Below are 72089 nucleotides of genomic sequence, written 5' to 3'. Positions count from 1 at the left end.
AGATGTCTCAATACCGATGGATGCATCTCCTGAGTTTCAGGTGGGTATGTCTCGTACCAGACAAACTAATCTAGTTGACAGCTTTCGTGCCACTGCTTTAGAGGATGCTCAACTTGCTTTAGCGAAAGCGATCTTCTTTACTGGTTCTTCATTGTCTATGGTCACGAAAGATTCATGGAAGATGGCTTGGAAGAAGATTGGAGAATATGGACCTGGGTTTTGTCCACCAACTTATCACCACATGCGAAATCAATTACTTGACAAGTGCTATGACAACACACGGGAAAGCGTTCAAAGACTCATAATTGACACCACAAATCAGTCTGGATGCACAATTGTCAGTGATGGTTGGTCGAATGCCCAAAGACGTCCATTGATAAATGTAATGTTGGTATGTCCTCGTGGGGAATGCTTTATCAAAGCTGTTGATAGCTCCGGGGAAATTAAATCTGGTCAATTTATCGCCGATATCATTGGTGATGCTATCGACCAAGTTGGGTCTGAAAATGTGCTTCAAGTGATTATGGATAATGCAGCTAATTGTCGAGCAGCAGGTCGTATGTTGGAATCTCGATTTTCCAATATCTATACATTTGGTTGTAACACTCATAGCCTTAACTTGGTGTTACAAGATTGGTACAAAAATGCTGATACAGAGTGGTTCAAGGAGATTATCGATAGTGCAAGTAAGATTGTCAAATTTGTGCTCAAACGGCAACGTGTTTTAGATATGTATCGTCAACGCATGGAAACTATGCTAAAGTTGCCTTGTGAAACCAGATTTTGCACTAATTTTTATATGCTTCAATCTCTCCTAAGAAATAGGAATGCAGTCATGGAACCCTTTGTGTGTGCTGGCTTCTCTGAGTGGGAGGCTGACCAGTCCGAAAAGGTTAAAGAAAAGGTGAGGTACATGCGATCTTTGATATCGGATCGTAGTTTATGGGAGGAAGCAGCAGATTGTTATCATGTTATGATGCCAGTTATGCTTGCTTTGCGCCAGTTGGATTCTAGATTGCCAAATATCGGGAAGGTTTGGATGGCGTGGTGGTCCATTCAAGAAAGCCTCGCAAACCCAGAGGAGCCCACTAAAACTGTTGTCAAGCATTGGAGTCCTCCATTCACCAGAGCAAGGAGAAATATCTTGGCCAAGTATGTAAGCGCTCGGTGGGTAGGAGCACATAGTCCATTGCATAGTGTTGCATATTGTCTTGACCCAGAATACTGGCATATGGACGTGAATGCCCTAGATGAGGAGGTAATCGATGATTTCTATGATGTTGTGGAGCGATTTTATGAAGATCCAGATGAGCAAGCAACAGCGGTAATTGAGCTAACCAAGTATAAATTGAAAGAAGGTAGATTTGCCTTGGAGTTTGTGCAAAAGCTTGCTAAGGAACAGCCTGCTTGGAAATGGTGGATGTTGAATGGGGGAAGTGTTCCAACTTTGCGACGCTTAGCTGTGAGAGTGCTTGCGCAATGTGCTTCAAATTCTAGTGGAGCAGTTACAAGTATGTGCATTCTATTAGCAGAAATCGTTTATTGAGTGATAGAGCTGAGAAGTTGGTGTATATGTATTGTAATGATAAATTGGTGAAGTCAATTGAGTCAGATGATTACAACGAGGAGATGCCTAAGTGGACATATGACATTACTCAGGATGAGTATGATGCAGAAGAGAATGGAGATGTAGAGCCTAATGTCCCACATACGAGCGATAACTTGTGCTTTATTGAAGAGATAGAAGAAAACTTGCAATCCGATTTTGGTGTTAGTAAAGCCACCCGCAGACGCTCCTCACGTTTGATGTAATCATGTTAGTTTTGACACACTCCAATGTAATCCGTCTTGCAACAACTGGATATCAAACATGTTGGTGAACATTTTAGAGAGAATGGTTTTTAGTCATGTCATGTTAAACTTAGAATACGAAATCATGTTAGTTTTGACACACTCCAATGTAATCCGTCTTGCAACAACTGGATATCAAACATGTTGGTGAACATTTTAGAGAGAATGGTTTTTAGTCATGTCATGTTAAACTTAGAATACGAAATCATGTTAGTTTTGACACACTCCAATGTAATCCGTCTTGCAACAACTGGATATCAAACATGTTGGTGATCAATTTAGAGAGTATGGTTTTTAGTCATGTCATGTTAAACTTAGAATACGAAATCATGTTAGTTTTGAGACACTCCAAAGTAATCCGTCTTGCAACAACTGGATATCAAACATGTTAGTGTCAATTTAGAGAGAATGGTTTTTAGTCATGTCATGTTAAACTTAGAATACGAAATCATGTTAGTTTTGACACACTCCAATGTAATCCGTCTTGCAACAACTGGATATCAAACATGTTGGTGATCAATTTAGAGAGTATGGTTTTTAGTCATGTCATGTTAAACTTAGAATACGAAATCATGTTAGTTTTGAGACACTCCAAAGTAATCCGTCTTGCAACAACTAGATATCAAACATGTTAGTGTCAATTTAGAGAGTATGGTTTTTAGTCATGTCATGTTAAACTTAGAATACGAAATCATGTTAGTTTTGACACACTCCAAAGTAATCTGTGTGCATGTGTTTGTGTGTGTGCGAGAGAGAGAGAGAGAGAGAGAGATAGAGAGAGAGCATTGGAAATCTTTTGAACAAAGTTGCCGAATCTTGTTAAATTCCAGGGTTGCATTTAAGAGAGAGATAAGTTTAAATGCGGCTCTAACTCGTCCATGTGTCGTGCATTGGTCAACCGATCATAGTCGGCACCCAATTTAAAACATATATACAAATTTTTGTGAAATTCTTTGCCGCACAAAGCACACGTAGTACTGTTGACCATGTGTTGCAAAAGACAGGTCAAGTGGTACATGTGCCCACATGGGACAGTGTAGTGGCCAGACCATGAGTGAAAGAAACTATAACAAATAGGGCATGGTCCGCCACTTTCGTGCCCATGTAGAGGTGGTTGCTCCAAACTATTCGGGTGTTCAAATGCCGTCATAGGAGAGTTTGCATGGCCTTGCTCCTCCATTTGCGTTATGCGTCTCTTCAAGAGCTTGTTCTCTCTTAGTATATCTCTAGCGCTTGAACTTTCAGGTGCTTGCCCGCGCTCTGGTGCTGCTTCCGTCTGTTGAGGGCCTTGGGTGCCTCTAATTTGGTTGATTTGAGTTTGAAGCTCATCAACCGTGTGATGAACTTCCATTGAGGCTCCAAGAATGGCCAGTTGCAACTCATCTCGAGGCATAGTGATTGACTCACTCCGAATGTCTTCCACATGTAGATGAGGAGGTCGAGAGCTAAAGTCTACAACTGAATTCTGCACAAATTGTGCATATAGCATTTTAGCAAACCAGAGGGGACAGTCACCGTGATGCATGGGTTGGGCCATGACATCCACAAAAATGCGCTCCGCATGCTCGATAATTAAAGGAACACTACATTGTGTTAGCTTCAAGCGCCCTTTTTTTATGGCATCATTGGAGACGTCAGGCCAGATGCTCTTGACCATCTCTTTGGACACATTCTTATTTACTTGGGCATACTGTAATCCATGGGCCGGTGCCCATTTGGAGGTGCGTCCGGCAATACGTGCCGCATCATTCACAGTGCCAGTGCCCGAGATTTGCTTTAAGCATTCAAATGCCTTCTTTGCGGCTTCATTATTATCAGCCATCTGAGAAAAAGTATGTATACACTTTAAGTTTATAGAATCAATGTTAATTTAGGAATAGCTTTAAAGTTATTTTCAGATGTTAGGTATAAGTTTATAAAATCAATGTTTATTTACTGCAAACTTGTTATTTTCAAATACTCAGAGAGAGAGAGAGAGAGAGAGAGAGAGAGAGAGAGAGAGAATTGGGATCAAAATAATATTTAACAATTGGGACCAAAATAGTGTCAGTCGATTAAAGGCAGGTCATGGAATAGATAGCCAACCAAAACATATCATTTACAAGAGGCTTTAAAATAAGTGTGGTGTCATCTCAGATAGTGGACGTAAGCATGCAGCAGGTGACACTTCCAAATTCTTCAATTGCTCCTCAAAATCTGCCATGGTCTTCCTATCTTCCTTTGATGGCGTCATATAGGCAGCCGTCCATTCCTTAATCAAATTTGTGTGGATGGCAGTTTTACCCACCCACGGCACTTTGGTCATTTCTGCAAACTCAGCACAAAATAATGTAAACTTTTCAATCACCCAAGCCAAGCAGAAGACATCTCTGATGCATTGCTCCATGGACAAGGGGACCTTACATCTGCGAGCTCAGGGGCTCTCCAGGGGCGTTGATCGTGCTCTGCTTTGTTGGCGATATTTGTGGGTTTGAACTCAATCCCATCCCTCAATGCAAGACCCCAGTCAATGATGCCTACCCGTGGCACCCCTTCTTTGGTGAAATCTATCATTATATTCCAGGGGTGGCAATCATTGTGGATGATCCCTTCAGCATGTGCAAAGGCCATGGTATTCACAAGGGCACAGATAAGCTCAGGAGCATGAAAAATCAAAGACTTGTATCGCTCCATTTCATGAGGAGCCACTTGTTTTTTCTTGTATCTGTTGCCTTTGCCTACAGCAAGCATGGAACTGAGGGTCCCCTTAGGAGGCGGAACACACTCCATTATATCTCCAAGACTTCCCCCATTAAAGAGGGGGAAGAGCAGTATCCATGGCTCCTTCCTTGTGTGCCCAATGGCGCGCACTATGCCCCTGTGGGTTAGGTCGATTGAAGCCTCCTGAGCAAAAGACTTCAATTGAGCCCTTCGACTACCAAGGAATTGCTTTGCACAATAAGAAATGCCTTCTGGAAACCAGGAGACACCTTGAATATGGCATTTATGTACAACGCCGTACGATCCAGAGCCCATCTTCTTTTCTGTGATGATGGCCTCTGCAGGCAACCCAATTGTCATGCTGCAGTTAGTATTATGCTTTGTGCGCTGCAAGTGGGTGCCTTTAGAGACCTCACGTGCACCAGATGATAAATCTTCTTGTTCATCAGCAGGCCGGTCCAGCTCTTTGCGAGCTCTCTTGCTCAGGATAGCTTGGGTGTCTATGGCCTTTGCACGCTTGGACCTCTCTTTCTCTACCTTCCATTTTGTGTGGAAGTGCTCCAGCTTGGATTCATTTGTTTCCGCTGGTCTGTCGTCACCTAGGTCAACAGCGCATCTAGGCATGTTGCCCACAATGCTAGTAACAAAATGCTTGATGGCTGCTCCATCAGCACCCACATGGATATTTTTCACTGCGCGGACAACCTCACCTAATATTTGCTCAAATCGATTCCTATCAGACACAATACCCTCGATGTGATTAGGTGACAAGCAACTAATGAAGGTAACGAGTTTGATACGAATTGATTTCTTGATTTCAGGAGTAAGTGCAAGCGTCGCCATCAATCTGGACAATATAATTGACAAATAGTTGCAACATTTATAACCACAAAAAATGCTATTTGTAAGCTAACTAAGAGATTTCTACATCCAACACACTTATGACTCATGTCATGCAAACTAAATAATCACATTCATCGTCAAAAACAAACACAAAACACAAGTTTACGACTTAACTTGACGTCAGCAGACCTAGTCAGTATACCGACCATCTGCAGATATCGCATTAAGATGAAAACTATGGCACAAGTTAAATGCTTTGACACATCGTCAGCAGACCTAGTCAGTATACCGACCATCTGCAGATGACTATCAAACCAAATAACAAAAACAAACTTCACCACATAGCTTGGTGTCAGCAGACCTAGTCAGTAAACCGACCATCTGCAGATACCGTACTAAGTAGCAAAGCATCACACATGTCAAATGCTACGAGCGCACATCAGCAGACCTAGCCAGTAAACCGGCCATCTGCAGCGGGCTCTCAAAGCATTTAACAAAAACAAAGCCGCATTGTAACTTGGTAACTGCAAACCTAGTCAGTAAACCGACCATTTGCAGATACCGTGCCACAACGAAAACTTCTACATAAGTTAAATATTAAGAGTGCACATCAGCAGACCTAGCCAATCGCTCGGCCATCTGCAGCGGGCCTCTTAACATTTAACGACACATGCACGTGCATCACAAACAACGTTAAACTTAAGCGTATGCAAAAAATTAAATGACACCAACACTTTCAACTTAAAAATTACCTCAAATTGATCACACTAGCACCACTGACACCAAGTACAAGGAAGATTCTGTGAACAGTGACCCCCTGGACCACCCTTTTATACTACAATATAGCCCGCCGGGTCGGGAGGCGGGCCCGGCGGGCTTCTGCGCGCCCGGCGGGCCCGGCGGTCCAGACTTGTAGCCCAGCGGGCCAATTGTGGGTTACCAGGTCATCCCACCCTCTAGGATTTGAGAACTGTGAATTTTGTGAACATTGAGATTTGTGAACAATAGCTGTGATCACAAGAAAAAAGGCTGTGATCACGTGAATATGAAATCCCTGGGGGCTACACTATTTAAGAGAGAAAGGGGACTCTAAGGGGCTTAAATACAGATATTAGATTCAAAACTTTTTTGACTATAAAATTTGACACTTTTGACATAAAAAATGACCTCAGAAGAATAAAAAAATGGTAGAATGGACTGTAAACACGCCTATGTTCTAACCATCTTTCTCTGGTTGAATGTTGAGATGATCTAGGGACTATGTTAAAAGACATCGAGCTCAACTAGTGCTGCAAAAATTGATGACCCGCCTAAGTGATAGCTTCTGCACTTATGCCATTGGAATGGTGGGTGAGATTATGGTTGATATGCTACCCAGTGATGAATGACAGGTTGTGTGGCAACCACTTTGGAGTACTAAAGTTAGGAGTATTAAAGTTATGGCATAGTTATAGCACTAGCTCATATAATCGAGTTCACACTATGGACCGACCATTATATGTTATTGTAGGAGCGTACTTTCCCTTATAATATGTACTCTTATCTTTTTAGATATATGGTTGTAGAGAAGAGAAGAAGATAGAACAAAACTCAGCCATCCCTCTCTCTCTTGTGCCGTGCTCTCTCTTGTGTGTGTGTGTGTTTTCTTGCACAAGGAACTCAAGCTCTCCCTCTCCCCCATATTCTCTTTATCATATCAGAGCTCCAATTTGTGTGAGAGCTAAAGAGACAAGAGGCAAAAACAAAGAAACCAAGGAAGCGGTACACGAGTAAGAGCATCATCATCTCTTCTTGTTCTTGTTTGGGTAGTACACCCCTTGGGTAGCTCCAAGAGCTACACATCTTCGATTGAGGAGCTGTCTTTGCAGGCTCAGAGGTACTTGGAAGGTGCTAAGTACTTTGTATTGAAGTTTTGTAGCCAGCATCGCATTTTTCGGTCTTCATTTGATCATTGCAAGGTGTTTTCGGCAGTTTCATGAAGTTCTGGTTGAGAACTGTCTCTACTCAGAATCTGGTTATTGCAGTGCAGCAGTGCATTTTGGGAGCGCAGATAGTGTTTGCATATATATTACTGATCTTGGTATATGTATATATACTTTGGTCACATCTGGTGACCTATAAGTTGTGCTGAAGTATCACCTACGGTAGTCACAGAAGATACTACTATGTTACAGGTTGCATACAAAAATTATATGTTTGCACGTTTCTAGTTGCTGTGCTGCTACAAACAAACATGTCTGATGGAATCAGACATGTCTGATGGAATCAGATTGTGAGTGAGAAGTTGGACAAAAACAACTTCCATGCTTAAAAGTTTAGAATGACCGATTTCTTGAATGGGTAAAAGATTTTGGGACTGTGTCGAAAGAGACAATGAGAAGCCTCCAAAGTTGCCTGAAGAGAATGTCACTAGTGTCAAATTCTACACCCAATAAAGTTATAAATCTAATGATGGGATTTTGGGACTCCTTGAACCTTCTTTTTTAAAAGTGTGCTTCTTCTTTCTTTTAAATTTTTTTCCCAATAATCTAGAGTTCAAAAAAGCTCGTAAATTTTTTAAAAAGCTTGCACAAAAAAATCTTTGCATGATAATAAATTATGCACCTTTCATCGAAAACTGAAACCTGACAAAAATGACTGTTCAACTTGATTAGATTTTTAAAAAACTAATTACATTTCGTGTAATCAAACACAATTTCTTTTTTCGCTTTTTTTCCTATAACTTCCATTGGGCCCTCGATGAAAAATTATTTCCCAATCAATTTTCTACCTAACAATTTTTGTCTCCTTGGAGCCAACCTATGTCTATGTGGACATGGCAGAGTTTTAGATTTATACTATTCCTCATGAGTACATTCTTTATAACATCAAAGATTACTTAGCAGTGTACATAGCTAACTCTAGCAGTATCATATGGTATCTAAACTTCGTCTGCATCCAAACATCTCAAGACATCACCCATGACTTCATTCAGTGTAGCATGTAAGAGCCTCTTGTGTTATGGATCTCTTAGAATAGATAGTACTTATGACGTCTTTAAATATGCCTTGAAGAGCTTCAAGCCTTCATCTCTAACTTCATCCCGTGCATCGATAAAGATCATAGGTAGGTGGGGAGGGTTTTTTTAAGGGTAGTTACAACTTCTTCGGAAGGAAAAGAAATATTCAAAATTTTAGATTACATTTTGCCCAGGATGATGTGGTGATAAAGAGAGTGAGAACGATGATGTGGTGACAAAGAGAATGACATGATGATGCGGTGGTCATTAATGAGAATGATGTAAGAGTAACAAATGGGAGAAAGGGAGAGGTCTAGGTGATGGGTTGAAAAGTGGAAGTAGGGAGAGTAGAGGGAAAGTAGCGAGCAAGGGGACAAGAGATATGACCAATTTCAAGTTGTGGCGGACGAGGTCCATTTCATAGCCCAAAGAAGGTCCATAACAGTCCATAGGTCCGGAACATCTTCTAAGTGTTGTACTTTCATTATCACTTTATAAATAGGGAGTACGAGGAGAAGAGGTACAAACAATTTCAAGCTGGACGAGGTCCATTTCTCAACCCAAAGAAGGTCCATAACAGTCCATAGGTTTGGAACATCTTCTACTAAGTGTTGTGCTTTTGCAATATATAAGCAAATAGTCCTGCAACAAGTGGTGGCCCTTCAGAGGGTTGGTTAGGACCCAATGACAATGTTCTTCTCCAATTCTTTCCCTTTCTCTTCTTTATTTCTAGTTTTCAACAAGCTAGTTATGTAATGTTACACATGTCATCAATTATGATCTTTTGAATGAAATTAAAAAGTATGTGCATTGCATTGGAAGGATGGGGCATGCTAGGAGGATTGGGGATGGATAGTGGATTCTTCATAGATACTTGAGCTAATGAAGAAATCCAACTAAGAATTCCGACAATGGCTTGTTGAATGAATGCTATATTTGAGAGTCATGGGAAAGGTGGTCGAAGAAGAAGTATACCGACTTTCTAGCTTCTAAGCTAATTGATTAATAAATCGTTAGACTTGTTGCAACTATAACTCTAGGGGAGAGCATAGATTCTAACATCAAAACACTCGTAAAGTTGTACATGAGAGGAAGAGATCTCTTAAGAAACTCATAGAGCCATTAGGGCATAAAAACCATAGAGCCATTCAATTTGATAAAAATGGAGAATAAGAAAGCTCTTTTAAGAAAGTCTACAGCCATCTTTTGAAATAAATGATTGGGGATCGCTACACTTATGTTTAGACATTGTATTTGTGAAATAAATATAGGAATTTTTATGTCACAATGCAAGTATGTAAAAGAGATATTGTAGAAATTTAGTATCAAAATTGTAAGTCTATTCATACTCCATTACAAATTACTCATACACTTGGAAGGCATGTGGATGAGGAATATGTAGAAGCTCCTATGTCCAGACAAGTGGTTGATGCTCTCATCTATTTATGCTCTACAATAGTTATTGGGATTGAGCAGAAGACAAAGATGATCGAAAATCAACCTCTTGATTTTGTTTCCTACTTGGTTCTTTTGCTACCTTATGGACAAGCAAGAAAAGACTATAGTGGCTACTTCATCATGTGAAGCAAAATATGGAGCAATATTCACATCCACATATTAGAATGCATATGGGAGAGAAGACTTGTGTTCAAACATTCTTCAACAAAATGATTCGATACACAATTACTCAAATTGTCAAAGTGTTATAGCCATTACACAATCTAATCTTTTATGCAAGGGCTGAGTACACTAAAGTGCATTCTCAATGTATTCTTCAACAAATATATGTAGGGAACATCAAGGCCTTCTACAAAAAACAATTGGCAAATCTCTTTACACTAAGGCTTTCTCAAAAGAGAAACTTGATAGCTTCTAGTTTACTCCAGGCATGAATTTTTTTAAAAGATATTCATTGACTTAGTGTCTTAGTATATTCATCATGGGTTAATACATAGACGAGCTAAACTACACATTCAGAACCCTGAATTTCTTAACAAAAGCTAGATTAATGGGGAAAAAAAACAAGTATTGCTCTACTAGATTAATGACAAAAAAAACAATAACTATTCTACTAGATTAATGACAGAAAAAAACAATAACAAAAAGCTAGCTAGATTAATGACAAAAAAAAACAATAATTGTTCTCCTTCAAAACTAAATGAATGACACAAAAAAAAAACTGGTTGTTCTACTACTACTCCATCAAGGATAAATTAATGACCAGAAAAATGGTTGTTTTAACCACCAATGCCACTAAATTGATGATTTAAAAACTAAATTAATGATGATTTAAAAAGACTAAGTCTTGAAGATTTCACAGGCTGACCCGATGAAGGAGCGGCGCTGTGGGAGTCCTGGCGTCGATCCAGGCCCTGATGTCGGATAGGATGCGCTCGCTATTCTCGTCCAGCTCGGCTTGAATGAGTGAATGATACATGCCGTCATAGAGCTTGACGGCCTTGTCGGAGCTTTTGGCCCTGTCGCGCAGCACCTCGCCGCCTTCGTACGCCGTGATGTTGTCGCCGGTGCCATGGACAACCAGAAACGGGGCGGTGATCTCGCAGCACCGATGCTGGAAGATGTCGCACATACGGCGGAGCTGCCGCATAGTGCCGACCCTCGCCCGCATCTTGTAGCGCCGCGGATTCTGCATGAAAACCTTGGCCTTCGCAGGATCCCTGAAGGCTTTCCCTGTCAAGTTATTATGTGGCATCACAGGCCATTTCTCTGCAAACCCTAGAAGAAGTCCATAGCCGAACAGATGCAGCCTCGAAGGCTTCACAGGCTCCGGCATTATAAAAAGGGGGGCGGAGAAGATGGCACCATCCCATCCGTGAGGATCCTTCAACAGCATGAGGAAGGTCAAGCCTCCTCCCATAGACTCTCCGAAAAGAAACTTCTTCAAGCTTCTGTTCTCTGCCCTGTCTCGGACTGCCTGGAAGAAGGAAAGGGACGCCTCTGCGGTGGTCTCAACGTCTTCTATATAGCCGTGGAGGCCGTCGGACTGGCCGTGGCCCAGGAGGTCGGCGGCGTAGGCGGCGTAGCCCCATTGCGCGAACGCAATGGGTATCTTCTGGAACATCCAGTTGGTGTCGCTGCCATAGCCGTGGGTGCAGAAGACGAGGCCACGGGGAGGGGCGCCACCGGCGGGCAGCCATGACTGCGTGAAGAGGCGGCCATGGGCGGTGGAGAAGAAGGACTTGCTGTTTGAGACGCCCAGAGAGGCGTAGAAATCGGATTCTGGGGCTGAACCCCAGAAGTTTGGTGGCGGGAGCGGCGGCGGGGAGGCGGCCATTTTCTGGCTTACTAAACGGGAGACGCACCGACTTTTTATTAAACAACTTACTCCCTTTCCACAACACAGGGTGGCCAACTACTTTTTATTAAACACAACTTACTCCTTTCCCATACTTACTCATAGGTGGCCGACGGCAACTAAGGGGATTTTTGAAATGTCAGTTGGCAAGGGGATTTTTGAAATTTGAAATGTAGGTATTCATTTTGAAATTTGAAATGTAGGTATTCTTTTCCACGCTTGAGTTCACACTCGGGAAAGTATTTTTTGTCGTATGTTGTATGCCCCTCGCACAGAAGAGCAACTCTCAGGTCACCTACTTTTTCCTACCGATTAAGAGCCTTAAATCCTTTTTACCATTTTGAAATTGTTTATTTTAAACAAGCACATTCCTTCATACTATAAGTAAATCTTTTTATTTTTTTAAAAGTTGGATGATTTTTATTACATGACGGTCCCACATACCCTTTATACAAACACACACACCTACGGGTTCACGAGGTACAAGGTAGCACCATGCAATGTACACATCTGTGGATCGAACCCATTACCTCGAGTTACAAGCCATCCACTTTAATCAACTATATCCTACCAATTGCTGGTACTATAAGTAAATCTTTAAAATTTTAAGGAATTAGTTTTCTTGCCTTCTTACATTTTAAGATGATAAAAGTATTCCTTCTCATCGTTGCTTTTTGATGGGCCTCATGCCCGTTTTTTAGGATTTTGGTCGTAAAATACTTGTAAATTTTTAAAGTGACTGTTAAAAATTACACTTAAATACAAAAAAATTGCTATATTTAACCAAATCCGTCACTTTTGAAGGACAAGGGTGCCCGTAAAAAATCAACCCTTCTCCTTCTCTAAGCATGTTTTCACTTTTTGATTTAAAAAACTCTTTATGAATATGTATATTTCTTGTAACTCCACCTAAAAATAAAACCCAATTTGTTCAACGTAAAACATAAGAACCTATTATCATGTTGTAAATAAAGACACGGTTGGGAATATATTTAGCGAATGTATTTTAAAGTATAAGAACTTTAGATGATTTTTTCAATGTTTCTATGTTATGTGCTGACACGTGGTGTATTTTTATTGATTTTGTCTTCATTACCTATTCAAAATTATTAATTTTGGGTGATTTTTCCCCAAAAACTTTCCTTGTAAAATAGCCCAATAGTCCTTGGAGGGCCTTGTTAATAGCCCTTATTATTTTCCATGGCACATGTGTTATCTTATACATGCTTCATGGAAACCCAACAACACACCTTCTCGCCCCTTCCCCCCACCAAAATGATGTCTATGCTTTTCAAGTCTTAAGAAAACATTTCTTGTCCACTCTTCATATATACAGACATAGCTCTTAAACTATTGTTTGAGCTTGCTTAAAAATCGAGAATTCGAGAGAGTCGATAAAAAACATATATAAGATAGCACGTGAGTTCAAGGGGGTTTATTTTAATCTAGAGTTACATAAGGGGGTTTTCAATTCAAAAGTGAAAATTTTGATACATAGGGAAATGTTACGATTGTCCATCCCATGAATTTATTGGGGTTATTATATTGTTAATTCTTGATGGGGATGCTCGTGTGAATTGTGCCCATTTCAGTGGTGGATGGATTTTAATGCTTGGGTGAGCACCCATGTGTTTATGGGGTAAGAACATCATCATCTCTTTCCCTTCTTGTTTTGGTACGACCCCCTGTTGTTGTTGGAAGGTCATGGTGGCCTGGCCACCTACATCTCACATGCATAGAGTCCTAAGCAATGGGATCATCTATAAGTAGTAGAAGACTAGGGCCATTCTCATATCTCCTCCACCAATTTTTGTGTCTTGGAAGGGATTAGAGTGGTGGAGGTTAAGCGTGTAGTGGCATCAACACTACTAGGATGGGTGACCTCCCTGGAAGTGGCCCTCGATTTCCAACACGCTATCAGAGCTAGGGAGGGCATGTTGGGATGTTGTTAGCGGAGTTGGCCGACTTGCCAATTCCTCTCGACGGAGCTGAATGAAGGCTGAATGTGTGTATGACCAGATGGATAAGCTTGCTAACATGCTGAGTTTAATCACGGGCCAAAAAAGAAGGCTATGTGGATAAATCCTAAGGGTACCAACATGGTCATGATATCCATCATTGTAAACAACAACTAGGACTAGCATTGTTATCAACTTTAGTCATGGATATTTTGTCGAGGGGGGATGTTGGATTAATACTCCAAAATATCCTTTATGATATTAGGGAGTAAGGGACTAAGGTTCATTATGTTTTATCCATGTAAAAGCACCAGTAAATTGATTCATTAGTCAGAGTCCATGAGTTATGGAGAGGAGAGAATCTAGGCTTCTTGGAGCACAAGCCAAGAACTTCAAAATCTATCTTCTTATAAAGTTCTTTGAATTAAAAATGAATGTGGGGGATTCTCTTCCCACTCATCTAAACTATATGAAGAGCATTTTAACCCAACTTGCAGGAATCAACAAACACATTGAAGATGATGAAGTTACTGCAGTACTCCTAAAGAGTCTACCACAAGATGAGTATAGTAACATTGTCACCACACTCACCAATCTCTCTTCTCCTTCACTACTAGATGTAGAGGCTTATCTACTTGAAGAAGAGAAGAAGATTAAGCAAATACAAGGGCACACTTACAATGAGGGTTCTTATCTTAACCAAGGAGTGAAAAGATGCAGGGGGAAGAGAGCTTGAGCTCTTGCAAGCACACACACACACTCACAAAACCCTAATAGAGAACACACAAGGTGAGAGGCTGAAAATCTTCTTTTTCTTCACTCAACACTCAACACACCATATACAAGATAAGAGTACACATAATATGAAAGGTACTCAACCAATACATATACGAGGGTTCTCTATAGTGTGAACCCAACTAAATGAGCTGGCGCTATAACTATGCTTGTTTTTAGAATGGCTGTCACACAGCCTGTCATCCCACTGGCCACATATCACCCACCCATGATCTCACCAACCATGCCAGTGGTGTAAGTGTAGGGCCTATCCCCCAGGCGGGTCATCAGTGTCCACCGCCTCACTAGACGAGCTCGATATCTCAACACTCCCCCCCCGAGCTCAACTCCATCTCATGTACACCAAGCGAAGCCCTGAATCTGCAGAGCTTCTCTGTACCCAATGCTTTGGTAAAGATGTCAGCTACCTGATCCTCTGTGTGCTGACATAAACAAGGTCAAGGTCTCCTGCCAAGACCTTCTCTCTGACAAATGGTAGTGGACCTCGATATGCTTCATGTGAGCATGAAAAACTGTGGGTTCCTGGCCAACTGTATACTGCTAATGTTGTCACAGAAAATGACAACTTGTCTATCCCCACTGATAGACCCAAATCTGCAACCAAGCTTTCTCAACCAAGCTACCTCACATGCTACCATAGCAGCTCCTCTGTACTCAGCCTGTGTATTAGATAGAGCAACCGTAGGCTGCTTCTTGCTGCTTCAAGTCACAGCAGCACTCCCCAAAGAAAACATGAAGCCACTAGTAGATCTTCTATCTGAGATACTACCAGCCCAATCAGCATCTGTGTACCCATGTACACATATCTCTGTTCCAGTCTCATAGAATAGTCCACAATGCAAAGTAGACCTCACATACCTCAGTATGCGTCTCAATGCATCCAAATGCGGCTTTCGTGGAACCTGCATAAACTGACTCACTAACCCAACAGCATAGCTCAAATCTGGTCTGGTGATCGTCATGTAGATCAAGCTTCCTACTATGTGCCTATACATAGTAGGATCCTCCAAAATCTCTCCTGAATCGACACTCAACTTGCCATTCTGATCCAATGGCACTGAGATAGGCTTACAGCCTTTCATACCATACTTGGACAACATCCAAGCCATACTGTCTCTGCAGTAATCCAATACCATGTGGTGACCTAATCACCTCAATGCCCAAGAAATATCTGAGCTCCCCTAGATCCTTCATCTCGAACTTCTGTCTAAGCAAGATCTTTACATCAAGGATCTCTGCATCGTGGTCCCTCGTAATGATTAAGTCATCTACATAGATGACAACAAGCACAACCCCTCTATCACCATGTCTCACATACAATTAGAAATCTGCATTGGCTACATGAAAGACAATAGTGACAAGATATTCAAAAATCTTGTCAGACCATGCTCTTGGTGCTTGCTTTAAGCCATACAAGGTTTTCTTTAACCTGCAAACATGCTCGGGGTGACTCACATCCTCATAACCAGGTGGCTTCTTGCAAATCCCCATGCAAGAATGCATTCTTTACATCCATTTGATGTAAAGACCATTGCTTTGACGCAGCCACTACTATCACAACTCTCACTGTTGCCATCTTGGCAACTGGGCTGAAAGTTTTCTCATAATCAATGCCATATGTCTGCGCATATCCTTTGGCTACCAATCTAGCCTTGTACCTGTTTATGCTTCCATCACTATTATGTTTAACTTTGTACACCCACTTGCATCCAATGGCTTTCTTGCCTTGCCTTCAGGCAATTGCACTAAGTCCCAAGTTTCATTTCCATATAGTGCATCCATCTCCTCATCCATAGCTTTCTCCCAACACACATTTCCAACAGCCTCATCAATGCATGTGGGCTCTACAACCTGCACAACCTTTGCCATATATGCATAGTGATGTGCCACATAACCATCATAAGTAAACCTCTGCACAGGGTTCTTCACTCTCCCAGATCTTCGCAGCTTTTCATTCATGGCTTCCATAGCCTTCTTTACACCAGGTGTTCTCATAGCTGGGATCCCAAGTTCCTCATCAAGGCTCATATCTGAGCCACTAGACTCTCCATCAACATGAGAATGCCGTGCAGAAACGTCAGGCATACCAAGGGGCTCAACCACTTTCTCTTTTCCTTTACGTGATGTACTAATCACATTTGCAGGACTGGTATTATGATGCATCCTGCCACTCCATGGTCTATCAATAGTCCCACTAGATGAGGACTCTCCTGGTCCACTCAAAGACTATGATTGCTGACCTGCATTCTGTGCAAACCACACTTCCACTCACATCAGCCCTAATAGCTTCTTTTTCAGCAACATACCAGCTGCTCATCTCATCAAAGACAACATCCCTGCTTACCCTCAACTCACGTGTAGCAGGGTTATAACACCTGTATCCCTTTTGCTCAAGGGAATATCCAATAAACACACATTTTTTAGCTTTTGGATCCAGCTTAGTTCTCATCTCATCTGGCACATGCACATACGCAATGCATCCAAAGACTTTCAGATGAGACAAATCAGGTTTTCTGCCAGTAAACCTCTCCTCTAGAGTTACATCATGTATGGCTGCAGTTGGAGTCCTGTTCATGATGTATACTGCTGTAGAAACAGCCTCAGCCCAATAGCTATGCGACATATTCTTCTCTTCCATTAATGCTCGCGCAATCTCAGTAATGTGCCTGTTTTTTCGCTCAGCGACTCCATTTTGTTACGGAGTGTATCTGCATGTAAACTATCTCCGAATACCATTCTTCTTCAAAAAATCAGAGAACTCATTGGAGAAGTACTCTCCCCCTCCATCTGACCTTAGGCACTTTACATATTTCCCTGTTTGCTTTTCAACCAAAACTCTGAAATTCTGAAAGTGAGTGAACACCTCACTCTTCTCCTTTATGAAATATACCCACACTTTCCTTGTGTGGTCATCAATTAATGTCACATAATACCTGCAGCCTCCCATAGACATGGTCTTCGTAGGACCCCATACATTTGAATGCATAACATCTAGTGCATTTCTGCTCACATATCTGTTACGTGGAAATACATGCTTTGTTTGCTTTCCAAATTGGCATGCTTCACATATTCTCTGCATACCTTCCACTTTAAACTTTGGCAGCCCTGTCACAATTCCTTTACTCTGCATAGACTTCATTCTCTGCACATTCACATGTCCAATTCTTTTATGCCAAATATCTGTGTCTGCAACAATTTCTGAACCATTTGCAAACATTGCAGCACTCATTTCAAGCATGTCTACATTTAACGTAAACATTTTGCCCACTTTGTTGCCTTTTGCAACCACCCTGCACTTGTCTTTGAAGTCTTCAACATAACAACCATCAGGGTTAAACCGAACCTGCAAACCCTGCTCAATCATCTGGCTAACTGAAACCAGATTCTTTGTTATGTTCGGAACGTGTAGTACATCTGCAAGAAGGTACTTCACTTTGCCATCCAGCATAGACAATGGCACATCTCCAACATGGGCAATTGGATGAGCAGTGTCATCCCAAGTTTCCACAAAACTTGGTCTTTCAAGGTTTTTCATCTCCTTGAACCACTCCCCATGACTTGTCATGTGGTTCGAAGCACCTGAATCCACATACCATACATCATCTTTTTGTGCTGCTTCAACATTTTCAGACATGGCATTCACGACATGCTGCATAATAAACAACCTTTCATTATCCTCATTGCTTCTGCTTAAGGATGCATAGTTGTTCTGCTGCACTTTCCCATTTTGCATGTCAGCCTGCTTCTTATAACATTCTGCCTACACATGTCCAGGCTTACCACAATAAAAGCATTCACGTGCATCATTATATTGCCTTTGCCAATTTCCACGTCCTCTTTGACTCCCCTTGCCTCTGAATTTGCCTCTTCCACCTGTGTGTTGTTGATGTTGTTGTTGTGTATTCTGGGACTGTTGTTGTTGCTGCTCTGCTGGCCATAATTTTGATTACCCGTTCGGCCACCTCCTTGGCTGCATCCATGGCCTCCTCTACCTCGTCCTCTACCTGAACTTGTGTAGAAGGCCTCTTGCTCTGAACTGTTTTTGTTTTGTGAAGACTGTTGGTCTTCACCCAAGTTCTTCTCTTCTATAATCAGCATAGATACCAAATCTGTAAAGTTGGGAATGTTTTCCCAAGTCTGAATAGACGTCTTGAACGCCTTGTATTGTGGCCCGAGACCACGTAGAGACAGACTTCCACCTTATCATCATCATCTGCTGACACACCAACAGATGCAAGGGATTCCACAATACCCTTTATCTTCAATGCATAGTCATTCACAGACATGCTCTTTTTCTCCACAGTATGAAGTTCATTCTTGAACTGTATCTTACGTGCCTTGGTATTTGTTTCATAGAGTTTTACCAAGGTGTCCCACGCCTCCTTGGGGGACTTGGCATCCTGAATGTGCCCAATCATGGTGTCCTGTATACTAATGGATTGCCAATACATAACTTTCCTGGCTCCTTGGTTCCAATCTTTAAACTTTTCATATCTGCAGCAGTCGAATTTATGTCCGGTATCTCCGGTGCCTCTTCATGCTCACCTTCTATGTAGTCCCAATAGCCCTTTCCCATCAGGAAATTTGTCAACCTGGACCTCCAAGCATGGAAGTTGTTCTTATCAAGCTTCTCAGCCACAATCTGGGTTATGCCATCATTTGACATCTTGCCAGACACACAATTTTACCATAAAACAGCACTTTGGTTTGTCCTGCACAAATTGCTGTATTTTTTGTAGCGGTACTATAGTACTCTTAAATGTCACAACCAGTGACTTCAATATGCATACATACACCCAATGGCAACTGTTGACCTCTTTGCAGCACCCACAATGTCTGCACAACCAATCTATCTTTCTGTAGTTCTTAAAACAGAGTTATGTAAAGAATCGATGACTTACTCGCTCGCAGTGCTCGAAATCGCCTGCTTTCTGAAAAACGGAGGTCCAGACGCGCCCGAAACGCGTTTTTGGCCCAGAAATTGTTGTCCGATAGGACAGAATAGTTGCCCTATAGCTTCACTCCCATCAGAGATCGTTTGCCGGACCTGCCTCCTGTAGAGCTCCCGACAAGGGTGTAGTCACTAACACAAATAGGGAAGAGTAGTTGAAGCTCTTACCCTCGTACCGCTTCCTATGGTTCTCTTGCTTGCAGCTCAGCCCTTAGCATGAACTTCGCTCTGATACCATGAAAAGATGTAGGGGGGGAAGAGAGCTTGAGCTCTTGCAAGCACACACACACTCACAAAACCCTAATAGAGAACACACAAGGTGAGAGGCTGAAAATCTTCTTTTTCTTCACTCAACACTCAACACACCATATACAAGATAAAAGTACACATAATATGAAAGGTACTCAACCAATATATATACGAGGGTTCTCTATAGTGTGAACCTAACTAAATGAGCTGGCGCTATAACTATGCCAGTCCCTAGAATGGCTGTCACACAGCTTGTCATCCCACTGGCCACATATCACCCATGATCTCACCAACCATGCCAGTGGTGTAAGTGTGGGGCCTATCCCCCAGTCAGTGTCCACCGCCTCACTAGATGAGCTCGATATCTCAACAAGGAGGCTACAAGAAACATGGATCAAAGACATATTTCAAAGGATCTTTTTTGAAAAAGGAGTTTTCTAAGAAATCTTGTAACTTCTATGAAAGCTAATCATGAAGAGAAAGATTATTTTTTCAAGCAAAAGGCTTTTGCAGAGGAAGAAAATTCAAGTGAAGATGGAGCAAAGGAAGAAATAGGAGCCTCACATGAGGCCAACTTTCTTTTAGATAGATGGGCTTTCTAAAAGAGAACTTTCCCTTTCCCACAGTCAACCTCATATGCTAAACTAGTTGTAAACATAACTAGGATCTAGCATCTGGCATGTGCGGACCTCATGAGTCCCTATCAGACTCTGTGTCACCATTCTCATTGAGTTGTTCGATGTGAATGTGGGATTTGGGCTTGCCCTTTTGTGGAATAGGCATTAGAGGATAAGGAGGCGCATGAGGGGAAAAATCTTCCTTTGTCAACATCATGTTGGCGAATGGATCTTCCTCTGCCTAAAGCGGGCGACGGGCGCTCTTGCTTACCTAGTGCGGAAGTGTAGGTTCAATGGGGGATGGCGCGCACTCAGGCATTAAGTCAAAGGTTACAAAACGGGTGACAGTTCTATTCAAGCCTAGTAGTGGTCTACTAGTGCTTGGGCCTCTTGAAGACATTGCTTCTCAAGAATGGCATTGGGATATGTGGCCAGCCATTTTGTGAGTTTTTGCTGGGCTGCATGGGGGAGTGGCAGTTCGGCACGATCATTGCTTCCGAAGGAGGAGGATGAGGTCTTTGTTGTGCCTGTGCAGATGCTTACCCGATCTTCTTCGTGGCCAACATGCTTAGAGCGTTGTTTATTTTGGGAGGCGACCTTCTTTAGCTTGGCCTATAATCGTGTGGACGACATTCAATGGGACAATGGAAATCTTCCCATGTTGAACGCTCAACATGTTAAGGGATGGCATGCCTTCGACTATTGGTCAATTCCACAGCCATGATATTGTGGTGTCATTCGCAAGAGTTTCTTTTGAGGGCATTCAGCCACTCTATGGGGTCCATGGTAGAGGAAACACAGAAGAGGTGGTTTCCATGCGGGTGTATCTACACTATGCACAAGTGGTTTAGGGTCCATGTGAGGCATCGGCAAGGGGAGATGATGTGTTAGGGGTGCCTTGGGGATGGCAGAGCACGTGGGCTCCACAAGTTTAGCAATGGACTTGGTTTGAATCTTTCCATGAGAGCAATGGGATTTTCTTGGAGATGCAACGGTTGGCATGGAAAGATTGGTACCAAAGAAGGTCGTGGTGGTGTTGTGTGTGAGTGGTTAGTTTGGGGTGGTGCCACCAGTAAGGCTTGGGCCCCTAGGCTTGAGCCCCGAGAGGAGAGAAAGGTAATGTTACAAATGAGCTTTGGTTTGGCATTGGTGCGGTGGCCAATTACGTGGAATAACTTTCTCACATATTGTCATCGAGAAAGATCGCCCATTTGCAGGCCTGATCAAAGGTGGAGGGGTCCTTGATCAACATGTGGTCATGAAGTCTTGGATTGTGCAACCCCAAGAGGATCCATTAAGTGCTTGCCACTGATTTTTTCCCTCTCTTTGTAACAGGAATCAAGGTACTTAATGTGTGTGATGTCGTTACGTAATGTTTCCTATGGTTTTTGTTCCAATTGGAACAGTTGGATGATGGTGCTCCATGTAAGAGGCAAGGAGGAAGAATAGATGTGTGCTTGTTTACTTGAAGCACGACAAGGGCGGATTGCACCAAGAAAAGCTATGGAAGCTTGTAATTGTACTAGTGAAAAAGTATGATGATTATGGAATGATTAGTGAATGGCCAATATTGGCTTATATAGTAGACATTGGGTTCACACTACATTCATATGTGCCCATGCCCATGCCCATGCCAAGCCACATTCACTTTTACATCTTATTGTCCTTGGCCCATGGTCCATGTACAATATACAAACAATATTTGGCCCATGACCATTAACCCACAAGGCCATGGCCCCCTTATTTCATTACAAACCATCCCCACCCAAGTATGTTTCATCCTCGAAACATGTATCATGTCGAAGAACCAAAATATCTCTACATGAGTGAGGCATCAATGAAGGCCATCAATTTGTAAAATCTATCCAAGAGAGCTTTCATGAGTAATAAGATCATCCCACATCCAACAAATGCTCTCTGGAACCTTATCCAAGTATTCCCATAGGTATCACATGCTCCCCATGTGTTACTTGCATGATATCCACATCTCTTGAGCATCAAATAGGCCACATAACATTAAATTCCAGCAATCCAATTCACTGTTGTAAGCCTCAATACACTCCTTTAGATGCTTCCAATAAATGCTCAAACCCTTGTAGTATAGTGGTGGCAGGCTGCCAAGTAGCTTCATCTTGGGGTAATCCCTCCCACTTGATTAGGTGTTCACACAAGGTTCGGTTGCAAAGTACCTTTTCTCTCATGCCCAACACCTTCTCTGTCCGGGAATGTACTTCACTAGTCCATCTTCACTCATGGGAGGGAGTTCATCATCCAACACTTGCACTTCCAGACCAACATATGCCTTCAAATGTGACACATGGAAGACATTATGAATCTTTGTTGTGGTTGGAAGTAGCAATTGATAAGCCACTTCTCCAACTCTCCTTCACCTTGTAAGGCCCATAAAAGCGATGTGCAAGCTTTGTGCTTGTGTTGCCCTTGAGAGAACCATACCGGGTCTTGGGAATCTTGAAGAAGACATAATCCCCTTCCTTGAACTCCAATGGTATCCAATGTGCATCTTCAAAGTGCTTCATCTTCTCTTGAGACTTCTTGATGTTCTCCTTGCATGTTTGCAAAAGAACTTGCATTCTTTCCACCTCATCCTTGAACTCCAGTGGTCTCCGATGTGTATCTTTCAAAGTGCTTCATCTTCTCTTGAGACTTCTTGATGTTCTCCTTGCATGTTTGCAAAAGAACTTGCATTCTTTCCACCTCATCCTTTGCATTGGGATTCACATCATCATTCTTGAATGCTACAATTGGCAAATGCACCTTGTAACCATACATAGCCTCAAAAGGTGACATTCCAATACTCACATGGTATATGCTATTATAGGCAAACTCCGCCAAATGCAAACATTCATCCTATGCATGTTGTGTCTCATAGCAATTTAATGCCTCAAGTAAGTCTCAAGCCACTTGTTCACCCTTTTGGTTTGACCATCGGTTTCCGGATAATAGGCTGTACTTGGAGTCAATTGGGTGCCCATGCTCTCAAACAATGTACACCAAAATGTGCCCATGAACTTGCCATCTCGGTCACTCATAATTTGTTGTGGCATACCATGTATGCGCGAAACACATTCTCCATGAATTGATGTGCAACCATAGATGCCGAGAACTTCACTTTTGTTGGCACAAAATGAGCAACTTTTGTCAACACTACATAAATGTTGTCCCACCCCTTCTTAGTGATAGGAAGGCCGGTAATAAAATTCATAGCAATGTGTGTCCATTTGCCTTCCGGAATAGGTAAGGGTTGTAGTAAACCACCGGGCTTTTGTGTGGGATCTTTGTTGAGTTTACATGGCATACATTTGGAGACAAACTCCTTCACATCCCTCCAAAGGACTTTCTAATGAAAGCTCTTTCTAATGGCATCATAGGTTTTAAACAAACCCAAATGTCCCACCATGGGAGAAGAATGCATCTCAATCATCACTTTTTGCTTGAAAGCTGAATGTGGCACAAGATACACCTTCTCCTTGTAGTAAAGGAGTCCATTTTTCGATTGAAAATGAGGCAAATCATCACATGTACCATGCTGTAATTTTTGCATCATATTTGCAGCCTCTTCGCCTAACATGTACTCCTCTTGGATATCACCAATCCAATCCTTGTGAACCTCCATGATGGCAAAAATAATGTGCATGCCCACATTCTAGAGAGTGAATCCGCCACCACATTAACAAAGCTTGTCCATTGCTATTGTCAAACGGAAATTCCCCATCCGTGTCATGTTCACCATCACATTCAATACATTCTTCCAAAGCTTCCGACTCTTTGTCTCTGTCTTCGTTCACCTCTTCGGGAAAGATCATGTTAATGGGTGACATTGCGTGCCTTGCAAGACTTGGCATGCTCCTTACTCCACTTTTCTCCACATTTGAAGCATAAGTTTTTTCTTATCTCATTCAAACGGTCCTCCCTCATAAATTTGCTTTTGTTCACACCACTAGGAGGTTTCCCGTCTCCAAAAGAAGGCCTATTTGAAGCATTGCCAAATTTGTAATTTGTCTTGCCACCACCACTACCACCATACACGGTAGGAAACTTGGGCACATTTGAAGTAGTGTTGGCATCCCTAGGTTGCTTTGTAGAAGAATTTGAGCCAAAAAATGGCTGCCCATAGCTAAAACTTGCCCAAGAATGAGTGTACTTCTCCTCATAGATCTGGGCTAACATCATAGCTTCTTTGAGTGTGTGTGGCCTTTGAGCTTTGACATCGGCTCCAATGTTGCTCCGGAACCCCTTGATGTACTTTACCACCTTGAAATCTTCTCCGAAGCCATTGACATGAAGAATGAGCTTGAGGAATTTGTGAGTGGAATTACTCCTTAACACTTGATCCTTGTTGTTCCAAGTTATCCCACTCACAAACCAACTTGTCCCTATCTTCTTTTGAGGCTTTTCAATTTGATGATTGTTCTTTTCAAGCTTTGTTTTTTGTGTCGGTTTTTCTAAAACTTTCATTTTTTTTGGTTTTTCCTTTTAATTTCTAAGCTATTGTTTTTGTATTGACGTTTTCCTAACCTCACTCTTAAGTTTGAGCAATTAGGCTTGATCTACATCCAACCACTATACGTGTGAGTTTTACATCCTTGCTCCACATTAAGTGGAATGCATCAATTTTATACTCATCTTGATTTCATGGTTAGCCAACTAATTTCTAAGTTGAGATAGTTTATATGAAAATTTGGTAAACTTAAGTCTTATGTTGATTTTTGTGTTTAGGAAACTTTATTCTATGCTTGAGACACACATGTTGTGTGAGATGTTGTTGCCTTGGTATGTTGATTTCAATGCAACACATTAGCCTAGTAATTTCTGGATCCACCAAGTTTATCTTATTTATATGGACAAAAGGAGACAATGACTTGACCATGACATGTACTAATTTTTTTCTCATGTAACTTTTAAGAAAGGTAACAAATGCTACAACTTTGTTCTCAAAGAACTCATTCGGGTGGGTACATATTTGATTCTAGGGTGTCAAGACGACATGCATTCAAATTTAGATGGAGTGAACTAGTTTGAAACACTATGCTATAGCTTGTCACTTTTACAAGCTTGAACTCTCCAATCTCCTATAGATTAAATTTCAATTTAGATGGAGTGAATTAGTTTGAAACACTATGCTCTAGCTTGTCACTTTTACAAGCTTGAACTCTCCAATCTCCTCCTATAGATTAAATTTCACGTCAATCATACTCCTTGTAAGGTTCTTCAAATTGAGGTATTATTAGGAGCTAGTTTGAAACACTATGCTCTAGCTTGTCACGTTTAAAGGGCTGAATTCTCAAATCTCTTTCTTCAAAAAACTTGACTCACTCTCAAAATTATACCAAAAACATGATTTTTTTTCCAAAATTAGCGTTAAAGGGAAAAGTGCCAAATTTGTGAATTTTTTCCATAATTCCATAATTGGTATTTTATGTCGTTATTTGTAAACTGCATAGGATACATGCTTTCCTCCATCCATTATAGCCAGTGCCAAGATCCCACTTCACGTGGCATCATATTGGCAAGAGAAAAGACTCACATAATGAGTTAATCCACCTACAAAAATTCAAATAGAATGACAATGAAATGCATGTTTAAACAACACAATAAAATAGCTAGACTACATAGTAGTGAAACATATTCACATACCCATAAAACCACATGGTGCGAAGATGTATCCATCTATCATTTCTTGTCTATATCAAGAAAATTATTAAAGTCCTCCTAGAATTTTGCAAAGGCATCATCAAGGTGTAGAATCGACTGCTCCTTGAACCAAGTCTCAAACTCTCTTAGGAGGTTCAAGCCCTAGAGCTGCGCAACTGCTCTATTATCATTTTCCTCCCCTCACTCAATGCATGACCCCAATAGTTCTCCTTATTCATATACAACATCCTTAAACCTTGCCAAAGCAAAAGGATCTCTGGTGCCACTATTGATCATTGCATGTAAGATCTCTTTCTTCCTAACATAACAAAGACAAAATCTAATTATTTCTGATCACATGCTACTTCTCATGTGACATGGGGGAAAACCAATTCAATTACCTCTCTTAAGTAACATGGGAATAACACAAGATCTCCAACTTATCCTTTGACATGAAGGTAGACCCTCCCTCATAATTCTAGTCAATGTTAAGAACCCTTGTCCATTTTTCGGCTTTGCTATTGGCATCAACTTATATTCTCGATCATGAAATGTAGTCTCCACACTACTCACAGCCTTGGCATGTTGATTGGTGTACTCCTCAAGAGACAAAGTTTGTCTATCAAATCCCAATGTTGCCTTCTCTATCCTAGCTATAAACTCATCCTACAAGCAAGCAAGTAACCCCACAAATGCTCTATACTCTCAAATTCATGTGTTCAAATTACAAATACTTAACAAAGCATATGGTTCCACTTGCTTTCCATACAAGATGGGCTAAGATTCTTGCCCATGAATTGTACCATGTGTTTTTGGATCTTTTCTCCAAGGCCACCATCTCAAGTTCCACCCATTTCTTGTCTTTTTCACTCAAGCTCATAAAGTAACGAGGTCTTGTCTCCCATTCCAAAGTTTTGGACCATGATTTCATGGCTAATCTCAATGCTGGCATGTATGCATGAGTGACCCTACAAGAGCAACAAGTTGTCATAATTTATGGAATTGATAAGTAAAAAAATTACAATAGTTAATTCACAAGAGTTAAAAGAATCTTACTTGTTTGTTTCCCTCAAGGGAAGAAGCAACTCTCCTTTCGTTTCTCTGTCTACATCCAAGAAAACGCATTGAACCCCTATGTGTCGAGAAGGGGAATGCTTGAAGGTTGAATAATCAATTCAACATGTTACAATCAATGCAACATGTCACAAATGTGTCCCCCCATATTCTACTTTTCAAAAAGTCATCATAAACCATAAAACTTACATTCTCAAATTTTGAACCACCATGCCTTTAGCCTATTGTTGCCATCCCAAATATAGAACTTTTTTATCTTGAGGTCTAGCCACTCATCATTGATGTCATTCTCTAAATATGCATTCACCAAATTCCATATATGCCCCATTCTTCAATTTAACAAAAATACCAACTACTATTGTGAGATATCAAAGTAGCAGGGAAACTTTAAAAGTTAATAATTTTGGTGGAATACTTGGTAGAATGGACCATACTTCTCTATTATGAAAATGACAAAGCTACGTCTACCACTACCAAAGAAACATCCTGAGAGTGATACCATTGAGGCCATTGAGTGGAATCAAGTAACTCCACATGTAATCCTATGGGAAAATGGGCCCATGCTAAGCGGGCTACTTCTCTATAGGGAGTCCCATTGTGTGAGATGTCTTTCACATTCATCTTGTGCAAAAAACCTACTAATCCTACAACAAGTATACAAAGTTGAAGTTAAAAGCATATATTAAGAGTACATCATGAGAATCATTTAGATTGGGTTAAGTGTTCTCAGAACTTACACGACAGGTGCATCTTGCAATGTTATGACATTATCATTCACAATATCACGAGCTGTTATGACTTGATTATTCAGAATTATATTTCCTTTTTTATATCGGGGATGCTTGTGTGTACCGTGCCAGTTGGTACATGCAATTTGATATTATGGTTGCCTATTGCTCATGAGACGACATTGGGATTAATTGATATGTTGAATTGATTGTTTAACTAACGTGGATTATGTCTATGAGTCACACATATTGAGATATGTGAGGGTACCAATTGAGGTGTCGTACTATACGAGGGTACCGATTGAGGTGTCATATGGAATGAGATGTGCGAGGGTACCAATTCAGGTGTCGCACTATACAAGGATACTGATTAAGGTGTCATATATGGATAGTGGATTGAGCGATGGTGTGAAGATGAAGATCATGTGCAAATCATGTATTAGAATTTCATTAATCATTTGTAGCCTATCATGTGGCTAGATTTTATGTGCGAGTGTGCACATGATTATTTTATGTGCAAATGTACACAAGATTATTTTATGTGTGACTGTGCACAAGATTATTTTATGTGTGACTGTGCACAAGATTATTTTATGTGTAAAGGCCCATTAGTATTTATCATTAGGCAAAGGTTTTGTCATGTATAAACCTTAGAATACTTTGACAAGATTATCTATATGTAAAACAAAAGCCTAAAAGTGGAAAAGGTGCTATTTTTACCTCCAAGGGCTAAAAATATGAATATGACCTAAATACCACATGGGGAGGGAGATTGCACCCAATACTTATCTTTTGTGTGGTGAAGTATATTTTTCAAGTGTTTAGGTTCATCTTCTTATGTTTGTTTTAAATTTTCTCTGTTCAATTGATTTGTTATTGTGAGAATTTGGTTTAAACTTGTACTATGAAAAATATTCTTCTTTCAGTAGTATCACAGCTTTAGCAAGTACAAAGGATACCTCTTCAAGGTTATAAATCAAAAATATATTTTTGAAGTAACTCAAAAATTCAAAGAAGGATACCTGTTCAAGGTTATAAATAAAAAATATATTAAGGTTATAAATCAAAAATATATTTTTGAAGTAATTTAAAAATTCAAAGAAGGATACCTCTTCAAGGTTACAAATCAAAAATATATTTTTGAAGTAATTCAAAAATTCAAAGGTATCCTTGAAAACTTGAATTCATTGAATTTAGAAAGTATGTAAACAATTTGCAGGGACCAAAGGGTAAAGAAAGGTGGAAAACCACTGTACATATTTGAAAACCACCCTTTATCTTCACAAAACCACTTTTTAATTTCTTCCATCAACGGTATGGATGGAATCAATAATTGAAGGAGGTTTTAGTTCCAGTATTAGATTGCTAAACGTGTGAGAGAAATAGATTTCATAGGATTTTATCTCCTTAATTAAACCTTAATCAAGCTTGGATTTTAAAACTGATGCTACAAGAGGCATTAAAAACAGAATCCCTTCTTTCTCCGTGGGATCGGCCTCTGTGATTCTCTGTCTCTTCTCTTCGTCACCTTCGTGCTGCCGGCGGCAGCAGGCTGTTGATTATGAGAAGATTAAAAAAAAAAAAGCTTAGCCAAAGGTTTGTTTAAAGCTTTAAAGTTTAAAATATTTTTAACAAAAATTATGTTGCCCATCATTTTTTCCCTCTCCTAATTAAACTTAATAAGCTTAAGCTTTAAAAGAGCTTACAATTTTTCACAAGTGAATATCACTTTTGAAAATTCACTTTTGGGGGCTCTAAAAGTACCAAAAAAATCAAATCAAAATTTGGGATTCTTTTTACTGTGTTTTCATTATACTAGAATTTTATGTAAGGGTCATTTTATAGTGAGTTAAGGTTTGACATATAAACTTACATATAACTATTTTTGCTCATTTTAAGCATTGGAGCATAAGCTACTTAATATATATAAAGACCTATTAACCTAGTTTCTAGTCTAGGTCTCTTTCTAAAAAGATTTATATAGATATATATTCCACTTCAAGCCTTTCCTGAGTCGAATTTCAAGTTATAAGAGGAAATTGAAAGTGGAAATTTGTGCCATAGATTTTGTCTATTCTCAGCAAGAAAAATATTCAATTTAACATTAGTTTAGAGTTTGTGGCAAGTTAAATCATAGGGGGACAATCTCAGTGAGAACTATTCAAGGATGAACTAGTCATGTTTGAAAGTTTATAACACGTACAAGTTTATCTCCCTTTGACCTAGTTTATAATGAAAATAATAGTAGACATGTTACAAATTATTATCCTGTGCTTTTTGTATACATGTGAGTTCGCATGGAACTCTATTAACACCAAGTACATGATCATAAATCTTTCTTTGAAAGGTTGTACAAACCCAAAGTCCTACCTAACTTACATGCCTTCTTTATGGCCTTAAGCAATTACTTATGACCTTTCCCTCTAGTAATGTCATTTGACATTAACTCACCTATGACTTGAATTTTAATTTTGATTCTTAAAGAGAGAAGTACAGTAAAATAGTTAAATTCATGTCTTTATTTTATTAACTTAATCAAGGTTTTTGGATTGATGCTAGTCATTCATTATATTCATGTTTATAATATGTCTAAAATTTGGGATGTATTAAGCGTCAATCAATCTATTGTTCATTTACATAGTACAATCTAACATCAAAATAAAGAGTTTCCAATTCAGACAAAAACAGGTGTTAGACACTACACTAACAAAATGTCGATCCTAAAGGATTCTCTATCCTAAAAATTGGGAAGTTATGACTGCCAAAATCCTTTAATCTATAGCATTATGACTTGAAAATCTCCACACAACCCTTATCCGCCTTCGAAACCCCTACGAGTCATGTCAGTTTGTAGCTAACTAGCCTATTTATCCGAGCAGAATGATGCTCTAAGATCTTCAATAATAAACAAGATGTTAAATGGTTGAAGATTTGCACATGTGACCATGAGGAATGTTTTGTCATGATACCCATCAGCAACACCACAGTTTTCACTCCAAATATCTGCTTTTGTAAGATCATGGAACATATAAATATCATTCGGGGATATAGTATAAAAGAAAACCCAGCAGTATCTGATCAAGAATTTCTTACTTGTCTTTATTACCTTAACTCTAAGTTACCACCCAAGTGATTATACCTAATGACATTCGTACAAACTTATTATTGAACTTGTTCTAGTTAACATTTTTATTCATTTCAAATTTCATTTTTCTTTGATAAACAACTCATCAACTCAAGTTTATACTTTGTATGCATAAAAAGTAATATAGATTCACATGTTCTTTGGAGTCTCAAATTGTTTTTGCCAGAAAATTTCAACCACACTACAACAATGAGATAGTATTCTCTACCATTCTTCTCATAAAAATTATTTGTTATTTATTAAGTTTCACAACAATGGTAGGTTTGCTATAACGCCCCCACAATACAAGAACAAATTGACTCTCTTCATGAGTCCTTATATAAGAAATGGGAAATTCGAGAGGAATTTCAGAAGAAACTTTTGAAATGACTGAGTAGGAGCAATAAGAAAGAAATAAGAAAAGTTAACGAAATCAAGAAAACAAACAATTATAGCTCCAATAATAACAAAAAGCCCAATAAATCTATTTTTACACATTACAGATATTGTCAAGAAGGACATTATGCTAAAGCCTGTTCGACAAAAAAGAAGAACAAGTTCTTATCTACACTCACAACTAAGGACACACATCTCAAGCAAGAGGATATCATCATCAATACACAAGGATGAGGTATGTATTCGCTTCTTTTCACAAATGGTTCACATTTGTTTTTGCATTTCTTTATCATCTCTACAACCTAAAGACCTAAATAGTAAACCCTAGAAAGTTATAGAATAAACATTAAAATTAGGTCAAAATATTTAGATCCCATAATGATAAGTCTACCTAGACAAAATAATTTAAAATTTATTTGAAACTATCTTTACTTTTATAAAATAATATTTCAAAAAGATATTCATTAGCATGTCATTCATTTCTTAAGTAAGAATAGATTTTAGCATACATACTTAAAATATTTTTCACACTTTAGGTATTAATTATTAACATCCTAATTAAGATTTTAAATTTGATAAAACAAATTTAAGATAAAGAAAATTTGTCAAAATTTAAGTTTCAAAGGAAACTCGCCACTTCGTCTCAAACTTATATTCTAAAGGAGTGATATATGGAATTAATTTGGTGGTATCGGACATCACATTCATTTTATGTACTTACACCAGACACATTTATGTCTTCTATCTTTTACCATATTATGTGTACATATTTGGAATGCACCTTTGTGGTATGGGACACTTAGACTCTTCATGGCTTTGAGTGAGTTAAGGGCACCAAATAAGAGAGTTGTTTGTTTGAGAGTGAAAGGCTAGTCATCAGGCCAAGGGTAGACACTCAAGAAAGCTACAAAGTGAGGAAAGAGATTGATAACTAGCCACAACTCTCTCTCCCCCTCTCTCTTTCTCATATCCATCCGGAAAATTCTTAACCTTAGAATCAGGTTAAAGAAGATTGAGACTTAGGCCCAAATGTGAGACTGAGATTAGGGCTCAAAGTTGAGCTTGAGCCTTAGCCTTTAGGCTCAATCTTTATTTTACACCTAAGGCTCAAACTTGAGCTTGAGCCCTCAAGATTATGCCTTAGTCTAAAACTTGAGATTAAGTCTCAAGTTTTAGGCTCAATCTTTATTTTACACCTAAGGCTCAAACTTGAGCTTGAGCCCTCAAGATTATGCCTTAGTCTAAAACTTGAGATTAAGTCCTAAAGTTTGAGGCTTAGGCTCAATCTTGATTACGCTCAAACTTAAGATTGAGCCTTGATAGCTTGAGATAATTGGCCGCATCTCTCTCTCTCTCTCTCTCTCTCTCTCTCTCTCTCTCTCTCTCTCTCTCTCTGTCTCTGTAGACACACATCCATACACATAAAAAAATGGCTAAAATTTTTCCTTAGTCCTAACCTGAACTAAGTTTGAGCCTTAGGCTCATTCTTAAGTTTAAGCCTTGGTAGCTTGAGGTAGGAAAAATCAATTCATCACAGAGAATCAATTTAGCTTAAGAATATATTTATCAAATTATCTATCAGAATTAATGGAAGACTTCGCCCATAATTAAGATGTTTATATCTTTATCAAATCATACATAAGATGAAAGTTTTGCTAAAGATTGAGTTTTGAATTCAATTCATCCATATTTTTTGATAGTAGGCTCTTTATATAACTTCTTATTGTAGACCTCAAGTGTGATATTCCAACAAAAATGTATTGAATGTGAGATTCAAACTAAGGTATGAACACCAATATTTACCTTTTTTAAAGCTTAAATTACAGGTACAATCATGTACCTTAGGGCTATCCTTATTGTTTCTTTCAAGTTTCAAAGTAGAAAAAACATAAATAAAACGCCCTTGTTTTTTCAAGGAAATTTTAAAAGTTAATGCAAAGTACAAGAAAGTATACTAAATAGGTAAAAAAATTGAAGCCTTGACTTTACTTTAAAGTTCAATTTTAATTAACAATATAGAAAAACTAAGAATCATTAAAAACATTATTGCTTTAATTTAGATGTTCTTAAGAAAAACTCCTAGCTAGTATGTACAAAATAGTTACTAAAACTTAATATTTTTAGAGGAATCCATGTGTTCAAATGTGTTCAAATAGTTACTAAAACTTAATATTTTTAGAGGAATCCATGTGTTCAAATGTGAAATCTTCTCAAACATGCATAGATATTTGACATAAAAAACAGACCATGTAATAAAGATATTCTAAATTATTTCACAAAAAACGCAACATTTTTGCGGATTTAAAAAAAATGGCACTTAAGTGCCAAAATTCATAAATTGGTGTTCTAATCTAGTGGTGGGTGTTGACTATATGTCCATGGTGTCTTGACTATCCACTAGGGAAAATACATCCAATTAAAGAGGCCATTTATGCAAGGAAGCTGCTTTTGATACTCTTACTTCAATGGTGCATTTAAACTTTGTTGTCGTTCTATGAATCCTTGCCTACTATGAAATTTATTACAGGGTTCCTTGAATACAACACCTCAAGATATAAGAGGTCAAGGAAGAGATGTATGGGGATCTAGAATCACTAAGGCAGGAAGAGATACATGTTGAGCAAGGATCCACAATGAAGAGACAACAACAAGAGTAGGTAGATTCGTCTCGAGACTCAAGAGGAGGTAGAGAAGTGTGAAGTAAGCACTGATTGGATTTTGGCCAACGAGATGAGTAATGTGCGAGACATTCACAGAAAGTACAAATATATATTCAAGGCATGGAGTAGAATAGTTATTTAATTGTTGCACCTTTGATTTGTTTTCTTTCTATCTCTTGTAGAATGTTATAGAATGTACATTCAAAGATGGCGTGGGCCATCCTAACATTGCAAGATGGGCCTGACATGTAAGTTCAAAGAACACTTAACCCAATTTGAATTATTCTCACAATGTACCCTTAATATATGCTTTTAACTTCAAGTTTGCATATAATTGTTTGTAGGATTAATAAGTTTTTGCACAAGGTGAATGCGAAGAAAGACCTCTCACACAATGAGATTCCTGATGTAGAGAGAAACGGCTTGCTTGTTGGTGTGGGCCCACTTACCCACACCAACAAGATTACACATGGACTTGCTTGTTTCAATTGAATGTCCACAGCGGAATCACTTCTCTTGGGATATTTCTTTGGTAGTGGTAGAGTTGGCTTTGTTATTCACAACAGACAAGGGTTGGTTCATCATTCCTATACCGTGGTCGATCATTGACCTTTGGTCTATGTCCATCCTAGGAAATATTCTTTCAAACTTCATCACTCGTATTCCCTACTTTGTGATGCACGTTATGTGTGTGATAATGACGAGGAGGTATGGTGTAAATATCTTTTTAAACTTCATGTGATCACATTATATTCACAACTTTCCTTGTTAACTTACAGTTTTTCAATGTAAGTTATTGGTGTGGGCATCTTTTGGTGAGGGATCATCGAGCTTTGAAGATGGACCGAGATCTAGGGGAGGCACTATAGCTATGTTGCAAGAGTCTCTTGATGGAATTAGTGGGGGCAACGAAGAGTGCGATGTGCATAATCATAGCCCACTCTTAAGTACAAGGAGGTGCACAGAGGTCTGAGAAATTCCTCAAGTAATATTTTTGCTAGCCCTAAACTCTATATTCATCTTGTTTGAATCATATAACTCTATAAGGCTTGCATATGTTTCTATTTGAAATAGGGTTATAAGAATGCACACACACACACACACACACACACACACACACACACACACACACACACACACACACACATAGTGAAGAAGCTCAAGGGAGCACACAATGACATGATAGATAGATAATGAATGTGTGTTGTACAAAGAAGATAAGTATACCTTGAGATGGGTGTATACTAGCAAAGGGGAAAATACCTTCTAAAGATGGAAAAAGTGCCCCGACTTGTCATAGTGTGTTCACACACATCACTACCAAATATGGATACAAATATCCCCTGGAAGTGATGATGTGAAGAAGGGGTGGGCTCGCACTAGAAGTACAGAGATATGCCAAGATATTTGGACTATGATAGGGAGCCCAAACTAGTCCCCAAAGGTTTAAGGATTTGAGAAAAGCTTCAAACTTCTCTCATGGGGGAGCCTTTGTGAACAAATATGCCAAGTTGTCCTGTGTTGGCACATATAGGCCAAGTTGATTTCCCATGCGCAACATCTCTCCCTGACATATAATGATAGTGCACCTCAATGTTCTTTGTGCAAGCATGAAAAATTAGATTCCATGCAATCGCCATAGCACTCTGATTGTTAGTGAAGATGATAGTGGCTGAGGACTCACCAATACCCAAATCAGTAATAAGCTGCCTGAGCTAAACACACTCAACTGTAGCTGTAAATGTTGCCATGTACTCATCTTCCACAGTTAGAAGTGGCCATAATGGGTTGCTTCTACTGAACCATGATATACATTAATCATGAAGGAAAAAGCAAAAAACACTCATGGACACTCGTGTGTCATGACATCCAACCCAGTCTAAGTCTATAAATGCATACAGCTGTGATTTATCCCCCTTGGACAAAATAACCCAAAGTGCGTAGTGCCTTAGGTAACGAAACACCCGTTTGGTAGATTGACAATGCTTTATACCTGGGCTATGCATAAATCTGCTCAATATTGAGACTACATACTGAATGTCAAGCCTGGTGTTACACAAAAAGATAAGGCATCCAACAGCTTCTTGATACAAGCCAACATCAAAAGAGTCACCTGCATCTTTTAAGACTTAGTCGTAAACTTGTCTCCATAGGTGTAGCCACATAACAGTCCTCAAGATTGAACCTCTTCAATAATGCATCTATGTATTTCCATGTAGCATAACAGTTCCATCATTATGCTGCCAAAACTCAATGCCCAAATAATAGTGCAACAGTCCAAGATCTGACATCTCAAAAGACTTCTCTAAATCAGTTATAAAAGCTGAAATATGATCATGCCATCAACGTATAACATGATGACCAATAACACATCCTTATTCCCCTTAATATAGAGGATACTGTCAGTTGGGCTATCGCAAAAACCCTGTGCAACCAAGTAAGCATGCATCTTTTTGTACTATGCTCTGGGAGCCTACTTAAGACCATATAAAGCTTTCTTCAATCGGTGTACTTTTGATTCTTGAATTTTCTAAACAAAACCACGAGGCTAAGATACATAGACCTCCTCATGCAGATCTCCATTCAAAAATGTAGTTTTGATACCCAACTGAAGTACATTCCAACCTATATATGCTACAAATGTAATGATAGTCTCTGCATGGTAGTCAAACGACATGCGGGTGCAAAGGTTTCACCATAGTCAATGCCTTTCTCTTGTGCATAACCCTTTGCAACAAGCTTAGCTTTGTATTGCCCACAACACTTCCATCCGCTCTATGTTTGAGCTTGTAAACCCATTTGGTACCTATGGCCTTCTTACCAAGAGGCAAGTCTACCAAATCCAATGTATCATTTTTTAGTATCGAATCATAATCAAATTGCATAGCACTCATCCGATTTTCAGATTCCTTTGCTTCATTAAAGGAGATAGGTTCCATTTCATCACATAAACTGGAAATAAGAGCATAATCTACATCAACATGAGATGCATGATCATACCCTACACATTTTTTGCTAGGCAAAGGAGTGGCAAATTTGCTGTCACGTAGTGTTTGCACTAGCCATTTTGGCATACTTTTTGAGTCTACGATTTCTCTTCTTTGACCACATCATTTGCATTTGCCTCATCAATAAGCTGATCCGTGGGCTTTAAAACATGCTGATTTGTAACCTTTGTGGGCTGATTTTCAGCATTCCTTGAATTACCCAAATTCTCTATATCAATGTGTCTTGCATTGAACAATAAAGGAGAGTGTCAATATGTCCTGCAAACATACATTTTGATGTTTTTTACATGAAAGTAGGGGCTGAATCTCATCTTCCACAAATACATCTCTACTCACAAGAATATGCTTGGTAGTAGGATCATAGAATTGATAACCCTTTTACTTTTCGAGCTGTATCCCACAAAAATACATTTAACAACCTTATCACATCAAGCTTGTCCTCCAAAGTTACTCAAGCACAAGTGCATAAGCAAGATAACCAAAAATGCATAAGTAATGCTTTATGCCATTCCAAGCTTCAAAAGGCGTAATTGTATGCAAGGCCTTTTTGTAGAAAACCTTTTCAAAAAATAGGTTGCACACATTACTTCTAGCCAGAAACCATGAAGCAGCTCCTGAATTTTGTCCATACAACGTGCCATTTCCATGAGAGACCTTATTTTACATTCAGCTACACTATTTTTCCAAGGTGTATAGGGAAAAATACATTGGTGTTTTATCCCATGATCAGGCATGTATGCATGAAACTCCTTAGACATATACTTCCCCCATCGATCAGTATACAAGGTACCAATCTTACATGTAGAAGCATTTTGAACCATAGCAACAAAGTGCCTGAAGCACATAAAAACCTCTGATTTTTCTTTCAATGGATATACCCAAGTATGTTTGTAATAATCATTAATGAATGTGACAAAATAGAGGTAGTCCCCAATAGATGGTGTCCTCATAGGACCACATACATCGTTGTGTGTAAGCTACAATTTTTGGTGGACAGCTCTAATTGAACCATCTTTGGGAAATGATGCCCAATGAATTTTTCCATGACACCATGTTATGTTTATGTTCAAGTGACCAAAGTGTGCATGCCATAGCTTAGCATCACAATGTAAAGGCTATGAGACAAAGTACTAAAAGCAACAATTATCTTGGCAAAAACCATACATACAATATGCCTTTTATCTTTCATATACATCTCGCATGTAAAGGCCATGAGACAAAGTACTAGAAGCAACAATTATCTTGCCATTCACTGCGATCATGAATAGTCATCCTCAAATTGAACCGCTAAGCCAACCTTAGTAATGGTGGGAGATAGAGTGGTCTTTGATGTAACCAAGGTGGCTGCTATAACAAGGTCACTATAACAATGGAGAATTGTAAGGTGTATGAAAGAAATGCAGAGTATAGTGAGAGTAGAAATTTTACTCGTAATATGCAGAGATCGATTTTGTTGAAGTGAAGCCCGTAGATGCTTTCTCGTGTATTTGCACACCCATCAATAGTAGATTTGACAAAACCAATCCAAAATCCGTTGAATAACAGTGCAAATCTGGTCCCCGAAGATGTATGTGCATAGAAAACCTAAAATCACGCAAACGCCCCTCCCAAAACGCACCCGAAACAAAAATCTAGCCACAAAACTGCAATACAAAGTTCTACACACTTCATGGTCCTCTTTTCTTCTCCTAAAAAGGCTCCTTGATCTCTGATTCAAGAAGACAAGTGACTTGGGGTGAAGGGTAGGTAGTAGTGCAAGGGCGAGGATCGTACGTTCTAATACTAAATGGTGGAAATAGGGTTGCAAGAATGCACGCACACAAATGCACAAGCATGCACACACACACACACACATAGTGAAGAAGCTCAAGGGAGCACATAATGAGATGATAGATAGATAATGAATGTGTGTTGTACAAAGAAGATAAGTATACCCCGAGATGGGTGTATACTAACACGGGGGAAAAAACCTTCGAAAGAGGGAAAAAGTGCCTCGACTAGTCCTAGTGTGTTCACACACATCATTACCAAATATGGCTATAGTTTCCATAGATGGTTACGTCACTTTTATGGAATTTAGAGATACACTTATAGATCTCTTGCTGGCTATGGGGTTTTGAGGAGACTTAGCAGGGAAATGCTAAGGCATTGTCTTTGCATTGAAGATGATGAGTATATTTCTCACACTCTTCTTTGGGGGGATCTTCCATGTGATCCATCCCAGTAGGCTTCTTTGAATGCTCTATGGGATCTTTATTAATGGGTCCAATGGTCAGATCTTCCATGTGATCCATCCCGGTATTGCTTCTTCGAATGCTCTATGGGATGGATCTTTATCAATGGGTCCAACAGTCAAATCTCTAGATATTTTTTTGCATCATTTTTCATAGTAATACTCTATGGGATATTTATTATAGACTTTATATATATGGGGGATCTTATAAGCTCGATGGGCGAGATAAATTTTTGCATCACTTTTTGATAGTAATGCTCTATGGTAGCTTTATCATACACTTGATATATATGGATATTTTTTGAGGTGTGTTACATGGTGGTGTATGTTTTTTGATGACTTAATGCTTGCTACTATATATGTGAAAAGGTGTCATATATACAAAAAATATATGTGGGAGGGTGTCATATATACGAGAAGTATGTGTCCAGAAGGGTGGTTTTTTTTAATGGCTTAATGCTTGGTGTTGTATATGTGGAAGGGTGGTATTGTGTACATGTATAAGCTCGCAGAACTTATACATATGTGAAAGGGTGTCATGTGTACGGGTTGTATACGTGGAAAGGTGGTATTATACATGTTATGTATAAGCTCATAGAACTTTGAAGACTATTACATGAGTTAACACGGAGGTTAATTGAAACCATGGAAAATTTATTTTTTCAATGGGTTGATTCATGGTTTATTTTTGAGGGATTATGATCAATCTTCAAGTCTCATACTTGTAAAGCTTCTATGTGTGTATATGTAATGAAACTTAATGTTGTGAAGCTTCCCATGACATATGACTCTATTCACATGATGGAATATCCTTGCTTATATATATGTATGTATATACATACATACATACATACATATATATATATATATATATATATATGTATGTATGTATGTATATACATATACACATATAAACACCATATTAGATAATTTGGGAAACATCCCATGCCCATTTGAAAAATGGGATCATGGTGAACTTGTCCAAAATTTTTTCAAAACCCCCTCATGTGATGTATCATTGGAAAGATCTTGAAGAGTAGAATCTAAATCTACAATCTCCGACAAATTTGGAGTTGGAAATTTTAAGATATATCCAAAATTAAATAGAGTGATTGATTCCCAAAATATGAGATTTCTCCCAAATTATCTAATATTAACTTTATATATGTATGTATATACATATACATATATATAGGTATAAACATATACATACATATGTATATATATATATATATGTGTGTGTGTGTGTGTGTGTGTGTGTGTGTGTGTACACACACACACACATATACATGTTCGAAAAAGCTCATAATTTATGCAGATTGCAAGAAAATCTTAGATAGAAAATTCATAGAAAAATAAACCCCTTTATAGGGAGTAGATGTGACCTTAGGTATGCCTTGGCATCATCAATATAATCCACAAATAGATTATGATACTCATGAGATATGGATTCAAAAAGATGGTAAATCCATTTGTCTTAGAAGCCTAAAGGAAAGAGATCTATTTTCTTTGCTTAGCCACACACAACCAAAGAGAGCTTTGAGAAAGAAAGAAAAGACCTATTTGGTGCTAGTTAATACAATCACTACTTCAAACTCAACACCAACTAACCCTTCTCACTATCTATATCTTTCCAAGTTCTTAGACTGTTTCTTAAATGAACTACCACCTAGACTGCCTAGGTCTATACTCGAGGATCACAAGTTTGAGATATTGCCAGATAATTTTTCACCTTGCAAAAGCACCATATAGAGTGAATATGCTTGAGAAAAAGGGAATCTAAAAGTAAGTAGAGGAGCTTTTAGCAAGAGGATTGATACGACCTAGTAGCCCACCATATGAAGAACTTGTGCTTTTAGTGAAAAAGAAGGATAGTATATATACCATATGTGCATTGACTACCGTACATTGAACAAAATGTCCATTGACTACCATACGTGAACAAAATTATGGGGAAGAACAAATATCCTATCCCTAGAGTTGATGATTGTAAAAGTTAGAAAATTCATCACCAACGTAAAAGTGAGAAAACTTATTACTGACATAAGAGTGAGAAAATGTTTCTTCAATTGCTTATGATGACAAAACTATGCGTAGTATCATATGCAAAATTTCACTTACTCCATGCACCTTTGATCATAAGAAAAATCATGTTTTTCTTTTAGGTTTCGATAGTATGACTACAAATTATAATTTACATTTAGAGCTTAAAAAACAAATCCATGAAGTGCTCAAAAGAGAAGACGTAGTCCTATTAGGTACCAAATTAGTGCTACATCTATGTGTGTCATTGAACAAAAATCCAAAATGTGACTATGGCCTCAAAAGATAAAACAAGTGACAGAACAAAATAGAAAATGTGGGTAACAATATGTCTTTACTTCAAAGAATCACATATGCATGGGCATAAGGTCATTAAAGAGCCCATTTTTTTTAATGTTATGTCCATAAGGGACAAAAGAATCACATGATGAATTGAATTGATATGGGTGGGGCGTTGGTGTGAAATGCAGAGGGAACTCAAATGGGAAGGTAGGAGATGAAGAGCTCTTTTGTACAAGGGAACCAATGATGTGAAGAAATCAAAGATGAGATAAGCTACCCCTTAAGAGCCCACCACTGGTAGATGGCTAGTACTATTATAACATGTATGTGTACACCAAGCCAGGATAAGGGTGGAAGCATATGGAGTAAACCCATTGATAGGATTCATCTTGGTCATCCATCAGCCTTTTATGAGCAATTTTGGGCGTCCAAGTCCTTGCCCATTTGACAAGGCTTCTATTGAGAGAAGTGTGGGTGGTTGTAAGACTCCTATTGAGAAAAGTCTTGGTGGTTTGTAGGCAAGAGATGGAGGCTAGCAAGGTTTTGTATGAACGTTTTCCCAATTTGAGATTTTGTTTTCACAAAGACAGCAGGGTAGCCAAGGGGTGAAGACACTCTCACTTTGGTACCTCGATTAGACTCGAAGGAACCGTAGATGTGCCCCGTCCACACGTGCTGCCACTCGTCTTGGCCAGCTGGGAAATAGACCCACACGTGTTCTCGGCCTTTGTCCACAACAGGCACCACTAGAATCTCACTGCCGACTAGAAACTGCTCATAGGATATGGCCATGGTGTGAGGGTCGTGTGGGTAGTGAAGAAACATGTGCCTCACGACGGGCAACCCAGTAGTTGCCGCCTCCTGCAATGCAAAGTTTCGACACATAATTTCAGTTCTCTCTTAGGAGATTTAGGAAGTTGGCATCTCACATTAAGTCATTAAAACCTGCATGGTTCCATGGCTCCAAAGGAGGAGACGGACGACCTTGACAAGCTGCTTGCGGTAGAATGCCCAGGCCTTGTACACTTTTGCGAATCTTGCAAAATGCCGGAGGCTGCCGGGAGTTGTGTTGAACTGGTTGTTGACGGACGGAATGTTGCCCTGCCGTGTCGTAAGATCATGAGTAATTGCAACAACATATTACACAGAATTAGCTCACTTATTCATCATCTGGTTGTCACCTCATGGGTTCTGAAGATGGTGGAAAAGGCGTTGAGTTCCATCCAGCGTAGAAGCAGCTCCTCGCTTCGATGGTAGCGGAGAAATGGCAGATCGACGGTACAGTAGCCTCCTGCAGGGCCGGATTTTAATCAGTCTACTGAACTGTATATGTATACGTAATATATACTTGGCTCTAGGTAGATTTCGGGGTGCCTCAATACATGGCACTCGTTGACCCTGGTAGCCGATCACCCGGCTTTGGGTCTAAGTGTCAGTGCCATGTCCAAACATTGGTCCGTGCAAAACGTTACGAGCATATGTACAGACACATGTCTAGACGTCACGTGTATAGACATGTGGGAGATGGGATTCGAACCCAATACCTCCCTCATCCCAAGCACGTGCCTTACCAATTCCACTATGGCACAACCGTGACCAGCCTATGTTTACGCATGTATATAGCCCGGTGTTTATACATAGACGCTTACACCCGCGGGCGGCGGCTGGCTACCGGCGGCTGTGGGCCCGGTCAAACGGGATGCCACGTATTGAGCACCCCGAAATCTACCTAAAACCTATATACTTCTATGTGACTACACGTACCTATGTCACTGTGGTTGAAGGCAAAGCCACAGAGTCCTCCACTGAGCAAGCCCACCACAGCACTCTTGATGCCATCATGGCGTTGCCAGCTCACCATTTGGTCCCCCTCCCAGAAGAGGGTGGCCCATTTGGGGCTCCTCATGTAGGCAGCTCTCATGAAGAAGATCAACTCATCATCACCACCACCACACTCCTCCACCACCTCCCTGTTGAGCCTGGCCCACATCTCTGGGTACTTGTTGTGGGCTGCTTTGGGGTCCTCCCCTGAGCCCAACCTTGCATCAAAGGGAAGGCTCTCCCCGAAATCGGCCATCCACCCTTTCACACCTGTCCTTACCATGCTATGCATCACTCTCTTTAGCCACTTGCAGGCCTCTTGGTTTGTCAAGTCCACCATGGCTGCCTCAAAGCTTGTGTTGGGTATCATGTAAGGTGACCCACTTGGGCTTTGAACCATGTATCCTTCCCTTTTGGCCTCCTCAAATAGGTCCCGGGACCTCTTGGGCTTCTCATCTGTCTGCCCACAAATAAGATCCATCATCAGGTACTAAAACATGCCAGAGTTACTGTGAAAATCTAGATCAAAAAGGTTATTTACATTCACAATTATGGTATGTGCAACTAATGGTTTTGTCATCTAAATCATAAGGCACTGTGGTGGATTGACTGTAACAAGTAGCTATTTGATGTTAAGTAATTAGATTGATTCTAATGAGTTGGGCATTGCATTTCTACCGATGCAAGGAAAGGATTAAGGTATGCCATGGTGTTGATCCCTTGATCTTTGAGGTCTTTCACAAGCTCATTCCATCCCGGGTAGTGCTCTTCATCAACCTCCCAATTCCACCATAGCTGCCAACCTATGCTTGTTTTTCTTTGTCCAACCCAATCCTGTTAATTGAAAGCGAGATCTATATAATTAGCAACCTGATTAAGAGCAATACCCATACCAAGACAAATTTTGAAGGTATTTCTACATTTTATTTTAAAAATCAATGAGAACTTCAATGCAACCACAATAAGTTCTTGAATCATTACTATAATTTTATTACGAGTAAGAATCAGTCAGATATTGAAAGGTGATTTATAAAAATGGAGACCTCATGGTTGTGACCTTGTGACTAAGTGAAGCAGTTTGCATGTGATTGTTGATGATAATTAATAGTAATAGGGCCCTTACCTGTAACCAGAAAGCAGAGATGGGCACATCAGCTGCCTTGAGCTCTTTCCACACACGGCGGACAGCTTGCGTGCCACCCTGCATGCCCACAATGGCCCCTTCCACAACCCAATCCGGAAGCTCCCTCATCCTGCCAATGGCTTCACTGTACCTCTCTATCAGCTGCAATGGGTTTTGGCCATGCACTATCCTACCATGCATTGCCTCCCCATTCAACTGGGGAAAAATGAATAAATATAACACCAATTTAGGCACCCACAATCACATTGATCTGGCCAAGCATAATTAGCCCATGCACACACGCCAGATACTTATTAAATTAAGCAAGTAAATCAATTTACTACCCTAATCACCAGCTTGATCTCCTTGAAGATAAGTTTATGATTCATGAGACGAGACAACTTACTTGGATCTGCACTGTGTTGCTTCTGGTGAGATCAAATACTGAATAGTTGTATTCTTCAAGGAAAACGCAACGGGATTTAGAGGTTATGTAATATGGCACAGGAGCATAAGTGGTGTGCCAGTTACCTCCAGACCTGCGTTAATTATACGCAGAGCTCTCACATGATTAACTAAGGGTTTAGAGTACTAATGTCATGGTTATGGTTAAAAACGATCATCGAACTTAATATATAACGAATTGCAATCGATCATTAACACTTGATTGGAATGACTTGAACTGGTACCTTTCTGCAACTAGGTTCACTGCCGCTGTAATTGGTTGATCACCCCTCCCTAGCCCTTGCTCTTGCACCATGATGGGCACTCTCCGACCCTTAAGATCGAAGTATGAAAATTGCTCACCAAACCCAAAGAACCTCTCATCCTCATCAGCAGCATAGGTTAAGATCACCCTATTCAACTTGCAATCTAACCATTGCCCCATGGAACTAGATTCACCCTCAGTAATGGGCTTAATCATCGCATGATCATCATTTGTCAAAAGCAAGTTGCTTTTCTCGAATTTGTCTTCAATAGCAATTACAGGTATTGTTCTCTTCAATACATCATGCACCATCAACCTTTTCGAGGTCTGGATGAGCTTATTAATGGTGTAGGAGGAGCGCCCCCTCGACCACTTTAAAGCGGAGAGGGGCCTCCGAGACCATAGCCAATGCAGTTGATGAAGGTTATCCAAGGTGCAATGTGCATATCCTTGCTTTATAAAAGCTTGCAAGTGGCTATGGTCGTGGCTTGACTGGGGATGAAATAATGTAAGAGAATGCAAATCAGGCTCTTGTTTTACTGGTAGCTCTAGTTTTAAAGAAAAGCCCAAGTGATGGTTCCTCTTCTCTCCAAAAAAGAGCCAATATCTAGCCCCTACTTGTGTAAATGTGCTTCTATTGATGTCATAGAAGGGTCCCAAATCTGCGTTTTGTGATGCAAGGTAGTGCTTGAGTTGGCAAGCTGCTAATTTGGGGTCATTGTAGAGGCAACCTGTGACAATAACAGCAGGGCCTTGGAGATCAATTTTATGGCCATCACCATCTTCAAGGGCACATGAAGCTTCATGAAAGAAAGTGGTAGCCTTGTTTTGTATCTCGGAGGTATAACTTGTGGGCTTAGCTTGATCAGCGATTTGGGCACAGTTTTGTGGCCAAACAACTTGGATTTGCTCAATAGTCTGATGGCTTAGCACTAACTCAGCCTTTTCATGGATAGAGAAAGAGCCCCTACTCTCTTTCACAACATCATTTCCAAGAGCTCCACTTATGAAGGCATGCCCATGTATAGTAGACCATAGCACCCTTTGAGGCTCCTCTTTATGAGTCACTGACATGAAGCCTCCCCCCTCAGCATGCCAATTTATTAGAAAGCCTTGTCCTGCTGCAAAGGTCTTTGTTTGCAAAGCCTTCTCACAATACACCAACGTGCCCTTCAACAACCCAATATTAGATGGCTCTCTAGGAAAAGGGTTGTAGAACTTTTTCTTGCGTTTTTCTTGATCAGGCTTAACCATCTTGCTTAATGGCAATTAGCTTGCAGCGACTCTCACAATTTAGCTCAATAGCAAGGTTGCATGCACTCTTATAACCAATTAATTAGCAGAAGAACTGGGCGCCAGGTTTGAGTAGTGCTGCTGATTGAACACAATGGTAGCGCGCTAAGGCGGCCAGAATTCGCTTAATTAAGGTAGCTAAATGTATAGTTGGAAGCAGATTATATGGTGTATGAAGCAAAATATGAGACTGCATTAACCTTTTGGACAATGTGATTAAATTTCAGACATGCCGAGTAAACGTACTTAGGAGAGTTGGCAATAATGGGCGAGACAGGGTAGAAAGAAATTGCAATGGTATACCAACTAATAGAGTTGCGTGCAAGAAAGGTTTGCAATGGAATGGACTGCAAAACCTATAAAAGGGGGGAAAAATTAGCACAATGCATAAAATTTCAACCTAGATTCTGTAAGAAACCTAGCGAAGACAGGCAGAACCAATAGAAACCCAGGCTTTTGCCACAGTGGCAGCCCCTCTGTCCACCCACATGGCCGCCATGTTGCAGGCAGCCATTGGCAGGCTCGAGATTCTGAGGATTCGATATCCACGTCAGCAAGATTCAACGTAACCAGTCGTGTCTAGATGCATTGAACCCCTACCAACCTCTTAAGGATGTGTGACGTGAGTCACGACTCGTTCTGATTCAACGCCAACCCCGTTTCCAACATGCTTTTTGACCAAACTCAACCTCTCAACTCACACACTCGAAGACCCTAGAACACATGAGCACATGGATAATGGATTTGATGTGCAACATTGCTTTAATACTCCCTTGGTGAGGCCTAGTTAGGTTTACCCTTCGACCCTTCATTCGCTTGCTCAAGGATGCAATCCCAATATAACTTGTTCAAGGATGCAATTCCAAAACCCTTAGTGGGATTCCGACTTGTTCGACTTGTTCAAGGATGCAATTCCAATATAACTTGTTCCAGGTTGCAATTCCAAAACCCTAAGTGGGATTCCAACTGCTCTCCAGGCCACCAACAATTTAACCTTCATTGACATTTAATTGGGCGATTCCCTCTCACAAGTGTCCTTATCATGTTGCCATCTGCACCCACCAAGCTTACGTTTGATTCCATAGAAGTTAGCCGGTGGGAGGAGAGCTGCACGAATGGACATATTGTGGTATGAGACAAATTGGTAATGCAGTATGCCAATCACGCTAGTAGGCAAAATTGAATGTCAACAACATGCATGGGAATAGGCTCTATTAGACTTTACATATGTTTCTCTTTTCTTATTCTATGGAGATTGTGTGAAGAACCCCTCTTCAAATCTCACCTACCCATGTTTTACAAAACTTTGGATGTTAACACACTATTTGAACCCATGAATGTACCCACCTTTATGTCAAAAATTAAAGATGGGGACTTGACAAAGGTGGGTGTGTGTGCCACCCAATAGGGGAGCACACAAGCAACCCATTGTGTGAAATTCCCTTAGAAGTGGTGCATTCGACACATATGTATTTAAGCAATTCCATTGCTGGGGCAATCTAGCAATCGTGGGCTCTAATTGTCATCATTTGACCCATCATCATCATTTGTGTGAAATTCCCTTAAAAGTGGTGCATTCAACAGCTATGTAAGTAAGTAACACCATTGTTGGGGAAATCTAGCCCATTGTGGGCTCAAATTAATTGGACCATCACTTTATTCATGCATCACTCCTAGGTCCAACAAGTGTGGGGCCCATACCCATGATCTTTAGATTGAATCTTTGACTCCCTAACTAACTAACCGTATGGAGAGGGAAAAAAAACTTGCCCTATCTAAGTATTTGAGTGTTGAATAACAAATAGCAAGCTCATGGATTATTCTTATGTTGAACTTATTCAGGTTTTTATGTTATTTTCAACGTATACATGTTCCTTTTTAAATTAAATATGAATTAGTAAGGTTTTATCAAGACTCAATCTCTATTGTGCGCACCATAAGGCACACATGTTTCCACATTACATAACCCAAAGATGTACAAAAAGTAATTTTGAAGCTTGAAGTCTTCTCCCATCATTTTTTAAGAAAAGAAACATTATGCCCACCAATGACCAGTCTTTGCTACAATGCACCCAAAAGAAACATTATGCCCACCAACAATGACAAGTCTTTTACAATACATCCAAAAGACATATAGAAAAGCCCTTTTTGATAAAGGAGAAAAAGATCAAGGTTATTGAACTCCTCACTCTATAAATGTAGCACTTTTGAAAGAAAAGTTTCACGGATCTCATTGTAAGATGTGGCTTTCCATTTACGCGGGCAACATGGGTGTCTCATGGGTGTACAGGTAATTATTACATAATTCTTTAAGAGGTATATCAATCTCACTTTTATAAATTTTCTTTTGACTTTTTACTACGATGTTATAAATACTTGCAAGGTACATTAGGATTTAGGAGTTCCTAGTAAAGCACACATGCACTCTCAATCAAAATTTTAAAGTAGCGTCATATTAAATGGTTTAAATCTATAGGTATTGGAAAGTTTTCTTGTAAACATATCACAAGAACAATGAGTATTTCCACTATTAAAGTCAAATATAATATCATATAGTCAAGGGAAAAAATGGGGCCTTTAAAAAAGGGCCAATGGCTAGTTTTTACAAGGTACTTCAAAAAATGCTAGGTTATTTTACAAGAAAAATGTGTGCAATGTTTTTTTAAAAATTGCCTAGAATCACTAACTTTGAGTGGGACCTTATGAAACCAAAATTGCAAAAAACGCAATATGTCAGCATATAAGATCGACATTTTGAAAGATTTACCCATATTATAGATATACATTTGCCAACCCTTTCATATTTATACTATGATAATAATATGATAGTAGGCTCTTATTTTTATAATGCTATCCTTTCCAAGTGTAAAAGCATAGGTTTAGGAAACCTTTACAAGATTTTGAAATAAAATCATCATAAACTTAAGTACAATAAGGCACATGTTACATGAAATGAAGCCTTAAATATACTTTATAAAATTAACCTTAATACTTGCATTTCTACATATTAATATATGCCACACTTGAGTCATGAGTTTGTTTTGAATGGGACCACTAACCACCAGTTTATTATGCAATGGCACTTCCTTGCACACTTGATTCTTCTTACTGTGCTTAATGTGCCTACTCTTTTTAAAGATTGTTAACCATAAGCCATGAGAACAAAAACATAGCGGTTGGGATATGTTACTAATGCCTACCATTTATATGGTCAATCGAGAATATCTGATGGTCTCCTTTCATCAACACATTTATTCCCTTTCTAGCCTTGGAATACAACACCCATATCATCCAAAATCTCTTTAGGTTAGCATATATATATGTGTAGTCTAACTAGTACATGCAATAGCCATTATTCTACAGAAGTGCCAAAAGATTTAATGTATGTTTTTAAAAGGTAGCCACATGCTCACTTATTCATATGAAACATGCATGCTTTTTTACTTAAACTAAAAGGATTGAAATTCATTCTTTGACAATACAAGGCTGAGCACTCATTGTTTTACGTATCAATAAGTTCTTGGGATGTAGGCAACTTTGTTTAAAATTTTGGGTGATAAAAATTCTATTTATCATTATGGAAATGTGCATGCATTTTTTCTTCTTTTAATCTTGATAAAGACACATAATTCTGCATATGGAAAGCATCTAGAAGGGTGATAAAATTTCTATTTCACATACGCATTTTCTTCTTTGAATTGGTGAAAAAAGACACATAAGTATGTAATGTGCATATGGAAAAGAACCTAGAAGGGTAGGCTTTTCCACTCATTTGAAACAAGGCTTAAAAATATTTATTACATCATGATACCCCTAAACATAAGGTAATTAAAAGACAATAATAAAGTTACTCTATGGTGATTAATCTATCGTGAGGAAGAATGGTTGAGACACCTTTGTTCCATGTGCTATATGGAGTGTAGGTGGGTGCAAGTGCCGCTAACACTCCTTGCACATCCTATGTAGCTTCTCACTCTCTATAAAAATTACCTCCCAACTACCTAATATATCTTGAATACTTGTATAGAGTGTTGTTTCTCGCTGATTTCCTTATTAGCAGAATGGCAAGATAACAATCTGGTTTGGCAAATTAGTCAGGCAATGTCGTGGGAGACATGTAGACTCTCGCCAGAGGTTCAGGGTTCAAAAACCAATTCTAAAGTGGTTGCGAGGAATGCTCTAGACCTCTCTCATACGCAAGCTTGAGTGCAGTGAACATGCATCACTCCCTTCCTCACTCAGCTCTCACTTAGCATGCACACATGAGCAGAACTACAACATAATCATTCACTATAGAGTAACAGTTGCCACGAAAAGGAAGAGTAATAACAAGTGTGCCTTTTGTTCCATTCCAAAAGTGTTACAAAGTGAGATAGAAGATATTTGTAAGACTCTGACACATTACAAGCTCCATGACATGACAGTCAATTAACATTGCAAGCTTACAAGGTTACACTGTAGCACACAGACCATGAGTCTACGCACGCACACGCCAGCACACTCTCCTCATCTATCTCTCTCTTCTGCAGTAGTTGATCACTCTTTTAAGTTGTGCCTTCTTGATCTTGGCAACGGCTCCAAGGTGGTTACAGTCCGCTGCCTCTACACGTGTGACATTGAGGTGGTGCGCACGTCTTGTGTTGTGGTTTGACTGCTCCACCAACTGCCACTGACCCTTCCGCTGCCATTGCACTACCAGGTGTAACACCTGGCATGCTTGGTGATAGAGCTTCTACTTCTAGACCAGTTCCCTTAATAATTTTTTGCTTGAACTTGAAGAACATTTCTGGGGGAGTGTGATCCGGAATGTAAAATTTGTCAGAGTAGGTGGTGCTTTTTTGAATCCTTTTCATCTTCTCTGCATGTTCTTCTAAACAGCCCAGACCCTTGTTGGTTGCATGTGATGTCTTTTTATCAAAAAGTATCACCACTAGTCTGAGTGGAGTTTGCCCCAGAATCTTCTTTTTTGCCATTGGTATTGGTCTCCACTCAACCTAGGCAACCTCCTCATATGCTTCAGGATTATCTAAAGAAGGGATTTTTGCTCTTTCTGCTACTGCTTCTTTGGTGCTCCATTCCCATGTGTTGACACTTGCAGGTGGTTGCATTCTGGGTGGAAGCATTCTCTTTCCATCAGGTGTCTGTGAGATAAAAAATTGGGTGTACGGGTGCTCCAAGCAGGCAAGAGGTTTCCGAGTAAGTATAGACTTTAATCTCTCTGCATTTTTAAAGACTACGACAACTCTATATTCGCCTTCAACAATTTAAAAAACATCATGGGTTGTCTATGCTAGCCCATGGAGATGAGGAACTGTTGACCAGTCGGTCTTTCAAGTGTTCATTTTCTTTGAGTAAAACTTGGTTGGCATCCTATGGCTTTCGGACCTCAACCAGCAGTTCACCTCTTTCCTTTCTCGGCACACCGGCGGGTGTGACAACATCTGTGTGTTTTCAGTGCTCAACTCCACATCTGCTCTTACTTCTTCATTCTCTGCTTGGAGTCTTTGCTTGGAGTCTGGAAATTTCCTCCTTTGCTTCCTCCAGATCTAATTTCCATTGTAGCCTTGTTATTTGTGTCTGCTGCACTTTTTCCGCTACTTGCCCCACGCTTCTTCTATTTGCACCTCAAGGGTAGCTCTGTAACTTTCCCAGTCTCTGGGTCCTTCCTTCCGAAGCTGGTTTTCATTTTCCATGGACTGTTGCAATTCGAGTAGTGCTTTTCAACTCCTTGATGGCATCCATTTTAAATTTTGTGCTTCTTTCCAAGTTTTGTTTGTATTCCTCTGCATGGTCTCTTGCCTGGTCCCTTTCCTGAAGTGCATCCCTTAATATATCTGCATACTCTTTTATGGGTGTGGCATCTTGCAACTCTTGCTGCAACAATAACTTGTTCCTTTCCACCAACTTCTTTACTTCCTTCTCCCAATGTTCCGCCTTCTAGGTGGTGGTCTTTAGTGCCTGTATTAGACTCTGATTTTCACCTTCTATTTGTTTCCCCTTTCTAGAAGTACCGGTTCTGGGAGATTCATGGCATGTTGGTTGTTGCTGTTTTGCTGTTGCTATTGCTGTTGCTGTGTTTGTTGTTTCTCCCCATCATTATCATTGTTATTCTCCAGGTTATGGATGACATGTTGGGGCTTGCAAGACATTTGTTTCTAAATCTCCACCAAAGCTTGCAGCGCTTGATCTCACACTCTGCTTAATCTGGCCTTCGCTATTCTAATTAGTGCTGCTTTGTCATCTAGCAGAAGACACATAACTTCTTCTTCTGGGTTATTTAGGGTTTGTGCCTCTGACTGAGATACGACCAATGCTCTTGTGCTACCTAGCACCTCATTCTTCAGACCTTGAGTTGTGTTAGCTCCCAGACTTTGGCTGGCTTCCTAGTCTCTTCCAACTCCACTCGTAGCCTTCCTATCTGTGATTGGAGTAATTGCCTATCACTGGTAAGGGCTCTGATTTTTCCTTCACTCAGTTCCTTTTAGTCCACCAGTGAACTTTCGACCATGGCTATCTTCTTCTGTAGCTCCTCAATTTGTTCACTACAAGGGATTGGGCTCATACCCGCGCTCCTAGCCGTTAAAAATGACTTGTGAAAAAAATTAGTGGGCCCGTGTATCAGCGCATGTATAATCGTGGCCAGAGACATGTGTGTAAAAGCGCGTGTATAGGACACATGCTGCCTGCTCTTCACGCCACCCTCTGCTCGTTTGTTTGCCTCCTTCCACTCGCGTTTGTACGCAGCAGGTTTCTCGGCAGGATAGCCACCCCCGCAGCTACATTTAGCCCATCATCGTACGCGAGTTTTTTAAGGTGAGATCTTTTATTACTTAAGATCTCCCTTATTCGCGTCCTTCCCCATACATCCGAGAATGTAGCATGTGGGGGATTGGGGTACCGACTATGTACAGCCTCTATCACCTCCCCAACTAATCGGCTATTTTGATCTTTAAATTTAATAAAACAATTTCTATACAAGTTTGATACTACCCCACACATGTACTCCATTACCTCTTTCCCCCTCGCATCCATCACTATCCCGCCCCTATCCGTCACATCATAGCAGATCACTCCCTCCACCTCTCTCATCTCCTCCTCATCCGAACTCTTCTCCCTCTATCTCCTCTCTCACCGCGTGCCCTACTACCTCCCCCACCAAAGCACCTGCCGCATCCTCCACTCCCACTCTTCCTACTGCTGCGGGTGGAGTCACGACTGGGGGATTGTCTATGTGACGGTGGCTGCTGTGAGCCCTGACGTGACGGTGGCTCTGATGAGGGAGTACGTGATGGTGGCTGTGAGCCCTGACGTGACGGTGCTTGGGAGGGTGTGCGTGAGTGTGTCTGGGACGAGGTATGTCTTCTCGGTGGGCATGGAAGAGGAGAAGCTACATGTCGTCTCGTCGGACTCGTAGGCATAAATGGCAGTGGAGTGCCCTGGATACTCGTGGTAGGGGTATAGACACCAGGCATGGAAGGAGGGGGATGGGCATACATGTACTCTGTAAGCTCAACTGGACCAGGATGGTGCCCAAAATGATTTAGCATCTCCCTCAGCCAATTGTTGTACGCAAATGGATCGGATGAAGAACCTGGAATATCCATAAAGAATATGCAAAGATAAAAGTATATACATGATTGCATCAAAGCACAAATGCACGCTAGGTGCACATATGATTTTCCACCATCAAACTGACATCACTATCTAGAGAATTCACATCTTCAACAACACTCAGAACTATAGAGTTATCCTCCTACAACTCTTCAAAAACTACATCACTATCACCACAACATCCATCTTGTGTGGTTATCTTCAAAGGTTGCACACACATTATTGCATGCATGACTATCACCATCCTCATGTACATCATGGGCTGTCTCTTGACTCACACAAATACCATCATCCAAGCCACCTATCAGCTCTAAGACCATAGAATGGGGAAACACAGTCGCGTGTATACACCCGTCCCCAGAAACGCGTGTATACACCCTTCCAGAAACGCGTGTATACACCTGTCCAAAAATACGTGTATATACGCATGAACCGTCTGTGCAGACAGGATACACGTAGACATACATGCGTTCCTACACGCGGCCTACGAAAAAAAAAAATTGAAAGCGATCGACCTCCGACAAATCGTCCTTATAAAAGGCCCACTGTCGCCCCCTGTCACAATCATTCACCAGATGGCAACCAGAGAAGGAGAAAGACGGAGACAAACCCATAAAGAAAGGAGACAATAGCATAAACAAATCTGAGGAAAGAGACAGGGCAAAGGACAAACTGACTCACCTCTGAAAAAGTGAGTTTCCTTCACCCGTGTGTGCTCCTTGTCTGCTCCTTGCACTTAGGTTTAGTGCTCTGTCGGAAGAGGTAACGACGAAGGAGAGCAAATCTATTTTTTGAAAATGTTTATTTGGGGAAGGCGAGTTATTTTTAGGTTGAACAGGTCGTCGCGTGTAAAAATGCGTGTATTTTTGCGTTTATAATAAATTAGCCGCGTTTATACACCCAATTTTTAGGATGTAGCTGCGTTGATACACACAATTTTTAGGATGTAGCTGCGTTGATACACACAATTTTTAAATGTAGCCGCATTAATACACGCGATTTTTAGGATGTAGCCGCGTTAATACACGTGATTTTTAGGATCTAGTCGCGTCAATACACGCGATTTTTATACTTTCATTAAAAACTGATTATGATTTTATGTTTTCTGGTTTGTGTTAGGATGTCATCAACCTCCTCAAGCAGTTCTGGTGAGGATGAGACAATGCATCATCGTAATCGCGATGTGTGGTTGGGATAAAGGATCAAGTGTATGTGTAATCGATGTCAAGGATGCATTGTACGAGCATGTCGAATTACCTTGAATCACATCTCCATGTATGGAGAATGGAATCAAACAGGTTTAGAGGTGAGTAGATATAAATTGATAGTATTCAAATGACTCATGGTATCCAAATTAAATTAATGGAGTTGTAATATATATACTCTAATTGAAGCAGGATGCAGTACCACACCCTAACATGGTGCCCTACGCGCGACGAGAGCACGCAAAACATCGACAAGATGATGCTGGAGCTTCAGGATCTATTGTCAGAGATGAGTGGAAAAGGGATGACAATAGCCCTGCACCCCACGAAGTTGTGGAAGAGGAGAAGCAGGTAAAGCAGGCCATCACCACTTTGCGTACTCCCACTCGATGCATGAGATCATTGAAGGGAGCCTTTACAACCACTAAGAAAAGAGGCGTTGAGCAACTATATGGGTTGAAGTCCCACGATTGGCACAAGATGCTCTAAGTAAGTGTTTTCCAAGCATTAGGAAGTGAATGGGGTCTTCTTGGGCCCTTTAATTTGCCCAAGCCTAATCAAGGTGATTAAGGAATAGCCAAATGGGGGGTTGCCATGTGGACTGAAATGTTGGGTTTTTAAGAGAGGTGTAAGAGTGGTCAAAGGGTGCACTTTTTTCCCAAAAGGGAGGGGGACAATTTTACAATTTTCGGACCTCCATAACTTCTACATACAAGCTCCGATTTGAGCGGAGATTACAGATCCATGATCTACGCATCAAGAGCTTTCCATAGATATGTTAACATGATATGGTTTTATCCGCTAGATTTTAAATTCCATTTTTTTCCCAAAATTCAAATTCGAATAAAGTAGCCGTTTTGAAGCTTCTAATTAGAAAACGTTTCTTCTTAAGAGAAAAGGTTTGACTCCCTTAAACTGCCAAATAAAAGGGCCCAAGAAGCCTTCCATTGAGGTCCTAATGGTCTTGTACGTTGAAATTAAATTTTGTAATGCCATAAACCATACATACATGTGCTCTTATGTGCACAATTCATACTACCTACTAGCATCGACCATTGTGCAAATAAGAGTTTGAAAAAATGTATTTATAAGATGGGCGAGCTTGTGAGGTATGTAAAACCCATGTCAGATCACCCTTCATTATACCTTGCAAAATGAACGTGCATGAGGTATAACGTACTATTCATTTATTTTTCAGATATGTTAGTTCCAAAGCAATTGATCCAGCCATGTTGGATGATGCGCGTGTTATGGCAGTGGAGGCGGTTTGTTTGGTAGAGGAGACTTTTCCGCGAACCATTCTCACAAGTCAACTACATCTCATTGTGCATTTAGTGGACAAAATTGCCTTATGTGGCACTGTGCATGCACGTTGGATGTTCTTCCTAGAGCGCTTCATGAAGACCTTAAAAGACTTTGTGAGGCAAAGTGCAAGGCCCGAAGGAAGCATGGCTGAGGGTTGGTTGATACAAGAGTCTCTTGTATATATTTCAGAATTTCTTGGTCAAGTGGACAGCTCTTTGCCATGACTATGGAGCAATGAAGAGGACTTGAGGATGACCTCTACTGTGCCTCAAGGAAAAGGACAGAGTAAAGTAATTGACAAAACATTGATTGATGATGTCAATTTCACTTGCATCCTTAATAGTGATGTGATGAGCAGATGGGTTACAAGATATGAGGATGCAAAGACAAAAAGGCAAGCAGAAAGAGCTCTCTTTCGGAGGCAACATGGCTCTCGTAAGACGTACCCTAAGCATCTAGCAACACTTCCGAATGATATCCATGTTGATTGGTTGCATGAGGAAATGGAGAGAGCAGAGAGTGACGAGGGGCTGCATATCACGACGGAAGAATGGGAGTATGCACGAGGATGCATGTTAAAGGTAGAACTAATGTTTTGCATTAGTTGTAAGTGATTTGCTTTTAATGTTTATTCACATTGCTTACACAAATATTGCTTCTATTTTGGTCCAGTGCACTATGTTCAATGCTATATGGTGTGAAGGCAAGCATTTTCGAACACAAAGAATTGATGAAAAGAGGAATACACAAGATTGCGGTGTCATTAGTAGCTTTGAGGGAGCTAATGGAAAAATGGATGATTATTGTGGCACAATCGAAGACATATTTAGGCTTGACTTTCGTCGCTTCTTTGTGTATGTTTTGGATGTCAAATGGCAAATGAACGTGGTGGAAAAAGGGCCTAATGCAACGCCATGCAAGTGGCTATGTAACTATTGACTCTACAAAGTTTTGGCAAACAAAGAAAGATAGGCTCGTATTGCCACAACAATGTGAGCAGGTATGCATTTTTTTACTAATGTGTTTCATGTACATATATATCTAAGCTCGCGTACCCCTTGACTTTTGATATGCTAATTAATTACTGGAGTATGTGTATTTGAGTACGTTATCTATCCGCCAATGGTACATGACATTAAATGGTGGTACGTCATCCCTATTGCACCACGTTCCAAAGTGATGTATAATACATTCACTGATATGGAGCATATGGAGGATGTAACAAGCCGCAATGAAGATGATGTCGAACATGCCAATGAAGATGTTGTGATCGATGATCAAGAAATAAGAGATGATCATGATAATGAGGATGAGCGTGCCATTTCTCATGATCATGAGAATGACCCTACCATTGAGGATGATGGTGATGTTGATGAGGATAATCAGGACATCGATACCATTATCAATGGTGGACAGAATATCGATAGTGGAATAAATTTAATCGTAGCCTTACAAATTGATCAAATGGATATTGATGATCGTTTGGCAAGGATGGATCTTATTGAAGATGAGATTGAACCCTAACCAATCCATCACTGTATCGTTCTAAATTGATGACATTTCTATTGTATATGTTGTCTTTTAATTATCTCATGATTTATTTTTGAATATATTTCATTGTTGTAAATGCATGTAGTGGGATTGTGTAATGATATATACTGTAATGTACTATGAGATGGTTTAAAGAAAATAGTTTTTAATTTTGTAAAGGAATTTAGTTTTTCTTAATAAAGCGTGTATTGATGCGTGTATTGATACGTGTATAATTGCATGTATATACACGCACTTATACACGTATTTCTGAAACCAGTATACACGCACTTATACACGCATTTCTGAAACCAATATACACGTGAATTTAGATGCCAGTATACACGCGCTGGTAGATGCCAATATACACGCGAATTTAAATGTCAATATACACGCGCCCGATACTATTCAAATACATGCGCGACCATACACGCGCCCGTAATTTATCGCGCGTATGGAACGCGTGTATGGCAGCATTGTCTTGTAGTGGTTGTGCCACCATTGATTGTGACTTGAACTCTAACTCCTTGGTCTTGTTTGTGGCACTCATTAGCATACTATGCTGCTTCTGGTTAAGTGCACTTTGCTGTGTGATGGTACTCTGGGCCTTTGTTTCATATTCCTCTACTGTAGAGAGAGTATGTGAGAGGATCTTCTAGGCCATGGTTAGCAGCCCCTTGTCCCTGTGAAGTTGCTGGCTAGGGAGTCCTGCTTCCAAATGACTTGGCCCTTCTTGTGCCTTCTGTGTTAGTGCTGTTACCCATGGTTGCAGTTCTGTTGGTATGATGAGCTCTGTTCTGGTAGGCATTTTCCTTTTTTGGCTGCTGCTTCCTTCTTTTTCTGATGCTCCCCTTCCTTCTTCTTCTTCTCTACTTCCTCCTTCCTTTTCCTTTCTTCTTCCTCTTTTCTTTTCTCTACTGCTTCTACAACCTTTTTCTTTCTTTTAGCTTCGGTAGCAGCTTCCTGTTTCTTCTTCTCCTCTAGTTCTTTTTTCCTTTCTTCTTCTTCTTCAGCCTTATGTTTCTTGACCTCTTCCAGGTCAGGTAGTAGTTCTTCATCAACTCTATTTTTCCTCTTTTTACTTGCTTTGTGGGAAATCTTTTGCCACTCCTCTTTTTACTTGCTTTGTGGGAAATCTTTTACCACTCCTCCTCATCGTCCACATCATCCTCAAACGAGCTGAATGTTACCTTGGGTGCTTTTGAAGATCCTACAACTTCCTTGTATTTTTGCTTATCTGAGACATCTCCTGTCCACCGGTCTCTACCGATCTTGTTGCTTGAGTGATTGCCCTTAAGTGCACATGAACCATGGTGGGCTCCTTCTCCTTGGCCCAGGTGGCTGCCCTCTTAGCTAGATTCTCCTTATAGATTACCATCGAGTTTAACTTTTCTCCTGCTTTCGCTGCTCTTAGCAATATATAATTGTTGTTGGACATGTCCTTCGGCTTTCCCATGAACATGATGTTCTATAAGAAGAAAACAAACTACTCCCGCCATGTTTTGTCTGCTCTACGTCTTTCACCTGGTGCATGTTACTTGTCTTGGCACCTGGTGCATGTTACCTGTCTTGGGGATCTCTTCATCCACCCTTGGCTTCATGCTGGTATCTAGAGCACAATCAATGGGCAGACCTAGTACATGGTGCACTACATTTTCTGAAATTTTTATTGCCTCCTTCCCCTCCACATGCACAGTGTTGGTTTCTAAGAACTGATTGATGAGATTTGCTCCCTCGTTTGGGTCTTGTAGCTCCTCCCATTTTTGGTTGAGAAGTTTGTCAAACCCGCACCTTTTTTGCCCATTCTTGATGCTCTTGCTTCCTCAGGTCTAGGGCATGCTTAGGCTCTTCCCTGGTTTCTTGTCAGACCTGAGCATTTTGTTGATTTTTGGCATGGTGAGGTTGTCTAGAAGAATGCTGCAAACGGTTAAGATTAGTTCAAGAAATTGCGCAAAATGAGAACGCGAGTGTTTGCGTTCTTTTTGCCGATGTTTCCTCTTCTTAGCTTCCTTTTTTGGGGTATTGTCATTTTCGGCTTCCCTATTTTTGATGTGATGTGAGCTTTGATTTACATCATGGCTATCGCCTTGATTTAATGGAATTAAGGTGTTTGCGCCATTTTCCCACTTTACCGTTGAGAGTGGAGATGACTGCTTCCAAACCATAAACCATTTTGAATGGCATTTATCGAGTAGCGACCTTGAATGATGTTCGGAATGCCCATAGTGCAGCATCTAACTTCTGGTCCCAATCATTCTTGTTTGCATTTATAATCTTCTTCAAAATCTTGGTAAGCACCTTGGTGGACTCCACTTGACCTTTGCACTATGGATAGTAATGGGAGGACTTCTTGTGATTAATCAAGTATCTTTCCATTAATCCCTTCATCACCTTGTTCATAAAATGTGATCCTTGATCACTTGCTATTTCTACTAGCAACCTGTGCCTTGCAATGATGTCCGTGAAGAGGAACTTCACCACCTCTTCTGCAAAGTTGCTTTTCACAGCCTTAGCTTTTGGCCACTTTGTGAGGCAATCTATTGCCCACGATGATGTATTCACATTTGCTGCCTTTTGTGGGTGGTTTGATAGGTCCAACAAAATCCAAACCCCATTTTATGAATGATGCTAGGGGCAGTATGGGTGTGATTTTTACGGGTTTCCCCATCCGTTGAGATAGACATCACAGTTCCTTGCTTCCATGTTGGCATCTCTCATGATAGTGGCCACCATAGGCCTGCTTGTAGAATTTTTTGGGTTGTTACTTTGCCACCCATGTGTCCTCCCGGTGATGCCGCAGTGTTCTTTCCTTAGCACTGCTGGCTGTTCATGATCTGGAATGCATCTTTTTGAAGAATTTGATATGTGTTTCTTTTGTAGAGTTGCTCGGCGATAATTGTGAAATTTTTGCTTCTTATGGCGATTCTCTTCTTCCTTTGTCAGTAGTATGTCCTTCCTGAAAAGACCCATCTTTCAAAAACTGCATCATGTCATAATACCAGTTTTCCTCTACTTCAGATGATGTAACTGTGAACAAGTTAGTATCTAGAAGTTAATCCTCTACACCCTCCAAAGCAGGTTCTCCAGAATGTAGTCTGGACACAAAGTCTGCCACTACATTTTCTTTTCTAAGAGTGTGTTGAATGGTGAACTTGAATTCTTGAAGTAGGAGCATCCATCTTGCCATTTTCCCTACCAAGAAGGCTTTGTTCACTAGATAGATGAGAGCTTGATGATCCACATGGAGAAAAAAATTGTTTCCCCCCAGAAGGTAGAGACGGAACTTATTCACAGCGAAGATCATGGAGAGGGCTTCTCGCTCTGTTGTACTATAGTTTCTTTCCACTCTTGCAAGAGCCTTGTTGGCATAATGTATAGGCTGCATGTACCCTTTTTGTTTCTCTTGCAGTGCACTGCCCTACTACTCTATCTAAGGCATCTACATAAACATGAAATATCAGATTCCATTCAGGATTGATCATTACCGCTGCAGAAGACACCATGCACTTCAGCCAGTGAAATGCCTTCTCACATTCTGGGCTCCATTCATATTTAGCATCCTTCTTTGTTAGAGAATATAATGGATATGCTACATGAGCAAGATATTTTAGAAACCTTGTATGCCATTTCACTTTGCCAAGAAATCTTTCAAGTTGGTTTATGTTTTGGGGAGTGAACATTTTGGTTATGGCATCCACCTTGGCTGGATCTATGGCCAATCCTTGGGCCAACACAATATGTCCTCCTAATAGAGTTCTGGATTTTACTACAGATTTTCACTTGGCCGAATTCAACTTCACACCTGTGTCCCTACATCTCTGCAAACATAACCTTAAGTGATAAATGTGTTTAGCCTTATCCCCGAACACACTCAAATCATCCACAAAAGCTTTCATAAAATATGTCCTAAAGGTAGTCGTAGAAGATTTTCTGCACCATTCTCTGGAAAATTGTTGGCGCATTCTTCAAGCCAAACATCATGGCAGTTGCCACAAAGACCCCCCATTCAGTGAGACGAAGGTAGTCTTTTCCCGGTCTTCTAGAGCCATCTTCACTTGATTATATCCACTGAAACCATCTAAGAAGGAATACATCTCTTTTCAACAACCTCATTAAGCAGGGAGTCTGTGAAAGGGAGCTGAAAAGGATCTGAATTAGTTGCTACATTTAGTTTGCGATAATCCACACATATTATGATCTTCATGTTCTTTTCGGGGACTATTACAATCAGAGATATCCATGCAGCTTTTTCTATAGGTACAATGAAACCTACCCTGAATAGTCTGCCAATTTTTTCTTTTACTTGTTTTACATAATTTGGGTTCATTTTGTATCTCTGTTGCGTGACTGGTATGGATCCTTCTTTCAAATTGATGTTGTGCTTGAAGAACTTAAGATCAATGCCCTCCATGTCTTCATATGACCAAGCAAAGACATCTTGATACTCATTTAGCAGTGATACTAGCTCCTGTTTGAATTTATCCTCTAGATCTAGGCTGATCTCTACATTCTTTTCTTCTTTTCCTTCCCTTACATTTACTGCCTGTAATTTATTCGGACTCACCTTAGTTGCATTGTTTCCTTGGTTTTCTTTATGCTTCTTTACCCAATCCCGGATCTCTTGAATTTCTTCTTCTTCGAGCCCACTTAATTTCTTCCATGGCTTTTTCTTGCAATGTCTTACTTAGCTTCAAGCTTTTTGCTTTCTCATAATTTTCTTCTGATTTCATTGATTGATCCTTAACGACTTCTTTGTTTTCAGCCTTTGTTTTAGTGTGTTTCCTTATTGCTTCCTTCACATTTACCATGTGCAATGGTACTAAGTCTTGGTGTTCGCAGAGGAGTATTTTAGTTTCTTCATCATCATCAAAACCTTCTGACATGTTGTATGTTTTTGCATGGACTGGCCTCTTAGCAGGTTTTAATGGTCTCTTAGCATCTGTGAGATCAACATACACCTTCCACTTACCCTTTATGATGGTAATTCTATTTTAGCCGCAGTCTTGCTTCACCTTACCATGTCTTAGCTAGGGTCTTCCTAGTAATACTTGGTAGGACTGAGTGTGATTTTCTATGGTGATCACCACTAGATTCACCTTGAATTAAACTTGTTTGATTCTCATTGATACATTTTTTATAATTCCCTTTGGCACCACTATTCTATTGTTAGCCATTCTTATGTTGAACTGAATGGGTTCCCACTTGAGGCCTAAACCTAACATGATTTCTTCTATGACCACATTCACCCCAGATCGTCCATCCAATATTGCATCATTAATGAGAACATTGTTGAGTTGAATTGTGATTTTGGCCACTTCGTCATCTTTGGATGATGCTAGCAGTTTTTATGCTTGCATATTGCCACATTTTGGGGTCTCTTCCTCTACCGTGTGCTTTAATTCTTTGATAAGTCCTTCAATGCCTACTAACAATATCTTGGCTTTGAACCTTGGGCATAAGTCTAGTAGTTGTTGCTTCAGCTGAACTTGTTTATCTAGCAGCAATGACATTACATTTGATTGGAGCCAGTCAGTATCTATCTGGTTCTCTGCCTTGCATTCCTTATTAAAGTGCTCTGTATGCTTGCTTCCACTTGTTTCTGGAATATCTGTAGGTATTTCTCTTGCATCATCATCGTTTTGCTGCTTGCCTTTCCTTTTTTCTATTTCCTTTGCACTTTGGATTCTTACTTTGTCCTGTTGTTCCCAATCCACAACTGCCTTTTTGTGGATTTTTGGTGAGTCTTGATCATCAATCGGAGTTATCACATTTAAAGATGCGATCCCAGCCATTTTAAATATCTCGATCGAGGTATTAAATGAATCTCGATCGTCAAACATACCTCGATCATGTTAATGACTTAAAATCTAAGCCATCCATGTACCTCGAACGAGATACTGAATTCAAATTGCAGCCGTCGATCCTTCACGAACCCTAAAATTAAGTGCGTATCGTCTGTCTCACTAACCCTAAAATTAAGTGCGTATCGTTTGTCTCACTAACCCTAAAATTTGGAGTGTACATCTTGCAAACCCTAACGTGCATGATGCCACCGAACCTCATTCAAGGTTGTAAAACTGGGGATTTTTTTTTGTGTGAGAGGAATTGTTAGAGTAGGGTAAGTAGAATCTTGGTGTATTGGTATCCCCCCCTCCCCCCATGTTCCAACTCCCCCCCTCTCCCTCCCTCGAGAATGAGAGAGGAATTGTTATAGTAGGGTAAGTAGACTCTTAGTATTGATATATCCCCCCCACCTTCCAACTCCCCCCTCTCCTTCCCTTGAATGAGTTGTAGGGTAAGTAGAATCTTGGTATTGGTAAGTAGAACATTAGTATTAGTATCTTGCCACTATGCCACTATGTAAATAGTGCTTTTACTATATAGATAATAACTATACCTACACAAACAACATATGGATATCAGCCTAGATCTCCTTGCATGATTGATTGTCATCACGAGTCGTTTTCACTCTCCTTGCTCTCTTGATTTGGATTAGCATTAGTGGGCCCATTAGCATTGTTTTATAGCTTTATTAGTGCTACTTAGCACTAAGCATTGGACCTTACACATTGCCCGTTTGTGTTAGGCTTAGGTTTTAGCATGGAGTCATGCGAGGAGGGCCACTCATCTATTGTGGACCTCATCGCGCGAAGATAGACCGCGAGTTAGCGGCTATCCGTAGGAGTGCTAGAGACACACCGTCTACATTACATATCGTGGGTGGTAGACTTGGAGATGATGCTATCGTCCCTTCATACCCTTCACGATATTGTTTATGTAGATGAGTGGATAGCCCACCATCGCATTGCTCCTATGTCACATGGCTTGATATATCATCAAGTCTGTGACCTTGGTCCAATTAGGGAAGGAGCCTACTTAGATCTTTTCCTCGATAGCCATGGGATGAGGCCTGGGGCGAGCAAGCCCCTTATTGTTTCGCGGTGTTCGCATCCTCGTATGGCGGCACATATCTATAGTCGATATGCTGTCGCATATGGGAGGATGCCGAACAACCGCCGCCAGATTGCCATATACTTCACAAAGTAGTTATATGCGGAGTTTGTCTTAAGGGAGGAGGTGGATTACACTATCCATTGATCTGGGTGGTGGTGCTGGCCGAGGCCATCTCTAGGACCAGGGTAGGCGGCCTTCACCAGCCCTTCATGTAGCTCCTACAGATCCGGCATTTGTGCCTATGTCGACGGTCGAGGCTCTTGGCACCGAGGTTGGCATCAACGTACGGAGTACCACGGAGAGCATCCAACACATGGTGGGCTTGTTCTCACGATTGATACCAAGACGACAGATGTTGAAGTATTTACACATTTATTACTTCTTAAGTTTTTTTAGTCATTTATTTACATGTTTATATATACTTTTCTATATTTTTACATGAGCGGCATGGTTGATTGTGTCACATAGGGTCCCACACCTACCACTGAGAGACTCACTCAGGAGTTGGTAGAGGCGAGAGCAGAGATTGACTGCCTTAGAGTTGCATTGCGGACGGCAGAGGTAGCTACTGCAGAGGACCGGCATGCGAGAGAGTATGACATCTAGCAGGTAGGTTTCTCTTGTACGTAAAAGAGTTATAATTAAGGTCCTAAGTTATAAATTTCTTTAAGTAACACCTAATGAGAGAGACTAATCAATTATTTTTATGCTTTACTTTTTGCGTAGGCTCGGACACTGAGGTAGAGAGTTTTAGAGCGCTGAGGCGCAGCAGCACATGATTATGGAGCATACGGCACAACATTTGATGCTGCATGTTTGGGAGTTCTGTAGATCCTCACAGACGTGACAGTGCCTTACTTGACTCTATATCCACGGCCTGTTGTTACAGAGGTGTTTCGGACTACCTCTCTCCCTCAGGATGCACCACCATTCCTCCGTGATGCCTACTGCGCTCTCTATATCGACGAGGACTTGGCAGTACTGGTGGATTGCTCTGGGATGTGGACATTGCTTGAAAAGTAAGGGTTATCAACTCTATAATCCTACTACCAAGCATATTCTTGTGAGTAGAGATGTTGTATTTGTGGAAGATGAAATTCAGCCCCTACTTTCATGTAAAAAACATCAAAATGTATGTTTGCAGGACATATTGACACTCTCCTTCATTGTTCAATGCAAGACACATTGATATAGCGAATTTGTGTAATTCAAGGAATGCTGAAAATCAGCCCACACAGGTTACAAATCAGCATGTTTTTCAGCCCATGGATCAGCTTATTGATGAGGCAAATGCAGATGATGTGGTCGATGAGGAAAGAAGAGAAACTGTGGACTCAAAAAGTATGCCCAAATGGCTAGTGCAAACACTACGTGGTGACAGCAAATTTGCCACTCCTTTGCCTAGCAGAAAATGTGTAGGGTCTGATCATGCATCTCATGTTGATGCAGATTATGCTCTTATTTCCAGTTTATGTGATGAAATGGAACTTATCTCCTTTAATGAAGCAAAGGAATCTGAAAATCTGATGAGTGCTATGCAATTTGAGTATGATTCGATACTCAAAAATGATACATGGGATTTGGTAGACTTGGCTCTTGGTGGTAAGAAGGCCATAGGTACCAAATGGGTTTACAAGCTCAAACGTAGAGCGGATGGAAGTGTTGTGGGCAACTAAGCTTGTTGCAAAGGGTTATGCACAAGAGAAAGGCATTGACTATGGTGAAACCTTTGCACCCACATGTCGTTTGACTACCATGTAGACTATCATTACATTTGTAGCACGTAAAGGTTGGAATGTACTTCAGTTGGTATCAAAGCTACATTTTTGAATGGAGATTTGCATGAGGAGGTCTATGTATCTTAGCCTCATGGTTTTGTTTAGAAAATTCAAGAATCAAAAGTACACAGATTGAAGAAAGCTTTATATGGTCTTAATAAGTAGGCTCTCCCAGAGCATGGTACGAAAAGATGCATGCTTACTTGGTTGCACAGGGTTTTTGCGATAGCCCAACTGACAGTATCCTCTATATTAAGGGGACTAAGGATGTGTTATTGGTCATCATGTTATACGTTGATGGCATGCTACTCATAGGCCCTAATGATGATCATATTTCAGCTTTTATAATTGATTTAGAGAAGTCTTTTGAGATGTCAAATCTTGGACTGTTGCACTATTATTTGGGCATTGAGTTTTGGCAACATAATGATGGAACTGTTATGCGACATGGAAATACATAGATGCATTATTGAAGAGGTTCAATCTTGAGGACTGTTATGTGGCTACACCTATGGAGACAAGTTTACGACTAAGTCTTAAAAGATGCAGGTGACTCTTTTGATGTTGGCTTGTATCAAGAAGCTGTTGAATGCCTTATCTTTTTGTGTAACACCAGGCTTGACATTCAGTATGTGGTCTCAATATTGAGCAGATTTATGCATAGCCCAGGTATAAAGCATTGTCAGTCTACCAAACGGGTGTTTTGTTTACCTAAGGCACTACGCACTGTGGGTTATTTTGTCCAAGGGGGATAAATCACAGCTCTATGCATTTATAAACTTAGACTGGGTTGGATGTTATGACACACGAGTGTCCATGAGTGTTTTTTGCTTTTTCCTTCATGATTAATGTATATCATGGTTCAGCAAGAAGCAACCCATTGTGGCCACTTCTAGCTGTGGAAGCTGAGTACATGGCAACATTTATAGCTACAGTTGAGTGTGTTTAGCTACAGTTGAGTGTGTTTAGCTCAGGCACCTTATTTTACTGATTTGGGTATTGATGAGTCCTTAGCCACTATCATCTTCACTAACAATCAGAGCGCTATGGCCATTGCGTGGAATCTAGTTTTTCATGCTCGCACAAAGAACATTGAGGTGCACTATCATTATATGTCAGGGAGAGATGTTCCGCATTGGGAAATCAACTTGGCATATTTGTTCACAAAGGCTCTCTCATGAGAGAAGTTTGAAGCTTTTCTCAAATCCTTAATCTTGCTTCCCTTTGGGGACTAGTCTGGGCTCCCTATCATAGTCCAAAGATCTTGGCATATCTCTGTACTTCTAGTGCCAGCTCACCCGTTCTTCACATCATCACTCCCACAGGATATTTGTATCCATATTTGGTAGTGATGTGTGTGAACACACTATGACTAGTCGGGGCACTTTTTCCATATTTAGAAGGTTTTTTCCCCTCTCCTAGTATACACCCATCTCAGGGTATACTTATCTTCTTTGTACAACACACATTCATTATCTATCTATCATGTCATTGTGTGCTCCCTTGAGCTTCTTCACTATGTGTGTGTGTGTGTGTGTGTGTGTGCATTCTTATAACGCTATTTCCAATAGAAACATATGCAAGCCTTATAGAGTTATACGATTAACAAAAATATTACTTGATGAATTTCTCAAACCTCTGTGCACCTCCTCGTACTTAAGAGTGGGCTATGATTATGCACATCGCACTCTTCGCTGCCCCACTAATTCCATCGTCATTTCACATCATTTCACATCATTCCACATCACTCCACATCATTCCACATCATTCCATGTCATTTCATATCATTTCACATCACTCCACATCATTCCATGTCATTTCACATCATTTCACATCATTCCACATCACTCCACATCATTCTATGTCATTTCACATTATTTTCCATAAATTGAATAAATCTAGAAAAATTTATGCATAACCTTCTTTATTTTTCTGGCAATTGAATAATGCTCAAAACTTCACTTTTAGCATAAAATTTACTATGCATAAATTTAAATTTATTTTAATGATAAAATTTTTACCATAGCTTCCCCGCATTTTCTATGAAATGAGAATGCCTTAAATTTCACTTTTAATATAAAATTTAATTTATGCATAAACATAAACATTACTTCATCTAAACAACAACATAAATAAAGAAGGGCATGGTTTTTAGAAGAAACCACGAGATACAATGCTTCCCAAGCATGTAGAGAGGTTGGGAAGAAGATTAACATCTAAAGAAGAGAGTAAACATCATTGTTTAGGCTTACCCTTGATTTTGGCTTGATTCTTTAAGGAGATGTGTTGCCCTCAAGGAAGAGGCTTGGCCACCAAGAGAAGAGGGTAATCTTCTCAAGAGAAGAAGAGGTTTAGTGAAGCACCCAAAGCTTCACAATGGAGAGGCAACAAAGAGGGATGAAGGAATTTCACTAAAATGAAAATTACACTAGCATGGAAATACACTAAGATGAAAATACAAAGTAATGGGGTTCTATTTATAGTAGGTGAGGGAGCCCACCAACTAAGTCCAACTGGGATCTAGAGGCTTCCAGCTTCAGTTTAGGCCAATTTGGACAAGATTTAGACTAGTTATACCCACTTTTTGATCTAGTTTGGAAGAGGAGAGATGAGAGATGAAATATCTAGCCACCTCATGTATTTTTTGAATTAAAAAACACCCCTTTGATGTGATTTCCAAAATTCACATTTTTATAATACTTAAGTGCCAGTACTAGTCAACTGTTTATCTTATGTGAAAATTTACTCATTTTTGGTGGATTTACTTTTCTTCTTGCATTTTTCTTATCCAAACACTTGGATTGATCTCATATGCCCATTAGAACACCCTTTTTGGACCTTAATCCAAAATTTATCGAGAATAGGTACCCCTAGGTTAAGGTGTCCAGTGAATATATTCAATTAATTTCTAATGCACGTTAAAAAACTCTTTTTAAAATTTTGTTTTAGGGGAATTCATCTTAAAATTAAAGGGTAACTTTGTATTCAAAAATATCTCAAAACTGTATTATCTCGCTCTAGAATATTTTCTCTCTCTAAGTCCAAAACAGGGTCAAACAAGATCTTTTTCCATTCTAGAAGGAGGATAATTACAAGAGACTAAAGGGGAGGTTCTTACATCTTTACATCATCAAAAGTTGGAGGGACTAATCTTATATCCTACCCCACTTAAAAAACGTGAGATGTCCTCATCTCGCAAGCAGCTGGAGGATAATCTCTTACATCTCTTTCTTCTTCTATTACTTCCAGCGTTACTGCTTTGGAAGTAGATGGCTGGTTTGGGAACCTCTCTCTTTGACTTCCCCAATTCTGAGACTAAGGTCTTACATTACTTTGCATCGAAGCCAAGGTTTGGTTATTAGAGAATCTACCTCTGGGGTTTCCCTGATTTTGATGAAAGGGACCTTGATTAGACTGATACGAAGGGATCGGTCTCGACACTTTAGGACCTTGGCTTCCTTGGCCCACTAACATAGAAGAAGTTGGGTAGTCCTTGAGCTGATGCCCAAAACCTTGACAGCCAAAACATCTATTCTCACTTCTAAGCTCTTCCAAAGCTCAACAGAATGTGTCCCGAGGAAAAGGCCTTCCTTCCATTCTGAAACTTCTTGTATCCTGGGTTTGATTAGGACCTTGCTGTCTCTTAGGAGGCGGAAAGTTGGAATCACTTTTTGGGGTTTGGAATCTTTTGAAACAACAAGGTGTTGGCTTTGGCAGGACCTTGACAAAGGCCTTGGCGAAATCCTTCGCCATCCGCACAGCTTTAGCCATAGAAATTGGCTTAGCATTCTTCACCAAGGTATCCAAGGGTTCTTTCATTCCCCGAATGAACCTGGACATCAGTTGTTCTTCATTGAGCACTGGTGAGTATTTCAGGAGGAGAGAAAATGCTTGGTGATATTCCTCCGTAGTTCGGCTCCCCTGGGTTAGCTCAAGAAACTCATTCATCTTTGTTTCCAAGAACCCTGGAGGATAAAATCTCTTTTTACGATAGGTCTTGAGATCATCCCACGTCTGGGTGTTCTGATCCAAGCAGTTTGTCTTGCAATGGTTTCTCCATGCTACTCTGGCTGTCTCTACAATCTTCAACCTATCGGCAAGAGCCACCTTACTTTTATCATTGTAACCTGTGACATCGAAGTACTCCCCCATAGCTTCGATCCACTTTTCTATGGCCTCACCTAAGTGTTTCCCTTCACCCTTGAAGGGATTTGGCTGAGATTTGTGTAGAGCACGAACGTCAAGGTCAAGCTCATCCTCATCATCCACATGAGGATCTGGCTGTCTACCATGAGGTGCACGTCTCATGATTCTGCCAAAACACAATACATCATTAAATTTTCTATTCGACTTCGTTCTTAGATTTAAGAAGTTCAAAAATAATTCCTTCAAACAAGGTAATCTTTCTACTATAGATCCACGACATACATCCTAAGAAAACATAACTTATTTTAAAAAAATAGATCATTTATATCCTTAACACAATAATGGTCCATCAGACTAGTAATTTCCAATTAACATCTAAACAATCCCCATGGGAATTTCAGTTATACAGGTTCTCGATTCGTCATCCACAATTGGGTCTATTAGGCCAAAGGTCAAGCTACGAATAATATGTCAGCACGATCCACTAATCTTATAGTGATCTACTGAAAGTCTTGATCGTCTTCCAAGTTACTAAGATCATCATTGTTGGTATTCTCTCCATTCATCATCATGACTTATTCAACTTATCTACTTTCAACCAGAATTCAAAAATCAACATCCTTTGATCAGAATCCAATTCAATACATCAATTTTCAACCAGAATTCTAAAATCATATATCAACCAGTAGACAGTCGAAAAATCAAATCATCATCTAGGATAGCATTTTTGCTCATAACTTCAAGGTCTTAGATTCACTTGCATATATTGTCAGTATAGAGCTGCAGTTATACCCACGGTATATACGAGTTTTCATGACCCTTGGTGTTATAAGGCAAATGCCATCATATCTAGGCCTCAAGTAAAGTCGGAGATTCCCCACAGATGTGGTACTTCCATCTAAAAACCCAATTTTCAATTTATGAATTTCCATTCAAAATATCAACTCGTACAAATTTCAACACACAATTACAATCTTTCACTGGTAATTCATAAATTTTTGACATTTCTTACTTCTTGGTTTATCAACTTCAACCAAATGCTCTGATACCAACTGTGAGATGTTAAGATTCAAGCTCGATGTCAGTGTGAGCCAGCTATGCTATGTGCTGGCAGATTAGGTAGGAACATGTGTGAG

General features: G+C 40.1%; 1 protein-coding gene and 1 pseudogene across 2 annotated transcripts; both read right to left on the bottom strand.

Moving 5' to 3' along the window:
* Positions 1–10488: 10488 nt before the first annotated feature.
* On the bottom strand, positions 10489–11775 carry LOC147616502 (caffeoylshikimate esterase pseudogene; annotated as a pseudogene). The gene has a single exon (XR_015262504.1). The product of XR_015262504.1 is annotated as a caffeoylshikimate esterase pseudogene (transcript).
* Positions 11776–41514: 29739 nt separating this feature from the next.
* Positions 41515–46751, bottom strand: LOC147616501 (uncharacterized). Its single transcript, XM_086777574.1, has 8 exons — positions 45112–46751; positions 44829–44961; positions 44423–44638; positions 43978–44133; positions 43243–43759; positions 42660–42769; positions 42463–42579; positions 41515–42339 (listed from the first exon to the last, which is right to left on the bottom strand). The coding sequence occupies exons 1-8, from the start codon at positions 46383–46385 to the stop codon at positions 41968–41970; spliced, it is 2895 nt and encodes a 964-aa protein (XP_086633700.1). The 5' UTR covers positions 46386–46751; the 3' UTR covers positions 41515–41967.
* Between the last annotated feature and the right edge of the window lie 25338 nt (positions 46752–72089).

The sequence above is a fragment of the Cibotium barometz genome, chromosome 38 (assembly GCF_041138505.1).
Source record: "Cibotium barometz isolate CiBa-2024 chromosome 38, ASM4113850v1, whole genome shotgun sequence".
Lineage (NCBI taxonomy): Eukaryota > Viridiplantae > Streptophyta > Polypodiopsida > Cyatheales > Cibotiaceae > Cibotium > Cibotium barometz.
This window is presented reverse-complemented; position numbering and strand designations above follow the sequence as displayed.

What these genes read in the sequence shown, in the direction of transcription:
- LOC147616501 (XM_086777574.1), bottom strand. Translation starts at nt 46,385, where the DNA reads ATGGTTAAGCCTGATCAAGAAAAACGCAAGAAAAAGTTCTACAACCCT. An exon ending in CTTCAACCACAGTGACATAG is followed by an intron (nt 42,770 to 43,242) that starts GTACGTGTAGTC and finishes CCGGCCCTGCAG; the next exon opens with GAGGCTACTGTACCGTCGAT. An exon ending in CCATCTTCAGAACCCATGAG is followed by an intron (nt 42,580 to 42,659) that starts GTGACAACCAGA and finishes ACGACACGGCAG; the next exon opens with GGCAACATTCCGTCCGTCAA.